The sequence below is a fragment of the Filicampus tigris genome, chromosome 3, assembly GCF_054856515.1.
Source record: "Filicampus tigris isolate MCC_2025a chromosome 3, RoL_Ftig_1.0, whole genome shotgun sequence".
Classification (NCBI taxonomy): Eukaryota; Metazoa; Chordata; class Actinopteri; order Syngnathiformes; family Syngnathidae; genus Filicampus; species Filicampus tigris.
In genome coordinates, this window is record NC_141219.1 from 30,511,389 (window position 1) to 30,576,388 (window position 65,000).

Below are 65,000 nucleotides of genomic sequence, written 5' to 3' on the forward strand. Positions count from 1 at the left end.
ACGCCATCTCAGAACTCACACTCCGTCTCTGTTACATCTCAATGGTATCTGCGTAGTAACACCGCCACCTAGCGTTACAATCATGTAGCACTATTATATTTCCAAAGAGGCAAGAAATATAATGCCAAACGTGCTCCATATTAATTTAATCAATATATTTACATACAGAAAATAGTTTTAATAAGTTGCTGCTTGTGTTAATGTGATATGTTGCTATAATTATAAAATCTAACCAACATAAAAAAATATATATATATATATATATATATATATATATATATATATATATATATATATATATATACACACACACACACACACACTGAGCTCTGAATAAAAAAAAAAAAATAAAAATGTTGATATCACAACTGACATTGTTGTGGTTCAGACATGTAAACATTATTTTGGACTTTCAATTATATAATGAATTCTCTCACTTAATAGAGAAAAGCAAAGACTTAACTAAGGAAGATAAGACCGGTCTAACATAAACTGTCCATCCATCCATCCATTCTGCAACCCGTGTATCCCCACGAGGGTCGCAGGTGTGCTGGAGCCTATCCCAGCTGTCGACGGGCAGTTACCGGGTACACCCTGAATCGGTTGCCAGCCAATCACAGGGCGCAATGACAAACAACCATTCACACTCACAATTATACCTAGGGACAATTTAGATTGTTCAGTTAACCTACCCGCATTTTTTTGGGAATGTGGGCAGAAGAAGAAAGCCAGAGAAAGCCCACATCCACACGGGGAGACCATGCAAACTCCACACAGGAAGGCCGGGGACCCATTCAATCCCAAGACCTCTGTGAGGCGGACATGCTAACCAGTCGATCACTGTACCGTAACTAAACTAAATTAAATAAATCATCTAATTAGGATGGCGGCACGGTGGTCGACTGGTTAGCACGTCTGCCTCACAGTTCGGAGGTTGTGGGTTTGAGCCCGGCTCCGGCCTCCCTGTGTGGAGTTTGCATGTTCTCCCCGTGCCTGTGTGGGTTTTCTCTGGGTACTCCAGTTTGCTCCCACATTCCATAACATGCATGGTAAGTTAATTGGACTCTCTAAATTGCCCCTAGGTGTGATTGTGAGTGCGAATGTTTGTCTCTGTGTGCCCTGCGATTGGCTGGCAACCAATTCAGGGTGTCCCCCGCCTACTGCCCGAAGACAGTTGGGATATGCTCCAGCACACCCGCGACCCTTGTGAGGATAAGCGGTATAGATAATGGATGGATGGATCTAATTAGGGTGGGTTACATAAAATAATTTATAAAAGTCAAGGTGAGAGTAACGGATGGAATTAAGAGGAAAATATTGTTGGCAACTTGCCGGCTGTTTGTAAAACTGTTATCAGTGATTTTGTTTACTTCAAATAACTTTTTTTTTTTTATTTAAACTATATGTGGTCTCTGGCTAAACTTTATATGTTACCCCACTCAAAGAGAATAAAAGTAAAAATTAATTTAAACGGTTTTTTGTTTTGTTTTTTTACCGTCCTCGGAATGCGCCCGCATTGTTGGTGCAGAATGGCAGTGTTTGAGGATGCGTACACAAGAGGACTAACTGGAATGGATTGCGAAAACTACTTTAAAAAACACATTATCAGATTTAAAGCAACTTTGGATCTTTATGGGATTAAAAAGTGGGAGAAAAATGTTTGAAAGTGGTCAGATTCATTCATCTGTACTGGGAGTGGGGAACCTCTGGGCATCTCACGATACAAAGCTCACGATAATGATTATCTCACAATATGTTGATAACAGCGATTATTGATATATTGGTGGTTATCAAATCAATCCAGGCGGCACGATAGTCGACTGGTTAGCACGTGCGCGTGCGCCTCACAGTGCAGAGGTCGTGCAGAGGTCGTGGGTTTGAATCCGGGCCCGGCCTTCCTGTGTGGAGTTTGCATGTTTTCCCCGTGTACTCTGGTTTCCTCTCACATTCCAAAAACATGCATGGTAGGTTGGACATTAAATTGCCCCTAGGTGTGATTGTGAGTGTGAATGTTTGTTTGTCTCTGTGTGCCCTGCAATTGGCTGGCAACCAGTTCGGGGTGTAACCCACCTACTGCCCGATGACGGCTGGGATAGGCTCCAGCACGCCCCGCGACCTTTGTGAGGATCATGTGAGGTCCAAAATGTGGGTAGACCTCGTGTGGCCGGTCATCAGATGTAAAAAGAAATTCAGGGAGAGACAATGTACAATTTTATACCACTGCAGCGGGGGGAGAGAGAAGGGAGGAACACAGAGTGCGTGTGTTCTCGGCTCCACTGTTGCTCTTCCCCCCCCCCCCCCTCCCAGCCGCGGCTGGCTTTTATCTAGTACCTGTACGCGTCATAGGTGGGAGGGCCTTAGACTGATACAGCAAAAGATGTATAGACAGTGAATAATGAAGAATGTTTCTGAGAAATGCACAAAATATATATAGAACATTCTTAAGCAACTTCACATTTCCCCCCTGTTGTGAATTTCGAAGAACATCAATGAATACCATCCAAAGGTTTCTGGTAAACACATCATAATGAAAACACAACAATCGGTCCATCACCAGGATGGGGCGAAAACCCCTACCCCTATTTGTAGCGTATATATTGTAGAGGAAATTCCCCACCTCCCCCCTCCCATGAGGGCGAGAACCTTCTTGGTCTGGTGATAGACAAAACATGAAGTTAAAGAAAAATCTCAGTGATCACATGAGAACATCATCAGCATCATCATCATCCTTAATATCATCATCATCATTGAGGTTTATCAAATTATAATGATACATTTGGGCGACAAGGAGCCTACTGACTGTTCTCTTGGACAATGGGACAATGCAAGTTGAACAGATAATGCAAAGAAGAATAAAAACGATTATACTGATCAAAAAGGGACTAATGATTTTCAATAGAACTTGAGACCATGTACCTGTGAACAACCAATCAAGCCAATTAGGTAGCTTCTCATGATCAGCTGCCATTGTGTCTTTCAAATTCTTCATAGTGTGGAGTGCGTCTACAATGGTTTCATTGTGATCAGGTATGTAAGTACAACAGTGTTCTCTTATCATGGCACAAACACCACCCTGAGGAGCTAAGGCCAGGTCAACAGCCATGCGTGTTTGGAGAGCCATAAGGCGTGTGGCTGACAGGGTGTTGTGAAGATTAGTGACGACATCAAATGTGGCATTTACAAAGGTCTGGAATCTGTAATCAATTGTTTCAACACGTAAAGTGAGCAAACCTACTCCGAACCCTGGGAACATTGCCATGCCGATCCTGCTTCCTGTAGACCAATACCTGTGCTCTTGTGGGACATTGCTGCCTCCCCAATCATCATGTGGCTCAAAGTCAACATATCTCTTAGTTCTGCGATGTAACGGGTGTGCTGTGACTATGTAGGTGTGATCTGAGACTGTTACTGGTGTGCAAACTGTGGTTGTATTTTCAGGTAACTTGGTGTATGCCTTCCAACCACACATCCACCACACTCCGTCTAGAGCTGTGTGGTGTGCTGGTTGTGCATTAACTGTAACATTACAATGTTTGATGTCGATGGGTGTGATAGGTTTTCCACCTGAACTGGTGACGTTGACACACATTGGGAAACAATATTTGTCGTCTTCAATGTTGTTGCAATGGTGGAGATGTGCTTTGTCAAGTGTGACTTTAAAACCCGTAGCTGTTGCTTTGGTAACAACTAACAGTGGTTTGTGTGTCTGATTTACAGATGGTATGAGTGTCTCCCGCAATGCAGTGTTAGCTTCTTCGTAGGACAATGGTGTGGCATACAATGCTAGTTGGTTGGCTGAATGAGGTAAAAGGGAACAAACATAACATCCTGCTTTCCCTTGTGAATGAGCAGTGTGATTAGCATACTGCCACCATGTGTTGGATGCCAGTGGATGTGAATATCCTTCATCTTCTATCTGGTCATCCCAATGCTTAAAAATGGATGGAGTTTGATTATCATCTCGTGTTTGAACGATGTGTATTGGTAGAGCTGCCACAGGGTTACCTCCAGTACTTTGAGGTTCTGCTTCAGAATTCAATATACAGTACTGGAATGGATGCATGGTTGCATATGTGCCAAACCATGGCATTAACGCCATTTGCAAACAACCTTCTGTGGATGTGTTTACTTTCATTTGCAAATGTGTGGTGTTCTTTGTGAAGTTCAACACTTCCTTTCGGTAAGCCTGGGCTAAGGATGTTAGCCTCCAATTAACTGTTCGTCCTGTGACGTGAAACACCGAATCCCACCCCTCCTGATACCCATTTTCAGTCCATTTGTCGGGTGGGGTGCCTGCATACCACTCGTAAGTAGGCACCGTGTCCCTAGTACATATCTGTTGCCTCCCATTTTTTCACATTCTGTACACAGTGATCTCAAACCATTCAAAGGGATATCCAGCGTTGCTTCCCCTTTGGCTCGTGGGATGCATGCTGTGTATGGCCGGTCTTCCATTACTGTGCTGGGCCATGTTGGGCATTGGCGTCGTGACGTCTCTGGGCCCCAGATCTGTTTTTTAATGCTGGGTGTAGTGTCAGTGTTTGTGAGGTGGACCGTTCCTAGTCCAAGGACGATGACAGCTCCATAGAGCCACAGCCAGGCCATGTTTGTAGGTGTGGCGCAAGAGTTCAACTGACCCTAAGAGTCCAATTAACCCTATTTCAGTTCGGTGACCTTTTTGCAATGGCTCTGGTGAATCCAAGTGTCTCTCTCAGCGATCTTTATTGCAGTAGGGGTGGTGAGTAGGACTGTGAAGGGGCCGTCCCAGCGTGGGCTCGACCAGGTTTTCCTTTTCACCACTTTCACCAGAACTAGGTCACCAGGGGTCAGCGTCTCCTGCACAGAAGAGTCAGACACAACAGGCAGATCATTTGTTCTCACAATTTCTTTTTCTCTGAACAGGTTGCAGAGCCACTTGGTGAGTGGGTCTGCTTCTCCTACTGTGTCTGAGCATGGCTGGCCCTCCCAGAGTGGGAGGTGGAATGGTCTACCGTGTACTGCTTCAAATGGTGTGATGCCAGTGGAAGTGGGTGTGATTCTCATGTATGTTTTTACTAAGGCTAAACAATCTGGCCATGGTTTACCTGTTTCTTCCATAGTCTTTCTTAATCTCAGCTTTACTGTCGCATTAGTTCTTTCTACCAAACCTGCACTTTGTGGGTGATATGCACAGTGATGTTTTAATACAATACCTAGGTGACTGGCCATGTGATCTACAACATCATTAACAAAATGCGTTCCATTGTCACTCCACAGGACCCTAGGGATCCCATGGTCTGGAATGATGTGTTTGCAGATGGCTTTTGCCACTGTGAGTGCATTTGCATGTTTGGCTGGAACAACTTCAACCCATTTGGTAAGAGAATCGACTAATACTAAACAGTACTGATACTGACCACTCTTACTGAGCTCAATGAAGTCCATGTGAACTACTTCAAACGGATAACACCCTACAGGGCACTTCCCTCTTTTTGGTCTGACATTTCCCTGGACATTATGACGACAACACACTATACATGACCTACAAAAATTTTTAAAATAGGTATGTAGTCCTAGTGGTACTGTGAATGCCCTCTCTGCCATAGCCATCATCCCCCCTGTTGACACGTGGGCTTTCCCATGTGTCAATACAGCTACTGCTTGAAACAAATTTCTAGGGATAATTGGTTTGTTGTCTCTATGGTAGAGTCCATCTTGGCTTTTGGTGACATGGAGCTTTGTCCAGGAGTGTTTTTCTTTGTCTGGGGCATGTTCTTGCATGTCTTTTAATACTTCAGTTGGTATTGTGTTAGCTTGTTGATTATCAATGTCCTTCACATGGAGCAGTTTCTTTTGTGTTCCACATGCTGCTTTCTTTGCTGCTTCATCTGCTTTTGCATTTCCTTGTGAAACAATGTCTTTGGTTTTGGTGTGTGCTTTACATTTGCACACAGCAAGTCGTCTTGGCAGTAGTACAGCTGCTAACAGTTCTGTGAGAAGGTCAGCGTGTTGCACTTGTTTTCCTGATGATGTTTTCATGCCTCTTCTGGCCCACATTGTTGCAAAAATGTGTAGAGTCGAGTGGGCATATTGGCTGTCAGTATAAATTGTTACTTCTTTGTCTTTGAACAATTTACAAGCTTCTGTGAGGGCGATGATTTCTGACAGTTCTTCTTTACTGATCAGAATCTTCTTCTCTCATTCTATTAAGTGTTTGCTCGGAGTGAAGGTGGTTTTCCAGTTTAGGGGCAACCTGTAGATGTCTTCTTTTTTACTTTCAGGTTCCTCCTCAAACAAGTGTTCTCCTAGCCAGTCTTCATACAGTTCTTCTTCAATAGGTTTTGGTCTCTTTTGTTTTGGTTTGGATCTGCAGTCCCTGGCAAAATGTCCTCTCTTTCCACAGTTGTAGCAGGCGTCGTCGTAGGAGGCAGATCTTCCTCTTCCTCTTCCTCGGCCTCTCCCCCTGACTGGTCTGTCTTGATAGTACACTGGAGCTGATAGTTGCTTCGGTCCATGGCCTATACACTAAGATAGTAGGTTGATATGGTTGGCCTGTGGTATCATCAATGGTTCCAAATGCTGGGTTAGCTACGGCTACCATGGGATACGTTGGTATAGGCTCCAGCTCAGGCAATGGGGGATATAGAGCTCTTTGATATGCAACTACATCAGACTGGGGGGCTTGTTTGTTCTTCTTTGATTTATTGCCTCTTTACTTTTCCCTCTAGTTGTGACTCCCTCAGTGGGGGGCCTGTGCTCTGTTGGCCCGTCTCTCCTGGTGGGACTTCATATGCATCCTCTTTGTCCTCAGTCACGTGTGGAGCTGCCCCCTGCTGATTTCCTGAAGCCCTCTGTCTGACTCTGACTCCTGTTTCCTCTGTTTCAACTATCTTCATACGCAAAACTTCCTTTCTAAGCTTCTTCTGCTCTACTTCTCCTTGTCTTTTCTTTCCCTGAGCAATCCATGCATCAATGGCACGGAGTTGGGCTTCAACTCCCGCTGTCTCTTTCCCTTTACTTGCTTTTTCCTTTCTTTCCTTCACTAACTTTCTTTTCACTTCCTCTTTGTTAGGAACATCAGCCAAAACGGGAGAAAATTCTAATTTTCTCACCCAACCCACAACATACTTCACATACTCCTCGCTCACCGTTCCCATATACTTCACATCTCTATTTTCCAACAAAGCTTTTCTCTGGGTTTGCCCCATCTTTAATTCGGCAAACCAAACAATTGGGCAATGCCCTAAACAGTCGAACAAAGCTTTGATCTAACACACACACACACACACGCACACACGCACACACACAGACACACACACACACAGTGCACTTTATTTTATCTATATATAACAGAGCTCTGATTTTACTTATAATCACTCACAAAATTATGATTAAACACGCTTCCTTACAGCACCCAGTCATTATTTTATACTCTTTTAGAAATTTGTAGGTGATTTGTAGGTGATTTGTAGGTGGTTTGTAGGTGGGTTTGGTCTTCCTCTTTGTGTCACTGTTACGTAGACACCAACGTTTAATTTCCACTACCCAGATACCCGATCCCGTTAAGTGTTATTACCACCAACTAATGTTAGTCGTTATTTTACACTTAAATATAAACCAACTCTAATTCCTTTTTTATGGTTTCTTGGGTTATCTGGATGATAAAGTTGCCAGCTGGGCTTTTTCTTTTCCGAGGGCCAACCCCCTGTTGCGCGCCGCCAACCCCCACCTCCTTGCTTTGTAATTCAACCTGATACTGTGCTGTTTTTTTCTTTTTTTTTTTTTTTTTTTTTTTTCCAATTCAAAAACGTGTAGTAGATTGCCCTACCTGATTATCTGATGCCGGCCTGGTTCGTGGGACCCAGTGTCCGGGCGAACCGCCGTGAAGCCGGAGGAGGAGACCCGCCTCGAACAAAGGGAAGCGCTGTCGACAGATTCTCTGTGTCCTCAATCCAGCGTCGGCGGACCGTCCAGATGTGGGTCCCGGGTTTCGGCACCAATTAATGTGAGGTCCAAATGTGGGTAGACCTCGTGTGGCCGGTCATCAGATGTAAAAAGAAATTCAGGCAGAGACAATGTACAATTTTATACCACTGCAGCGGGGGGAGAGAGAAGGGAGGAACACAGAGTGCGTGTGCTCTCGGCTCCACTGTTGCTCTCGCCCCCCCCTCCCAGCCGCGGCTGGCTTTTATCTAGTACCTGTACGCGTCATAGGTGGGAGGGCCTTAGACTGATACAGCAAAAGATGTATAGACAGTGAATAATGAAGAATGTTTCTGAGAAATGCACAAAATATATATAGAACATTCTTAAGCAACTTCACAATCATCAGATTGGATAATGGATGGATGGATGGATGGAAATCAAGCCATGATAATATACGATACGACTATTCAAGAAAAAACAAAAATTCAATGAAAAAATAGTTTATTTTTGTACCATCACTGAGCACAATATTAAATTCAAATGCAAATTTTTGGAAAGAAATACATGTCTTGACATGTAAACAAATAAGCAAATTAGTGTCTTAGACACTATTGTGGTGCAACATGTCACTAACCAGAGCTGGGCATTTTACTAAAAATTTCCGTTACGTTTATCGCCTTCCACCTACCGCCGGGGTACCCTTCCGCTGTCTGTTTATCCGCCATTTTGTCCGGCCGGACCAAATAGTAATCGTCTATAGGCCGGTCTGACTATCATTTTAAACGGGCTTCCGTTAGCATTTCCGACTACCGACTACAGCAAACTATTACTACTACTGTAAAATCCGAAATGCATCCACACCTTTGATTTGTTTTTTGTTTTTTTATTTGATTTTTGAACTGGGTATTTCTCCAACAATAAACCCTGGATCACACCGGACATTAAAGCTCTCCTGAAGGAGAAGAAGAGGGCTTTTGTGTCAGGGAACAAGGAGGAGCTGAAGACAGTGCAGCGCCAGCTGAGAGGGAGGATCAGAAAGGAGAAAAGGTCCTACAGGAAGAGAATGGAGGAAAGGCTGCAGCAGAATAATGCCAGGGGAGTCTGGAGGGGTCTGAAGACCATCTCAGGCACGGACAAACTAAGACCCAGACTGGGGGGGACCTATAGTGGGCAAATGAGCTGAACCTTTTTTTCAATAGGTTCGACCAGATGCCTGCCCCCGCTCAGTCTCTCCTGCTGCAGCCCCCACCAACCCCTCCTGCTCTGAACGACACCCCCTCCCCCCACAGTCTTCAGCTCCCAGCCACATCAGACAGCAACCACTCCCTGCCCTGCCTTGTCCTTCACAACATCTCAGGTGAAGAAGCAGCTGAGGAAGATGAAGGCGAGGAAGCCAGTGTATCTAGATGGCGTCAGCTCCCAGCTCCTCAAATCTTGCGCAGACCAGCTGTGTGAAATCGTCCAGCACATGTTCAACCCGAGCCTGAAGCTGGGCAGAGTCCCCCAGCTGTGGAAAACATCCTGCCTGGTCCCGGTGCGAAAGATCCCCCATCCGAAGGAGCTCAACAGCTTCAGACCAGTGGCGCTGACGTCTCATCTGATGAAGACCCTGGAGCGATTGGCCCTTGTCCACCTGCGCCCCCTGGTGAGCTCCTCAATGGACCCACTCCAGTTCGCATATCAGCCTGGCATCAGTGTGGATGATGCCATCATCTTCCTCCTCCACACTTCACTCTTTCACCTGGAGAAGGCGGGGAGCACTGTGAGGATGTTCTTTGATTTCTCCAGTACTTTCAACACCATCCAGCCCACCCTACTGGGAGACAAGCTGGAGCGGGCGGGGGTGGCCCACCACCTCACCACATGGATCCAGGACTACCTCACAAACTGGCCACAGTATGTGAGGACACAGGACTGTGTGTCTGACGTGCTTCTCTGCAATACTGGGGTGCCGCAGGGAACTGTCCTGGCTCCCTTCCTGTTCACCCTCTACACATCGGACTACAAATACAGCACCCAGCACCCCTACCTGTCACCTGCAGAAGTTCTCTGACGACTCTGTGATTGTCGGCCTCATCACAGACGGAGACGATCGCGGGTACAGAGAACTTTCTCAGGGTTTTGTGGACTGGTGCGAGCAGAAGTGCCTCCAGATTAATGCTGGGAAGTCCAAAGAGCTGGTGATGGATTTCTGCGGGCACCGACACTCTCCACCTGCACCAGTGAACATCCAGGGAACAGATGTTGAGAGAGTCTCAACTTACAAGTACTTGGATGTTCATCTGAACAATAAACTGGACTGGAACGACAACACAGACGCTCTCTATAGGAAGGGTCAGAGCAGTCTCTTCCTACTCGGGAGGCTGAGGTCCTTTGGGGTTCAGGGGACACTTTTCAGGAACTTTTCTGACTCTGTGGTTGCATCGGTCATATTATAGCGGGCGGAGATATGGCCACTTTGCACCCTCGAGACAGAGCACAATGGACACGAGATAGTGTTTTATTCCGATTGTTTTATTGGACCGTGAGGGTGCCTAGTAAAATAAACTGACCAAGGGGACCTGGGCCTGCACAATAAAATACGAAACAAAAATAGCAAATATAGTAACAGAATAAATAAAACCAAGTAGGAACAGGTGGGAGGAGGTCAGTAGGGCTGTGGTTCGCCGAGCCCAACGGTCACGTGGGTTTTGGGCATGCTAAAATTTACACTCACGATTAAAACACTGCACTCACTAAAAAGATAACTTACACACACAATTAAAACACTGTACTTCCTAAAAGTATAATTGACACACGATTAAAACACTGCACTCACTAAAATATAAAAAGGCACCCTTCCGTCGGGCTTCGGCCACTGCACACGGGCATGCGGAGACATACACTGTCGACAGGCAATTTTAAAACCACGTGCACCCTTGGGTCGGCCCCACTACTACTAAATAGTCGAATGCTCCACCTCCCGTTGGCTGCAGGCTCCCTCCCACGGTCTCGCTAAAAAGGTAACCCCGTTGCTAAAAGTTCGGAGATTATTAACTCCCCTTAAAATATTGCTAAACTATGCTGCAGGAGCGCCGGTGCGCGAGGGGAGTGGGCCTGCTTGCTCGAACGTCGGCTGTGGTGTCTCGTCGGCGTGCGTGGCACCGCGGGTCGTTCCTTCTCCCTCGGCGGGGTCTCGATCCGCGCGCGGGCTTGCGGGCCACCGCGGGTCACTCCTTCTCCCTCTGAGGAAGGTTGCGCTCTCTCTCACACACGCACACACCTGACACGCCCACTTCTTCCAACAACCATGCTGCCTTCATTCCCTCGTTACAATATTTTATGTAGTGGTCTCCTGGGCAGGCGGCATCTCGGCCCGGGTCAAAAAGAGGCTTGACAAACTGGTGAGGAGGGCCAGCTCTGTCCTGGGCTGCTCCCTAGACTTAGTGGACTCAGTGGGGGACAGGAGGATGATGGACGGAGAGGGGGGCTTGCCTAACATCCAATGGGAGGTCATTCCAGAGGGAAGGACCAGCAGTTGAAAAGGCTGAGGGTCCGCTTGGTCCTCGGCACCTCGAGCAGCGCCTTGTCTGCAGACCTGAGGCTGTGGGAAGGTGCCTAGGAGTGGAGGAGCTCTGAGAGGTAAGCTGGAGCGAGGTCATTTAATGATTTAAAGACAAATAGGAGAATCTTAAATTGAACCCTAAAATGCACTGGGAGCCAGTGAAGGGAGGCCAGAATTGGTGTCATGCGCTCCATCTTCCGAGTTCCAGTTAGTAGGCTGGCAGCAGCATTTTGGACCAACTGGAGACGTTTGAGGGAGGACTGGCTGACTCCAAAATAAAGTGTATTGCAGTAATCTAGCCAAGATGTAACAAAGGCATGGATGATTCTTTCTAAGTGCTGATGGGAAAGTAGGATCTTTACCTTAGCCAGCTGTCTAAGGTGAAAGAAGCTCGACTCTCACGTGGCACATTGGTTGAGAATCACTGGTCTATAGCCCTGTAACATAAATAAAAGAGGCATGACACCAGAGCTAATAGCCGCTCTTGCTTACTTGCTCTTGCTGAGAACAAGACTGTAAATAACTGATTTAAAATTGGCCATTAGTGCCTAATACAATGAATTAGACGAGATTAATGGAAATTGCGTCAATTAAATGACATCATTTGAAATTAGATTTATTGTACAAAATTAAAATAAAACCAACCAGTCAAAAAATGACATAGGCCTCTGGGTTGTAAAAAAAAAACAATAATAATAATAAATTGAGAATCGAATCAAATTGTGACTCTAAAATCAAAAATCTAATTGAATGGAGGATTTGGAGAATTGTGACACCCCTATTATTACGTCATTATAACCCACCTATCCTGTCCATCAACGAGGCGCGGGCATGGATGCACACTGGCCGGTGTTGCTTGAGAGATACCAGCAGGCGAGACCAAGGCGTTGAGTTTACAGCTAGCTGTGCAACAAGCTAAATCTGACACCAGCGTGTAACTGGACTGATTAGCCAGAATAGTTTAGCAGCAAGTCGTTATTTTTATTTTTATTTTTTTACTTTTTGTACAGTCAAAATGACAAAAAATAAGTAAGGCATAAAGGAATCACTCGATTTCCTGTCCGCGGAAGTACGAACAATTTCAAAGCCGGTGGAGCTAGGAATGGAGCTTATGGAGGAAATGAAGGACCATACATCCATCCATTCATTATCTGCTGCTTATCCGAGGTCGGGTCGCATAGACAGCAGCTTCAGCAGGGATGCCCAGACTTCCGTTTCCCCAGCCACATCTTCCAGCTCTTCCGGAGGGATCCCAAGGCGTACCCAAGCAAGCCGGGAGACATAGTCTCTCCAGCGTGTCCTGGGTCATCCTTCTACCGGTGTGACATGCCCGAAACACCTCAGCAAGGAGGTGCTCAGGAGGCATCCTAATCAGATGCCCAAGCCACTTCAGCTGGCTCCTCTCGACATGTAGGAGCAGCGGCTCGACTCTGAGTCCCTCCCGGATGGCCAAACTTCTCTCCCTATCTCTAAGGGAGAGCCCGGACACCCAGCGGAGGAAACCCATTTCACATTCAGCTATATTCTTCGCTCACGATGGACCCCCTCTTGAAGTAAACCATCACGTTCTTGACAGGGTATTGTGAAATACTTGCATGTCAACCCTCGCTCTTGTACTTGTAAGAAGATTAAGGCAGAGAAGGCGTGCTCACTGTTTATCCGCATTTGTCACTTCCCGTTGGTGCTCTGAGCACTGCTTTGCTAGCTAACAGCCAATCAGAGTGACCAAATGTCACGACTGGCGACGCGGACTCAACATGCGTAAACGCCCCAAAGACGCTTACTGACGAGTTACGACACTACGACGCTGGTCACTACACCAATCAGGCGGCGCATTCAGACGCCACGACGCTTCACGACCTCCGACGCCGGTTTGTCCTATCTAGGCCTTTAGACAGCTGGCTAAGGTAAAGCCCTCCTTTCTCATCAGCACTAAGAAACATTCATCCATGCCTTTGTTACATCTCGGCTAGATTACTGTAATGCACTTTATTTTGGAGTCGGCCAGTGCTCTCTCAAGCGTCTCCAGTTGGTCCAAAATGATGCTGCTCGCCTGCTCGGAAGATGGAGCACTTAAAACCAATTCTGGCCTCCCTTCACTGGCTCCCAGTGCATTTTAGGGTTCATTTTAAGATGCTTCTATTTGTTTACAAGTCTTTAAATGGCCTCGCATCGGCGTACCTCTCTGGGCTCCTCCACTCCTACGCACCTTCCCGGAGCCTCAGGTCTGCACACCAGGCGCTGCTCAAGGTGCCGCGGGCTAAGCGGTGCCTCATATTGGATCGGGCCTTTTCTGTTGCTGGTCCTTCCCTTTGGAAAGACCTTCCATTAAATGTTAGGCAAGCCCCCTCTCTGTCCATTTTTGTTTAAAGACACATTTCAATTCTTTTGGCTTTTGATCCGACCTGAGACTAACAGTTTTCAGCTTTTTTCCGGTGTCTATTGTATATAGTACACTAGTTGAAACAAGGCATTCAGATTAATATTGTGTTTGGCGAATATGAGTTATGCAGCAAAATCTAGCCATCTCAGGTCGCGGCCATTTTGTGTTTCTGAAAACGACATCAGTTGCTCAGGGCTCAGATAACGACCAACCATGGATCAGCTTCAGAAAACAGGTGAGCCCTGAGCAACTGTGATGCCATTTTCAGTCGAAAGAAATGACAAAATGGCCAGCGATGGCTAAAAACTGGTGGATTAACTCTTATTCTACAAATGCAATATTTATCAGAATGCCTTGTTTCATCTATTGGATCCGCAAAGAACATATTCTTGAAAAAATTATATGTTTCGGTTGACTTCCTCTTTAATAAAGTATTTGCATAAGAAAATCATTCTTATTCATGTTAAGGGTATTAAAATTCGATAAAATAAGGTGAGAGAAAAATCAAAGAATTTTTTTTTCAACAATAAATAAAATGCGCAGTGAACATTCAGAAGTTAACTACAAAAAAATGCAATGAATCACTATTAAATATTTTAATCGTTTGACAGCACTATAATAAATAAATAAACAAAATAAAGGCAACACAGTTTAACTCCAGGTTGAGCAAATGGGACACACAACAGGTGGAAAAGATCTCTCGACGAAAGTTTTTTCAACTTTTGCGTTGACCACAGACCATTTCCCTTATCTTTTGCCTATTGCAGGATAGTTTTGCATTTCTGCACCATTAGAAACATGGTGGTATCTGCATTCTTATCTACAGAAGTAGCTCAGGTAGTGCACCTCTTCCAGAATGAAACATCCATACGAGCTCTGGCCAGATAGCTTATTTGCAGTCTCTATCCATACAAGCAGTCATTAGTTGTCTTGACTCATTTCTTTAGCATTTTAAATCCTCACATTTCAGGGATTAATGCTAAGGTAGATACATTTTCTAGGTAATACATACTCCATCCATTTCTGTACCATTGATCCTTTTCAGATCACAGGGAAGCGCAAATCTATCCCAGATGAGCTGAATGATGGGAACCTTCCTGGAGACATGCCTGGGTGTAACAGGCATTGAGCAGGCCATCTTTGTTTATTGTTGCCTTCTCATCGCTTATGAAAGCTGGGGCTATGAATGATCCTTGCAAGAACACCAAAAGATTCTATTGCGTCAAGTGATTGATCTGTTTGTGATGCGTCCTGGTTTGGGTGATAAAAGGGCTGCAGTGTTGCAGTTGATGCCTGATCCACAGTACTGATTCGAGGCAGGAACTGAGCCAAAGCTGGGACACCACTGTCTCTGCCTTGAAGCCGCAGCCGATGGTTTCCCAAGCTGAGAAGTACTCCATGTCTGACAGAGATGTAGATGCTGTATCCATCTGGCATGATTTGCTCCCTGAAAGTGCAGTCATCGCGACTGTAGATGTGCTGTAATGTAAACGGACACATTTAATATATTTTCAAATAGTCTATTATAAACAAATTGAGCTATTATCCAGGGTCCTTTTTGTGATTTTGCCTTCCTAGACCACAACAATGTTTTTCAAATCATGATCAAGATGTGACAGGCGCATTGAGATCTTGTACTTCATATTAGGAGTGCTATGTCAGTACCTGTTACCCCCTTCAGACTTTTATCTGCTTCATTTGTCTTAAAGTAGCAAGGTAATGTACTGCACCTGCTCAATTAAGTGCTTTAGAGTCAATTATCAAAATGTATTTGAGACCCTGAAAATGAATGCAATTTTAAGGCATCTTGAATTGGTTGTAATTTATAAATGGGAAGTGCCATATTTTTGTGAAACAGCTCAAAGTTGCAAGTCTACACTTTATACTACAGTGTCACATTTTGGTTGTTGAATGTCATATCCATTGTGGTGTTGTATAAAGGTAAAATCATGACACAAAATGAATCTTTGTTTATAACTTCAATAATTATATGAATGATGTATCAGGCTGAAATACACCAGTAACACCAGCCAACTCATGACTGGGAGGTCCAAAGTGCCAACAGTTGCTGAATGACCAGGTAAGAGGTTATACGATATCATCACGTGAGCGGCAAAACAATAGCAGGCATCACCTCCTGAAGACTTGTAAAGGTGTTCTAAACGGGCGATTTTAGGTTCAGAGCATTGGTGGTGCTGAGCACCCAGAGTGTCTGGCTGGTTCAATTTTTTTTTTCATTTCACTTAAAGTGATTTAGGATCATTCATTAGATATTTTCTCATTTTCACATTAATGCTGAAACCACATTCACGTAAAAATAAGAAAAAATGAAAAAAAATCACCTCATATGAAACCTCATATGAAACCACAATTTGGCTCTTTTCATCAAAAAACGGGTGTAAGAAATCTGAAATGTAAAAGAGGAGTGTGACTCACCATTATTTTTTCCATGGATATTTCTGGCTGCTTTTGACTGACTCAAGCAGTCTTCTGTCATTTTGCGCAGCCAGAGAGAAGTCCTTACATGACAGGTGGAGTGATTTGCTTGTTCTGAGATTGACCCTTTATCTGATCTAGGAACTGTCATGTGTAGGACCGAGAGTCTCCATTAGGAGCGCTGTAATGTGCTATCACTGTTTGAGAACCAGCAATGTATGTTCGAGCAAGTATAGTAAAAGACATTGAGCTGCCAATAGTGACGGTCATAACAGTTCTTTTAGGTGAACTGAATCATTAGAATCAGTTCATCAAAAAGAATCGTTCAAAAGAATCGTTCACCGAATCATATATATATACATATATATATAAATATATATATATATATGTATATATATGCATGTATATATATATATATATATATATATATATGTATGTGTATGTGTATATATAATATATTGTCCACACCTGATGTTCTACTTATTAGTCGTATTCGTGTTTAGTGATAATGCACCGGACTTTCAAAAAAAAGGAAAAAAACACACAAAAAAAACACTCATATGTTTAAAACCATTATAATCATGGTTATAATAATGGTGATAAATACTAACAACAACAATAATCGCAGTAGACACTATGCCTACATATATAAACATTTGTCATTTTGGAGGCCATAACACACAGCCGTCACGCGCCCGGTGTATTTTTGTTTTCACGCGTTATGAAGTGCAGGCTTGTCAAATGAAGCTGATGACTACATCAAGAATCAAGAAAAACAAGAATTAATAAAACACTCGAGCACCAAACAAGATTTGAAATAAAAGTACAATTTAATGACAAACCAACATTATGATGATCGCACCACATTATAGTTGCAGTAGACAGAGAGGATAATAATATTTAAGTGCACATATGTGTATTGTAATAACTGTTTTCAAATAAAGTTGTCCCATGTCCACAACAACGTCATCTCCCTGCTGCTTCATCACGATCTGGCGAGGGACTTTAAGTTTGTCAGAGCTCTTGTTTGTTTTCATGCGCTTGCCCCCGGTACTTGGATGGGCTTAACATTAGCCGTTAGCTTGGAGAAACGGATGCCAAAGAAAGCTTGTCCCCACGAGCACGAAAGGAGTGGTGTTGGTGAGTGGTTCCTGGCGAATCGCGAATCATTCATAGCAAAACTCACTTCACTCACTGACTGCATGGAGTTCTCGTTCACGTGAACGAGAAATGGCAGCGACATGTTTACTCACTGAATCGTTGGTGAACGGGAAATGAAATCACTGATCCCCGCAGCGACACGTTCACTCACTGAATCGTTGGTGAACAGGAAATGACATCACTGATTCCCGCAGCGACCCGTTCACTCACCGAATCGTTGGTGAACGGGAAATGACATCACTGATTCCTGCAGCGACCCGTTCACTCACCGAATCGTTGGTGAACGGAAAATGACATCACTGTTTCCTGCAGCGACACGTTAACTCACTGAATCGTTGGTGAACAGGAAATTACATCACTGATTGCCGCGGCGACCCGTTCACTCACCGAATCGTTGGTGAACGGGAAATGACATCACTGATTCCTTCGTGAAGGCCAATAGCGTGGCAGTATGTTCAGTAAATGCCGCTTACATCTGACATTGACTGCTGATTGGTCGATCGCGAAGATTGACAACATGCGCGTGGCTGAGCTCAAATGAACTGAGAAAAGAACGAATCACTTCAGGAAGTGATCCATTCACTCACGTTCACTGAAAAGATTAGTTCTTTTTGAACGAATCGTTCGTGAACGACCCAACACTAGCTGCCAACCCCTCTGTGTCTGTCGTTATTGACAATCGATCGCCATCGAAAGCTTTACTAAAAGCATATTATGTTACAGGATCGCAGATTGCAGTTTTCCATGGGACAGTTGGCAACCTTAAACCACACACATAGCTTACACACACGCAACATTAAGCTAGGCTGATCATTGTTGCATTCGATTCAATGCAGCTAAAATGAGGACTAATATCTGTTGACGATAACAATGTCATGGTATTGGGTGGTAAAATAGTTGTTTAACATAACCACTGTATAACATACTCTCACCGCTATGCCGTGCAAGTGACACAAACCGAGCGAAGGAGGAGCGGGGAAGGGGGCAAGAGCGGTGTTGGGAATCAAATGGACTGAACCATTTTGAGGCAGAAGGGTATTTCCGATGCTGCGTTGTTCACATTTTTGTCTTGTTTTATTTTTTATCTAGCGTTTTTCATCATATCTAAGCATATCCTGTCCTTTATTAAAAATGCTATGATTTTTGGGGGTGCTTGGGTTGAATTTGCGGGTGCTTGAGCACCCCCAAAAACGGGCTCGTTACGCCTACGGTTCTAAAGGAAAATTCTCAGAGGATCCAGAGGACTTTTAGCCCCACCCTCCACTACCCCACAAAAAAATGAACACAATACCAATTCCCATTGTGCCTTCACACAACAGATCCATCTGTGAAAAAATATTAAAACAAAACTTGTTTGAACTGCAAAATGTCTTCTTGCGCAGAGAAAAAAACAGGGACATGAGGCACATGAGATAAAGTTATGTAGTGAACTATGTTAATGTACGGTAAATGAAATTTGATGGCGACAAGGAAAACTGTGTTTGCGACCATTACAACTGTTTGGGAATGTCTGGCGACCGTCTTTGCAACTGTTTGCAACATTGAACAAACCCTGACAAAAAAATTTCGCTACGTGCGCTCACACTTGCAAAACTTTGCCGCTCAGTGAGATCCGGGCTTTATTTCACTGCTCAGCTTGACAACAGTGCTCATGTTAATCAGTGCAAATGTTTACACACACACACAGAACTTCACCACTGTGTTTCATTTGCCTTTTCGATTTAAGATGAACTGCAAATTTTCAGTGACAGAAAATATTTCTGAGCACTGTTGCAGTTGTCACAACTCCACTGTTCAGCCTGAAGCACATTGCAAATTTGGGTTGTGTGGCCCCACCAAGAAAAAAAAATATATTTCTCTCTGCAGCCGGCTCTGTGCACTTGCTACCTAATTTTATCAAAAAGCATGACAAAATATCATTAATCAGTTAAGATGTAACACAGTATGGTTCATTGGGGAGGAAACAAAGTCAGGATGCCCTTACAAAAGGGACAGGGTATCAAATGATGATTGAACTTCCGTCCAATCGATGAAAGTCTAATGTTTGCAGTTTATGGCGATAATAGAGGGGTTATTTGTTCTCAGAATGGACAAAATACTATTTAAAAATATTCCACTCTTTTGACAAATAAGGCCTTTTGATTAGATAAATAAACAGACATTTAAATACTGCTGTTCTTTCAGTTCTTCGACATCTGTTTATCTTGGCTGCAGCTATCTATTCAGAGGCCAAGGTTGTTTTTGCTGGCACTTTTCATTCAGGTTTTTCGTTCTGTAAACATATCCTATCCTTTACCAAACTGGACAAAGGTTGATGAACCAAATGCCTGTTTGAAATGAATGACTGGTGTTGTCTGCATACACTCGTTTACAGTTTTGAGACATGTAAAGAAAGATAAATGGTGAGCAACAGTCACTCACAGCACATTTGTTCTCTGTAATCCTAATTTGTAAACTGTATGATTTGGGCAGACAAAAGTTCAATATTTAATTCTGAAAATTTTGACATTGGAGAGATGCAGACTAGTGCACGTCTTGAGCAATGTAGAGGCAGGTGCACATGAGCACGACACCAAAATCTCAACTGCTTAATTTCTGGACCTGGCCCATTCTAGGTCATTTTTATATTTATTATGTTTTTAATCTGTGTTTGTTTATTTTATTTTTTTGACATTTGTCATCTCAGGGGCCTCACCCTCATGCTTGCCCCTTCCTGTTGATTTTCAACGTTGCTCTCATATGTTCCACCTGTGCCTCCTTGCCTTCCCCCTTGTGTGTTTTCTCCCTGCGTTTCCTCTTCCTTGTGCTAGTTTTCACTCTAGCGCTCTGTGTACCAGTCCATCCAGTCAGCCGTTTTCTATAACACTTTTACTCTTTAGGATTGCAGGAGAGCTGGAACCTAACCCAGCTGACTTTGGGCGAGAGGCACAGCGCACCCTGGACTGGTCTCCAGACAATCACAGGGAATTTACAAAGAAAGTTCACACTCATAGTTATTTTAGTTTACCATGCATTGTATATAGAATGTGGGAGAAATATCATGATCTGCCATTGTAACCAAAAAAAAAACAAAGTGTCCATCTCAAAAGTAGATAGTCCACCATATTTGCACTAGTTGTTTACATGGACCTGTGTTAACTTCCATCCATTTTCTGTAACACTTGTCCTCATTCGGCTCATGGGTTAGCTGGAGCCTATCCTAGCTGACTTTGAGCGAGAAGTGAGGTACACCCTGTACACCACACCAGTCAATAGACAGCGGACCATTCACATTCAAACACATGCAAACAACACTCAAACAAAATCATTCAAATAAAACTGTTAATTGTATTCCAGGCATAATACAAATCTATTAATCCAAAGTACTGTATCCACCTAACATGTGAAACATTTTGGGGATGTCCACAACAATTTTGAAACACACTTATGACTTACCGATGAGTACAACCTTCCATTAACATCCATGCAAAGGAATTGTGCGGTTTCAATGCCTCTGATGACAATACAGCCTGGATCCACAGGGCGAATCTCCAGCAGGCCTTTTATCCACATTTAATAAATAGAAAAGAAGCAGTAGTCATTACCAATATTTTTGGCAAACACCGCATTTTGCACTGTAAAATTATGTACTTATTATTACATGACTTACTATAAAGACTTTGATCTGCAGAGCTGAGGATCTGTCCATCTTGATGAATCATAAGATGTACTCCTGCCCTGGCAGCAAACAGGTGCCTAAAGCGAACTGTCTCGCTCCAGCTGTTGTGTAAGTGGGATTCCAGGTTTGAAAGTGGTATATAAACAAATGCTACCACAACAAATAAATTAACAACTAATCTATTGACCTTGTGTACCAGAAGCATGATTGTTCAAGACCCCTGATCCTATCCGGTTTCTGCTATTGTTCTTGTTTGATAGTACTCTATTTTCTAGCTAGCCTTTTAAATGCGGTCCTTATCAGTTGCTGATAACCTTCTCCCTCAAATCCAGTTCCAAGAAGCATTCCAACACACCCCTTCACAACGTCCAACGAAATTGTTGTTCTCATTTGCCTCAAACACTAGAATAATTAAATCAAGCATGAATAGAATGCCCCTCTGCAAAAAAAAACAGCAAAAAAAAACAGAGAAATAAATTATTATTAATTAATTTAAGCTTACTAAACTGAGCTCTGTATGCTGGAAGTGATTAATACAAATAAAATGATACATCTTACCATACAACATCTCTCTCTCCAAAATACACATTCCTAAATTCACTCAGCTATGCATTTGAATGAAAACGGACTTTTAGGATGTTTTGTTTTCATTAAACTTTTAAATGACTAAATGTTTATAAGTTGAAATATGACGAATATTTGTTATTCATTTAAAAAAAAAAAAAAAAAAAAAAGAATTGTGCAGTGCAGTGTTTGACATTAGCACCCGCCTAATGGGTGAATCGCTCATTCAAAAATTATTTATTCATTTTTTTACAAACCCCCAAAAATCTTCAAAAAATGCTGATAAACATTCAATATATGTTTTCCATGAAAAAAGGGGGTGTATAGATGGGGGAAAATCCTGGATAAATTGGCAAAATCCAAAATATATATAAAAAAGGAAAAAAAAATCTCTGCTTATCCACGGGTGCCAAATTGCGTATATGCAGAGGTCGACAGTAGTTTTAAGTTGTTTTATGACCAATCACCACTACATGGCAGACATGTCTTTGGTTAGGTTCACAAGGCAGGTCATCATGCTCAACTCAGATTTTTTGAAAAAAATCAGATTTTGTTGTGTAAGCGTTCACATTACATTATACATGCGACCTCAGTCTTGTCTGCCGTATGAACACATGCGTTGCCAAAGTGACCTACATGCACAGAAGAGACGTCACTCATGGCATATTATTTATGGAAGTAAATGTGGTCCAGCGTGTCGGGGCATTTATACGGTCAAGCGATTAGGTAGCAGGTAGGAATAAATACAGTATTTAGGGGAAATTATGAGGCGAGGCTTTTCTACTTCATTTCATGGAGATGTCAGTAAAGATGACGTCATGTCAAAACCAGGCGTAAAAAATGTATCGATCTGAGCCGTGGCTGAATTACTACCATCACCATAAATGTTCACTTTATGCTTCATGTTTCAAGTGGGATTAAATTAAAGTCCACTATAAAGTCAATACTGTTACTCAAAAAAAACTGCAGATTCGATCCTCCAGCTGTCTGCACGTTCCCTCCGCACAGCTCATTTTGGGCTCTGGATGACGTCGCTGTCAAAAATCCGATCTGGGTCTCATTTGCCTCCGGTGTGAACCTAGCCTTAGTTGAACTTACACTGGGTCTTACACTGTCCTATGCTACAACGGGAGTAGGCCTAATAACATTTTGCCGATTTGGAATGATACGCAGGATAAACAGTACCTCAATAATATCACAATTTTGAGGTTCATGCTTGTGCAAAAAATGTACAACATGTGTTCTTGCACTTAATGTTGGTTTCTTGTTCAGCAAGTTTTGTGGCATCCTTGAATGGTAATGTTTATGATAAATAAATATTACAGTATGTGGTGATTTTGTTATATATATATATATATATATATACATACATATATATATATATATATATATATATATATATATATATATATATATATATATATATATATATATACACAAGTGCTGTCAAACGATTACAAATTTTAAACTAATTAGTCGCACAATTTTCCATAATTAATCGTATTTTTCAACTACAATTTTTTACAAAGCTTGGAACCGCAATTTACTTCAGTCAAGTCTTGTAATATAAAAGTATATTTTGATTCAAAGACTGTTCCTTCCATCCATCCATTACTTATACTGCTTATCGTTACAAGGGTCGCAGGCGTGCTGGAGCCTATCCCAGCTGTCTTTGGGCAGTAGGCGGGGAACACCCTGAATTGGTAGCCAGCCAATTGCAGGGCTCAAAGACTGTTCTAATAGCTTTCTTTGATCCTTGAAAACGATTCTTTTCCAGCTTTTGTTCCGACATGAAACTGATGGTTTTCTGCTGTTTTCCGGTGTCTATTGTACATAGTATTTTGTGTTGTAATATATCGCTTTCACTTGTTGTGTGAAGGCGAAGGCCTTCACACATATGTTATTCTACACCATTCAACTTTATTATTATTATTCTATTTTATTCTAGTTACTTTTTCGGCGTGCTACTTCTTCCACATTTTTCAACCGATTCTCACCGTTCCAACTTCAATGTATTCCAAAAATTCACGGCATGCGGGATTCCTTTTTTTTGTTCAAAAAATGTATGGTTTCCCCCAAATTCCCCTTTTTTCACCCCCAAAAAACCCATTCATTTCCAATGGCACATTCAACATTTACCATTCCCACCATTCCAATTTCAAATTCACAAGATTCAACTCATTCAACTCACATTGGTAAAGCTTTTCAACACACCCACAATTCCTACTTCCCAAAAATTCAACTTATTCACTCGTAAAAAAAACACAAAAACCCACCATTCATTCCCATTGCCATATTCAACAATTCACATTTACATCATTCCAATTTGAAATTCACAACATTCATATCATTTAACTCATATTGGTCAAGCTTTTCAACACACCCGAAATTCCTATTTCCCACACATTCAACTCATTTACCCTGAAAAAACCCACAAAAATTCATCCATCCATCCATTATCGATACAGCTTATCCTCACAAGGGTCGCGGGCGTGCTGGAGCCTATCCCAGCTGTATTCGGGCAGTAGGCGGGGGACACCCTGAATTGGTTGCCAGCCAATCGCAGGGCACACAAAGACAAACATCTGCACTCACAATCACGCTTAGGGGCAATTTAGAGAGTACAATCAACTTACCATGCATGTTTTTGGAATGTGGGAGGAAACCGGAGTACCGGGAGAAAACCCACGCAGGCACGAGGAGAACATGCAAACTTCACACAGGGAGGCCGGAGCCGGGATCGAACCCACGACCCCTGAACTGTGAGGCGGACGTGCTAACCAGTCGACCACCGTGCTCACCCCGAGGTCTCCCCGGTGCGGCGGCCATCTTGGTCAGAGATATTAGCTAGACTGGGGACACTCACCCTGAGGTCTCACCAGAGCGGTGCCCATCTTGGGCAGGGACATTAGCGAGACTGGGGATAAACACCCCGAGGTCTCCCAGGTGCGGCCACCATCTTAGTCAGGGACATTAGCTAGACTGGGGATGATCACCCCGAGGTCTCCCCGGTGCGGCGGCCATCTTGGACAGGGACATTAGCAAGACTGGGGATACTCACCCCGAGGTCTACCCAGTGCGGCGGCCATCTTGGACAGGGACATTAGCTAGACAGGGAATACTCACCCCGAGGTCTCCCCGGTGTGGCAGCCATCTTGGACAGGGACATTAGATAGACTGGGGATACACACCCCGAGGTCTCGCCCATTAACACCACTCCAATTTCCCAAATTCAAGTCATTCAACTCATTCAGCTCACATTCAGCTTTTCGACACCACTAAAATTCCTACTTTTCAGACATTCAACTCATTCACACTTAAAAAACCCACAAATATTCAACAATAGTCACAATTCATTTCTATTTGCACATTCAACATTTCACATTTACACCTTCCCAATTTCCACAAATTCAAGTCATTAGACTCATTCGACTCACATTCAGCTTTTCAACACCCCCAAAATTCCTACTTCCCACCCATTCAACTCATTCACACTTTAAAAAGCCATACAATTTCACCATTAATTTCCAGTGGACCAGTGTTATTGCCTGTTGGTCTCCCCACTGCGGCGGCCATCTTGGGCAGAGACATTAGCTAGACTGGGGATACTCACCCCGAGCTCTCACCAAAGCGACGTCCATCTTGGGCAGGGACATTAGCTGGACTGGGGATACACACCCCGAGGTCTCACCAAAGCGGCGGCCATCTTGGACAGGGCCATTAGCGAGACTGGGGATACTCACCCTGAGGGCTCCCAGTTGTGGCGGCCATCTTGGACAGGGACATTAGCTACACTGGGGATATTCACCCCGAGGTCTCCCCGGTGCAGCTGCCATCTTGGTCAGGGACATTAGCTAGACTGGGGATACTCACCCCAAGGTCTCCACAGTGCGGCAGCCATCTTGATCAGGGACATTAGCTAGACCGGGGATACTCACCCCGGGTCTCCCCAGTGTAGCGGCCATCTTGGTCAGGGACATTAGCTAGACTGGGGATAATCACCCCGAGGTCTCCCCGGTGCGGCGGCCATCTTGGACAGGGACATTAGCTAGACTAGGGATGCTCACCCCGAGGTCTCCCCAGTGCGGCGGCCATCTTAATCATGGACATTAGCTGGACTGGGGATACTCACCCTGAGGTCTCACCGGTGCGGCGGCCATTTTGGACAGGGACATTAGCGAGACTGGGCATAATCACTCCGAGGGCTCCCCAGTGCGGCGGCCATCTTGGTCAGGGACATTAGCTAGACTGGGGATACTCACCCCAAGGTCTCTACAGTGCGGCAGCCATCTTGGTCAGGGACATTAGCTAGACCGGAGATACTCACCCTGAGGTCCCCCCAGTGCGGCGGCCATCTTGGTCAGGGACATTAGCTAGACTGGGGATAATCACCCCGAGGTCTCCCCGGTGCGGTGGCCATCTTGGGCAGGGACATTAGCTAGACTGGGGATAATCACCCCGAGGTCTCCCCGGTGCGGCCACCATCTTGGACAGGGACATTAGCTACAATTCCTACTTCCCAAAAATTCAACTTATTCACTCGTAAAAAAAACACAAAAACCCACCATTCATTCCCATTGCCATATTCAACAATTCACATTTACATCATTCCAATTTGAAATTCACAACATTCATCTCATTCAACTCATATTGGTCAAGCTTTTCAACACACCCCAAATTCCTATTTTCCACACATTCAACTCATTCACCCTTAAGAAACCCACAAAAATTCAACTATTCACCATTCATTTCAATTGGAACATTCAACTTTTCACATTTAAACCATTCCAATTTCAAATTCACAACGTTCAGCTCTTTGAACTGACATTAAACTTTTCAACACACCCAAAATTCGTACTTCTGACACATTCACATTCAACTCATTCACCCTTAAAAAAGCCACACAAATTTCACTATTAATTTCCAGTGGCCCAGTGTTATTGCCCCGTGGTCTCCCCAGTGCGGCTGCCATCTTGGACATTAGCTAGACTGAGGATACTCAGCCCGAGGTCGCCCCAGTGCGGCGGCCATCGTGGGGAGGGACATTAGCTGCACCGATGATTCTCGCCCATCAACCAGCACCAGTTAGGTGGGCATCTTGGAGAGGGGCATAAGCTACAGCTAGCATTCTGGCCCCTTGGCCTCCCCTGGTGTGGCGGCCAAGTTGTTCAAAAATATTGGGAGCGCGAGATCGACCAACAAGAGAACAAGTGGACTTACTTTTTCCACACTGTACTGTACATGAGCTGACTCGGTGCGCGTCATCGCAGCCTCTCACTTAGTCTCGTCCACTATTCAAATGTACCATTGATTTAGTCAGAGTCAAGCCGGAAACCTTCTCATCCATACGGCAGAGGCTTTTTAAAGATCATTAGCTGGCTAATTTACAATTTCAACCCGCTGTAGTACTTAGCCAATGTGCGTGTGCTTACTTGCATTGCGAGCCCCGGGCAGGATTTGTCGTATTGTATAATTGTTTGGGTCCAACAGCCAGCCAGAAGTCGTAGTCAAGTTATTTATTTATTTTTCACACTTCCCCTCCTTCCCGGCCTTCAAAATAAAAGCCTACCAGCAAACCCCTATACACAGCAAGTTTGCTATGTCATATTTCCGGAAGTAGTGAACGCCAGAAGAAGTGCATGAACTCCACCTTGATGTGCCGACGTCAGTTGAATTGAGTCAGCAATATACTTGTGGACACAAGTTGTTTTGCATTTAATGCATTTAATTTTATTGCGAAAACGATCTGGAAGGTGGCGGCTAAGGGGAATGTGGGTGAATAGCTTGCTTATGCTTACTCAGCAGCAATGAGCTTCGTGGTGCATCCGTCTCCGTGTGGGAAACTGTCATCACAACATGTGAGACAGCAACGTGCGCTGTTAGTGGTGGGTGGTGGGTTAGTGGTGGGTCGTTCGCGAACGTTTCGTTCAAAAAGAACAAATCTTTTCAGTGAACGTGAGTGAATGGATCACTTCCTGAAGTGATTCATTCTTTTCTCAGTTCATTTGAGCTCAGCCACGCGCATGTTGTCAATCTTCGCGATCGACCAATCAGCAGCCAACGTCAGATGTAAGCGAGATTTACTGAACATACTGCCACGCTATTGGCCTACACGAAGGAATCAGTGATGTAATTTCCCGTTCACTCACCGAATCGTTGGTGAACGGGTCGCTGCGCGAATCAGTGATGTAATTTCCTGTTCACCAACGATTCAGTGAGTTAACGTGTCGCTGCAGGAATCAGTGATGTCATTTCCCGTTCACCAATGATTCGGTGAGTGAACGTATCACTGCTGGAATCAGTGATATAATTTCCCTTTTACCAACGATTCAGTGAGTGAACGTGCCACTGCGGGGATCAGTGATTTCATTTCCCGTTCACCAACGATTCAGTGAGTGAACGTGAATGAATGATTCGCCAAGGAAGGAACCACTCACCAACACCACTCCTTTCGTGCTCGCGGAGACAAGCTTACTTTGGCATCCGTTTCTACAAGGTAACGGCTAACGTTAAGCCCATCCAAGTACCGGGGGGAAGCGCATGAAAACAAATAAGAGCTCTGACAAACTTCCCTCGCCAGATCGTGATGAGGTGCCCCGGTCTGCAGCAGCTGGGAGATGACGTTGTTGTGGACATGGGACAACTTTATTTGAAAACATTTATTACAATACACATATGTGCACTTAAATATTATCATCCCCTCTGTCTACTGCAACTATAATGTGGTGCGATCATCATAATGTTGGTTTGCCACTTTTATTTCAAATCTTGTTTGGTGCTCGAGTGTTTTATTAATTCTTGTTTTTCTTGATTCTTGATGTAGTCATCCGCTTCATTTGACAAGACTGCACTTCATAACGCGTGACGGCCGTATGTTATGTCCTCCAAAATAACAAATGTTTATATATGTAGGCATAGTGTCTACTGCGATCATTGTTGTTGTTAGTATTTATCACCATTATTATAACCATGATTATAATGGTTTTAAATATATGAGTGTTTTTTTGTGTTTCATATTTTTTTGGGCATTATCACCAAACACGAATACAACTATTGCCTGACGTGATTACAGTACATCAATGCAAATGCATAGGATTTTGTTAGCAACGACAATCCAAACGCACCAATTATAATAAGTAGAACATCAGGTGTGGACAATTTTATATATATATATATATATATATATATATATACATATATATATATATATATATATATTTTTTTTTGTTTTTTTTGGGGGGGGGAAATCCACGCCGTCCGCGTATGTTGCGTGGGGTTAGCGCAATGCCACAATCCGTATAACAGCAGTTGTCGCTCGCGCCGACGCGGGAGTAGAAAGAAGCCTAAAAAGTAGGCCTTTCACCGAGTAGGCTGAGATGAATTTTGGCCACCTCGCGAGCACGTAACACGTACGAAGACCGATAGTGGGCCGGACTAAAATACACCTCCGGCCATGCTTAGTTAAGCCATTTTTTTAAATTTGTTGCCCTCAACCCATGTTAAGGTCCTTTTATTAGTTTATAAATGTGTTAATGGTCTTGGCCATCTTATTTATCCGATTTGCTTTTATCAAACCAACCCTCGCGGATCCTGAGGTCCTCTGGCGCCGGCCTTTTAATTATTCCAAGGGTGAGGACCAAAACGCATGGCTAGGCTGCATTCAGCCATTTTGGTCCTCAACTTTGGAATAGCCTGCCAGAGGACGTCAGGTCCGCACAGACTGTTGATATTTTTAAGAGGAAGCTCAAGACACACCTTTTTAGTTTGGCTTTTAACTAATTTTAAGTAATTTATCTTTTCTTTTGACTAAGGATTATTCTTTTCTGATCTTACTGATTTTACGTCTTAGACTATATTACTGTTTTGTTTTTTAGTTTTGTTGTTCTCTGTTGTTGTTAGCTTTTAGCTCCAGTGTTTCCTCAAGAGGGGGGCCACCGCGTTGGGAGGGTGGCTGCCCTTCCCGCAGGGGCCGTCATCGCAGGGACTCCTTGGGTCCGGGTGGCCAGGGGCCTCTACACTTTGTGTGGGGCCTGATCCAGGCCGGGGGTCTCTGTGGTGCTGGCACCCCTGTGGCCGTGGGCTGTCATTCCCCTCAGTGTGGATGAGCTCCCCTTGGGTCGCCTTTCCTCATATGGTTTCTCTGTACCTTGTCATGTCTTTCTAACACAGCTTATCAGGTTGTGTGCTTTGTGTGTGTGTGTGTGTGTGTGTGTGTGTTGTGCTGTTCAGTTACCACATCAGATTGCGATATGTAAGTGCACGGCATGTACAACAGACACTGACGACATCACATTAGGTAATGCGTTTGCAGACACAACAGCGAAAGAAGCAGCTACCAGGCCCTTTTTGAGTACTGCTGAATGTAAGCTACAAGACAACATTTTACAATATGACACTCTTGTGTGATATGCAACAACAAAGCCCAGTCCGAGAGCAGACAATGGGGCAAAATAATGGAGCTACATTGGATAATGGGGTTTATGTCAGCACAGATAACAAGCCTATCCTGACAAAAAATCTTTTCAAGTGGGCAGCGATGTTGAGTCATGGGAATTCTCATGTCTCTACTGGGGGGATGGTGGCCATGGTACAAAGGCATTATACGACCTATGGGTTTAACTTGTTTTCAAAAACTTTTTGTAAGCCTTGTTTGACCTAAACTCGACATAATCCGCAAGGAAATTTGCGTCCGAAGCTCGGTCAGTTTCCTCAAGCTACATATCCGTTCCAGAGAATACGGAATATGGATTTCATTGAACTTAACGTGAAGGGAAAATACGGTAATTGAAAAAATAGGGCATATGTTCCATATTAATTTAAAACACAATTTTTCTTATAACCCACAAAGTGCAGGATTGGTGGATAGAATGAATGCTACAATGAAGAATCAACTGAAAAAATGCATGGAGGAAACACATAGGCCGTGGACACAATGTGTAGACCTGGTCAATACACATCAATATTACAAGTACCGCAGGTCTATCGCCATTTGAAACATTGTTTGGTAGACCATATAAGTTACCTATATTTAGTACACAGTGGGAGTTGGATAGTGAAGCCAACCTAGCTGATTATATGCGAAAATCCCTGGAAGAAAAGAGATGAGTTGAAAGTGCCTGAAGACGACTGTGCTTCTTCCCAACAGGTTGATCTGGTTGTTCCAGGCAGCTAGGTACTGATCCGACAAAAGGAAGCATTGGCACTCTCCAAAGGGGGAAGGTCCTTATCAAGTATTGCTAACCACGCCAACCGCCGTAACAAATTGCAGAAAGAAAAACGTGGATACATCTCACGCATTGTAAGAAGGTCATTTCGACTGAGTTACCCACCAAAGGGGAAGGTGAGCAAAGTCTGACATAAGTGGGTGCAGGTTTATAGTGTCTGAAAGCACCTGATGGTCAGTGAAGTATTTCAAGACACTCTACCTATTGTAGGGGTGGGTTTCTTAGTCAACATGCCTCTCCGTAGATATGTGAGAAATGGTGTTACATGTTATGTTGTGTCACATTTTGTAATTTTTGCGGCAACTGCTATAGTGTTGTACACATGGTTTCTCGGTGGCCTTTCCATGTTATATGCGATAGGCACGCATGATAATTCATTCATTCATTCATTATCCATACCGCTTATCCTCACAAGGGTCGCGGGGCGTGCTGGAGCCTATCCCAGCTGTCTTTGGGCAGTAGGCGGGGGACACCCTGAATTGGTTGCCAGCCAATCGCAGGGCACACAGAGACAGACATTCGCACTCACAATCACACCTAGGGGCAATTTAGACAGTCCAATCAACTTACCATGCATGTTTTTGGAATGTGGGAGGAAACCGGAGTGCCCGGAGGAAACCCACGCAGGCATGGGGAGAACATGCAAACTCCACACACGTCACTCACGTCACTTTTCGTGGCTTTCAGAATCGGATTGCGGCGAAAAAAATATTTGGAGTAAAACACACTTTATTAGAAATACTTTATTTTAGAAATCTCACGTTGTTTTATTATCAGTAATTGTTGGCATTTGATAAATTCATTGAGTTTCGACGTTGTGCTGAGATGTCCCACACTGTGAGCAGACGTTGAACGCTATTCAAGCGCTAAGTGTTGATAGTGAGTGACTTTTTTTTTCCTCTTTCCTCCTTCGACACAGCTCGTAGTTTGTTTGTGCCAGCAAACTCAGTAGTTGCAGATTGCCCGGTTTTCACCACGTTTGCTGTTGATGTTCTCGTGAGTGATGTCACGTTGATGAACACTAGTTAATTATTTCGGTTAGTATGCTAACTATTCTAGTGATGAAACGTGCGAATGTGTATTGTATGTATTGTTTGGCTGTTTAATTTTCTTAATACAGTGAATTGTAATGTTTAGGCATATTGTTAACTAATGGATATGCATTGGATGATGTTGCTAGGTTATTCTTTGTCTGTGTTGTTGCAGACCACAATAAATAGACGTGTCAAGTGTAATACGGGCCTGTGTTTTCTGACAGGAGCACCCACATTCATACATTGCCACTCTAAAATAGAGTCAGCTGGGGACATGATAACAATCATATGATCCTCTCCGTTTTACTTCACATTATGTACAGTTCATACAATCTTGCTGCCCGAGTCAACCAGAAAATTGTTTCCAGTTTAGCAGGAGAAACGCAAACGGAAGTGAAGTACGAGCTGCCTCGCAAAAGTAGCAGTAATGTACTTTATTTTATTTTTATTTTTAGTAACTCCGAAGATAAAAACACAACAGCCACGGGGGGTGACAAACAGAGGCAAAGAAATATATTACAGAAATATAAAACGTGACATCAGCAGCAGGCGATCCAATCTGGACATTTTAAAAATTTTCAATGAACATTCTATCAGTCCGGCCCTCGGCTTGTCGCAAAATTTTGTATTTGGCCCTCAGTCCATTTGACTTTGACACCCCTGCCCTAGCCTGTCGGGCCGACTGCCGCCACAGGCAGCCAGCCGCCCACCTGCCAGCCAGCCAGCCCAGCCCTGGCTCTGAGGCAGCCTCGTTGAACCTGCTAGTATGCTTGTCTAAAAGATTCTAAGTCCACACAGCCCATAACCTTAATTTTGTAACCTTCTAAGCCTTATTTGTACTTTCGCAAGGACTCACCAATTGCACTCCTGGTGCATCTGTGATAGTCCAACCTGTCCACTCATTATGTTCTTTTTATCAAAGTGAGAAGTGAGTTCACTTGGACAGTATATGACTGAAACTGCCGTCCACTATGGCGCTGTCAGCTTGGTGCTCTATAACAAGAACTTCCTCTACATCAGGATTGGACTGTGGAGGCCAGGTCAGCTGCCGCAGTACTCCATCACTCTCCTTCTTGGTCAAATAGACCTTACACAGCCCGGAAGTGTGTTTGAGGTCATTGTCCTGTTGAAAAATAAAAGAACGTCCAACTAAACCCAAACAGGATTGGGTAGCATGTCGCTGCAGGATGCTGTGGTCGCCATGCTGGTTCAGTGTGCCTTCAATTTTAAATAAATCCCTAACATATCACCTGAAAAACACCCTCAAATCATCACACCACCTCCTCCATGCTTCACAGTGGGAACCAGGCATGTGGAATCCATCTGTTCACCTTTTCTGCATCTCATATAGACACGGCAGTTAGAACCACAGATCTCAAATTTAGACTTTTGGTACTCATCAGACCAAAGCACAGATTTCCACAGAGCCATTCCTTGTGTTTCTTGACCCAAAACAAATCTCTTCTGCTTGTTGCCTCTACAATAGCTCCTCCCATTCAGCTCATGACTTCATGCAATTCTTTACTCAGAAGATTGAGCGTATTTGGGAAGAGATTAAGGACACCATTCGTAAAACCCTGTTGAACTCCACGATTACTGACGTTAGCAGGGGTATTATGGCTGATAATTGTCTGACAACCCTATCTCAATTTAAAATAGTATCTCTTGAAGGCCTAACAAAATTAGCTAATGCGGCAAAACTGACAACTTGTGTGCTCGACCCGCTTCCTGGCAAACTCGTCAAAGTATTGTTGACGGCCCTACGACCCTCTGTCTTAAATATCATTAATTTACCACTCACCTTTGGCACTGTACCAGCAGCCTTTAAGACCTCTGTTATTCAACCTCTGCTTAAGCAACCCAACCCCAATCCAGAGAACCTCGGTAATTATAGTCCGGTTTCACATCTCCCATTTATTGTGAAAATGGGCGTTACATCTGCTTCAAAATATTGACGATGAGGATGAATTGCTCGGCTGAGTCCCCGTGTCCCGTGGTGATAGTCGCGACGTATGCGTTGGTAGTGTAACACTAAAAGTTGTTCTTACTTATCTTCGGAGGCCGTGGTATGGCGGGTTACAATATAGGTTTGACTTTATGTATTTCTACTGGCGTCTTCCTTGCTAAAGACAACCGACACGGCAGGACAATGTTTTGCTGTGTCTTTATTCAGACAAGCAGCCCCGCTCTAATTCACCTCTCTCTCTCCTTTCTTCTCCGCTCAGTAAATGCCAAATAAAAAATGAATAAATACTTAAGCACAATATACCTAAATAAATATATACTCCATCCATCCATCCATTATCTCCCGCTTATCCGAAGTCGGGTCGCGGAGGCAGCAGCTTCAGCAGGGAAGCCCAGACTTCCCTCTCCCCAGCAACATCCTCCAGCTCTTCCGGAAGGATCCCAAGGCGTTCCCAGGCAAGCCGGGAGACATAGTCTCTCCAGCGTGTTCTGGGTCGTCCTCGGGGTCTCCTGCCGGTGGGACATGCCCGGAACACCTCACCAGGGAGGCGTCCAGGAGGCATCCTAATCAGATGCCCGAGCCACCTCAACTGGCTCCTCTCGACGCGGAGGAGCAGCGGCTCGACTCTGAGTCCCTCCCGGATGGCCGAACTTCTCACCCTATCTCTAAGGGAGAGCCCAGACACCCTGCGAAGGAAACCCATTTCGGCCGCTTGTATCCGAGATCTTGTTCTTTCGGTCATGACCCACAGCTCATGACCATAGGTGAGAGTAGGAACGTAGATCGACCGGTAAATTGAGAGCTTCGCCTTTCGGCTAAGCTCCTTCTTCACCACGACAGACCGATACAGGGTCCGCATCACAGCAGACGCTGCACCGATCCGCCTGTCGATCTCCCGTTCCATCTTACCCTCACTCGTGAACAAGACCCCAAGATACTTGAACTCCTCCACTTGGGGCAGAATCCCATCCCCGACCTGGAGAGGGCACGCCACCCTTTTCCGACTGAGGACCATGGTCTCAGATTTGGAGGTGCTGATCTTCATTCCGACCGTTTCACACTCGGCTGCGAACCGCTCCAGCGAGAGTTGGAGATCGCGGCCTGAAGAAGCCAACAGTACTACATCATCTGCAAAAAGCAGAGATGCAATACTGAGGCCACCAAACCGGACCCCCTCGACACCTCGGCTGCGCCTAGAAATTCTGTCCATAAAGGTTATGAACAGAATCGGTGACAAAGGGCAGCCTTGGCGGAGTCCAACGCCCACAGGAAACGAATCCGACTTACTGCCGGCAATTCGGACCAAACTCTGGCATCGGTGGTACAGGGACCGGACAGCCCTTATCAGGGGGCTCGGTACCCCGTACTCCCGAAGCACCCCCCACAGAACTCCCCGAGGGACACGGTCGAACGCCTTCTCCAAGTCCACAAAACACATGTAGACCGGTTGGGCAAAAAAAATATATACTCACAAAACAATATTGCAGCATTTTTTTATTCCTCCAGCATGACGTGCCGACAGCCGGCCGGACGCCACATGGGGTAAGCGTCTGTCACTGTTGACCAGCGTCTTTTTCGTCTATCAGGGCCTTTAGTCGATTAAGTCATTGCCAGAGCGCAATAAAAGTGACACCTCGTAGTTCTAAATCCAAGCGGCGCTTGAGCAACAAGTCGCCCTCAAGAAGAAATAAATATATCTGTCAGAACAACACCAATGTAAATGATTGTGTGTGTGCGGACGCGTGTGGGTGTGTATGCTTGCGTGCGTGTGCGTGTGTAGGTGTGTGTGTGTTTGAAAGGACTGAGGGGCTGTTTATGTGAGTTGAATCCAATGCTTGTTTTTTCAATTGAAGGGGAAGTCAACCCAAACGTTTTTTTTTCAAGAATATGTTCTGTGCAGGCACCCTAGTTGAACAAGGCATTCGGATTAATATTGTGTTTGTGGAATATGAGTCAAGCAACAGAATCTAGGCATCTCAGGGGTCGGCCATTTTATCACTTTTGTCGACTGAAAATGGCATCACAGATGCCCTGAGGGCATCTGTATCCTTTTGCACACATACATAAGAGCTCTGGACAGTATTTTTGTTTTGGCTGGCCAACCTTTTTTTGGACGTTGAGGACATTGAGGAATTTTTCCTTTTATTTTTTTGGGACGTTGAAGACATTGAGGAATTTTTCCTTCCTATTATTATTTTCTTTTGTGCGCGAAGACTATGTCTTCATTTTTTTAAATTTTCATTGATTATTAGTGTTGAAGGTTCAAATTATTTACAAATGGTTTGTTATTAAAAAGGTGAGGTAAAATTTGCCGCACGCGCACGTGCACGTCCCTTCTTGCTTCTTCCTTCTTATAGGGAGCAGGATGAATATTCAAACCTGGTTGTTACATATGCATTGGTTACACCCGAATGGCTAAATCCTTTGTCTGTTTCCCGTTGAAAGTCCCCAAGAAAAAAATGGCGGTCCTGACAAGCTGGTGCCACGAAGTCTACGCCAAATGACATCTCCCCTCGAATTTAACACCCTGGAGGTGTCAGACATCAGACAAGGCCCAGGACTATTTGCACACCTGTATACTTCCTGAGCACCCCTGGCTCTCCACCCTGAAGAACGAGTGACCTATTAACCTCCATAGGCCTGCAGAATATGTGCCCTTGAGCTAAGAGCATTCCAGACGGTCGACATCTCCCATCTAACTATAGGGGCGTTCCAGCTATGGCTGTATTAATCTATCTTAAAATATACTTCATTCCCCCCCAATAGATGATTGCCTCGACACCTAAAGCATTAAAGCAACAATGACATCAGCATCTATTCTCAGAAATCTCATTCCAACCTTATATATCAAACTATTAAGCTACAATTTAGAAAAACTAGTTAACTAAATCCTAAATAACCCTCAAGGCATGCTACTTAAGGTTATTTTAATTAATAAAATACTAATATAATAAGGCCAAATCGCTCCCTGACATCTCCCAGAAACCCCCTGTGCGGCCACCAGACAATCAACCAATTCAAATCCCAACACCAGTTTATTGGTCACGGCAGAGTTTCCCATCCAAAAGCAACCCCCCAAATTGAGCCGAGGACAACAGTAACACTTTAGTGCGGTCCACATGGAAGAATCTCCATCGAGAAAAAACTCTTCTGCGAATCAAAAGAGAAAAAGAGGGAGATTATTCCGAAACACATCAGTAACCCTTTCGTTCACAAGCCAATCAGAACAAAGGACCACTGTTACAAAGTCAAAACTGCATAAAAATTAAAACATGTAAAACAAGAACTAAAGATGACCATAAAAATTAACTACCGAATGCGCCTAAATGGTTAACACAGAAAATCACATACTCATAAATGAAACAAGACATCCACGCTATATGCTTATCAATAACAAAACACAGTAAACAATTTCCTCCCTAGTGTTGCCCCCAGTGTGTGTGTGCGATGCAGAGTCCAAAACACTGACAAAGCAGCGCATCTTCAAACAGGGTGAAACTGTCCACGGCCCGCCGTCCATATTTCGTAGTCCTCTCATTAGTCCACCATCGGCCACCGAATCCTTTGCGGGACCCCGAGCAGCTCCACATGTTCTGCAAAAATAAAACATCTGCCAGTAGAATGTAATGACAGCACACACAAAATAACAAATATTTCATGTAAACAACATCACACTAGGCAAAGACAGTCATTCTCAGAGAAAGGTATGAGGTCAAACATAAAACAAAATGACCATCAAGCAGTCAATAAATTGTCCATAATAACACAACAAACGCAATAACTCACTCAGGGAATCGTAAAACCCCCTTGCACCTCACCTCTAACCATAGACTGGATATAACTGACTCAGATGGGCAACACTGCATGTCAAATAACACAAAACAAACCAAAATAACAAACATGACAATAAATTTAAATCCCAAAAAGAAAAGAACACATTAAGCTATTCAACTGGGATACATGTCAACGAAAGTAGCAACCCCTAGATTCTCTGTGTCATCCTCAACGGTTATCATAAGAAACTGAATTTTGTCCCCTAGCAGCACAACACCAACCCATCTTAGAAATAGCTTTCGCAAACGTTAAAAGCACTATATAAAGGTAAAACAATACGCATCACGACAAGATGAGTGCCACTAAGAGCTGGACTATAATAGCTCCTACAGGACCTAATTGATCTTGCAACCAATTTGTAGCTGACCACCCGGACTCCTCCGAGGGAAAGGAATCCCTGATAACGCACAACGCATCCACGACGCTAGTGACATTACCAGAATTATCAGGAATCAAAGTGTAGCACATCTCCCGTCAAATTAAAGGATAAACACAAGCCCTTTGCTTAACCAAAATATAGTCAAGCGCCATATCATGCTCAAGCAAGGCCAATCTATGACTCCTTTGTGTAATTGACAAATATTCGAACCCCCTAATAGTTTCCTTAGCAAACCCCTGGAGGGTGTAAGTAATATTATCAATACGATCTGCCAAAAAGGCAACGCCGTACCATGGAAAAAGACCTATTCCCCATTTCTCACCCAAACTAATTCTCAAATGATATGACTCAAAATTATGAAATTGTGCCATGTCTCTCTTTCCTCTATTGTTCTTAACACTATGGCAAGCCTTCACGGGCTTCTTACTGTTCAGAATTGTCATCACGTCATATGGGAGTTTTCTCAGATTATCCATACACCAACCACAGTAGCAAACAATATTGACAGGTATGTGCTACCGGCACTGGAATTAATTAAAAAACAGAAAATAATGTACTAGGTGTCTGAACCCTAATGAGACATGTACCCTTCACTGATCCTGATTGTCTAACCGAACGCATCAGCCCACATGTCGGTGCCTCGTAATGCCAAGCAATCAAATCCATAAGCCTTCCATTTAACTTCTCATCTCGACAAAGCGCGCAAAGTATTCTTCACCTCTGCAGGCGACCAATCAGACTCCAAAAATCAACTTCCATTCCAAGAGTCTGCTGTTGCTCAAGTGACTCCCCCTCTTTCATTAATATTTCAGAATTTTCAGACAAAACTCCATTTATGCTATTTGAAGTCATCGTGGACGACTGTACGTTCCCTTTCTTACCAGTATGAACATGCTTATTTCCAGTCATTGGTATCTGTCTATACCTAATTGGTTTCTTTTCCATCAGCAACACTAAATAAATCATGTAGCCAATCATTTTCTGATTACCGCAACGACTGTTTTTTTCTGGATCATATTCAAAACAAGAACAAGATATTTTCCTCAATTCGCCGCTCAAATTTTCTATCTTTTATTTTATTAATTGATCTTATTTATTTGCTTTTTTATTTACTCTACACTAAAAGCCTATGCAGGACAAGTCTGTGACATGATGTATCAACTATACTGTTTCAGATGCTTCTCTGTAAACCAGATTATCATTTCTGTCATAGCAGTGTGAGATGGGGAGGATCGATCGGATAGCTGTAGAGGCATGAGAGTCAATCCAGGGCTTCCACCGCAGGAAGGCCAAGTAGACGCCGCCTCCCGCCTTTTGTTTCTGTTTGAAGTCAGGCCTGACATTTTTTTTCGCAACTAGAGGCAATATTTTCCGGTTGAGGCTTTTCGTAACTTGAAAATTTCGTAGGAAGAGACGTTCGTAAGTAGAGGTACCACTGTATGTTCATAAATTTCTGACTTTAATGGTATCGAAATTGGCAGACTCATGGGCACCCGTGTAAAGCCCATTAAGGTGGTCAACTCCCCTCCATGGGCTGCATCCACCTCTGCCGCGTGTAGCTCCATAGCCTCCTCGTTGAGTTGGGGTCCCTCCAGACTCCACAGGAGGTGCTGTTGCATCTGTGGGGGAGAAATATATTGACAGCACCAGTGTAACAGGCCAAGACCTCCTAAAAAGCCTCTTGGAGCCATGTGCTAAACCTAACAAGAAGTCCGCCGTTTTGAATTTACTTTACAATTCGGCGTCACATTGACTATAAAAGCAGCTGTAATGTGATCCACATGATAATATCTTGTCAACCTTTCACATATTCGATGAGAGTCTACACCTGAAGACATCTATGAACTAACTTTTCATAGTAGTGGTCTATTTTCTCCGCGTTCGATCGCAATTTCGACCCCCTAATCATGCCCGAAAAGTGACCAAACTTTGCAGTTTAATCGGACCTGGCAAAAAATTTGGTATTTTTAAGTCGCAGTAAACAGCGCAAGTGAAATGGCTCTGCAGCGCCACCTAGAGTAGGAAAACAAAATAGAATTCCAGCCCATTTGACCTAGGCCTACGAAAATTGGCAGGCACGTGTAGCGCCCCAAGACGTACAAAAAAGTCCATTACAGCCATATTCTAACATGTAGAGGAAGTGAGCTATGAATTTTGGAATGTCCAATTTTGGACCATTTTTGGACATTTACATGGTGCATACTCTTGCACCCATCCCGGAAGATTATTCCAATTGACTTCAAACTTCGGATATATCATCTTAAGACCTGGGGCAAACACTGGGAAAAATCTTTTGAGTTTTTGATAAACTATATGACGGGGGAGGGGCATCAAATTTGGTGTAAATTTTTTCCTTCGCCATACAGGAGAAAGACCTTAATAACCCCCCTGCACATGCTCCAAAAAATTCCATACTTCAACTGTACGTAAAAAGGCGCTACCTGAAGACATCTATATAATAATGTTCCGACATACATATAGCGCCACCTAATGGTGGCAATTTTTTTTATTTTTTTACATTTCTATTTAATGCACGGAGCCCGTTAAACGAATCCATCTGAAAATTTGTCAGAAAAGCCTCAAGACATTGATCTTCCTCTACGTTGAATATTGTGACTTTTCGGTGAAGACCGTGGCCTTGATGGTACCGCAAAGTCTGATAATTCAATGTGACAATAAATACAGTTTTAACTTGACTCAGATCATCCAAACCTCTCGGAATTTTTGAAATTAGATAATAGCCAAAGGCCGAAGACATCTACAAACTTATTTTTCATCGTAGTGGTAGCGCCACCTAGTGGCTGAAGGAAATACATGTTTTTTTTCTTTGATGTTTTTATCCTAGCAGGTTGACCGGGTCCACCTCATCTATGCTCGGAAGAGTGTTTAGGACTTCCTAATATTAAAATACGAAATTTGTGATTTTGTGAAAAGCTGTTGCCATGGCAACACCCAGTTCGCCAAAAAAGTAACGCTCATTTTGAGGGTCTGAACATGCTCAAAATCTCACGAAACTTTGCACATACGTCAGACCTGGCGAAATCATCAATATTTTTTCATTTTTTTGCGCAATTTGTAAAAAATGGCTCACTAGCACGCCCTAGAAATTTTTAAAAATTCAGCCCCGGTTGTACTTTTTACGTAGATTGACGAAGATTTGGTGGTATATGTAACAGTTCAAGCCCTACAAAAAAGTCTCTTGGAGCCATATGCTAAACCAAACAGGAAGTCGGCCATTTTGAAGTTTAAGGTATGAATTTGCTCTGATTACAATAGCTGCTGGAACTTGACCCACATGATAATTTCTTCTAAAAAATTACTGACATTTGATTAAAGTCGAATCCTGAAGACATCTCCGAACTTATTTTTAATCGCAGTGGTAGCGCCACCTACTGGCGAAAGGAAGTCCATGTTTTATTATTTGATCTTTTTCTCCTCGCCAGTTAACCAGGTCGACCTCAGAATTGCTCGGAAGACCCTGTAGACCTTCCTGATGTTAAAACAAGATATGTGTGATTTTTCGTTAAAAGCTGTCGACATGGTTACGGGCAGTTCGCAAATAAAAGTACGCCGATTTTGACGGTCTAAACATGCATGAAATCTCATGAAACTTTGCATACACATCAGGCCTGGTGAAATCATCTTAATTTTTTTGTTTAACGTCGCAAATGTTTTAAGAATGGCTTGCCAGCGCTCCCTAAAATCTTTTTAAAAATCAGCCCCGGTTGTTGGTTAGCTTTGGATTTCCGGTTTGCAAGAGCATTGAGTCTAGGATATGCCGCGCTATGCCGATCATACGCTCCCACGTGCCACCAATGTGGGATGAGTGAGGAGGGTTGAACACCCAGGAACACCTCTGTTCGCATAAGTAGTCTTCCACATTAGTGTCACCGAGCTTGGAAGGATCCAGTTTCAACTCTTTTGCTGCGCCGACAAAGTTGGTCCCACAGTCGAATCTGAGCTGTTTAGCTGGACCTCTGATGGCAAAAAATCTATGAAGCGCGTTTTGAAACTAGAAGAGCTGAGTGTTTCAATCACTCCAATATGAATGGCTCTCGTAGACATAGAAGTGAATAGGACGGCCCATCTTTTGCTGTTGACTTGACCACCTTTAGTGCGTCTTACTGCAACTTCCCAAGGTCCAAATACATCCAAGCCAACATAAGAAAATGGGGGACCAGTTTTCAAACGTTCAGCGGGCAGGTCTGCCATGATTTGCTGCTCTGTCTTGCCACGAAGCTTTCTACAGATCACACATTTGTAGATGACACTGCTGATAGATCTTTTGGCACCTACTAGCCACACGCCACTTGCTCTTACTGCTCCCTCAGTGAAGTGTCTTCCTTGATGATTAACAGCTTCATGATGATGTCGAATGAGAAATGTAGCAATGTGATGTTTTCCTGGCACAAGAAGAGGATTGATCTCATGACTTGGCAGCTTTGACTCTGACAGACGTCCGCCTACTCGAAGTAGATCTTCATGGTCGAGGATCGGATTGAGTTTGTAAAGCGAACTGTATCGTTTTATGTCTTGTTTTGTTTTAATGCACTTGATTTCTTCGGCATACACCTATTGTTGAACACATCTGATAATTGTACATTCTGCTTGATTAATCGTTTCCTCTCTGAGACTTGTTTTGCAGAGGTGCCAGCCTCTACATCCATTATCATCTTTGGACTTGAAACTGACAGCGATGTGACATTGGTAGGCTATTGCTTTGACAAGTGAGGACCATTTTGAGAAACGTTCAAAACGTGAGGAACCTAATAAGGCTTTGGAGTTAGTTTTGGTCACAAGTGCTGTTACGTTCTGTCGTATTTCAACATCTGACTCTGGATCAATGAGCTCAAATAGAACTTTTTCAGGATCGTCAATCTTTTTGTCAAGCAGGAAGGCTGGACCCAACCACCACGTGGTACTGGAGATCTTCTCTGTGGATAGAGAACGAGATCCATGATCAGCAGGATTGTGCTCTGTTGGGACATGCTTCCACTGGTAGGGCAGTGACGATTGCTTGATTCTCTGGACACGATTGTTCACATATATATGGAATCTTCTGCGTTGGTTGTGAATGTATCCTAACACCACTTGGCCGTCAGTGTAAAAAGTGGTCTTGTCAATCTTCATTTTAAATTGTTCTTTGAGAAGCTCAGACATTTCCACAGCAAGCACTGCAGCGCACAGCTCTAACCTCTGAACTGTGAGTTCTGACATGGGGGCTAGTTTTGCCTTATCCATGACAAATCCAACTTTGATGTGGTCATCTTCATGTGTAAGTAGGCAACTGCAGCTATCGCCTTAACTGAAGCATCTGAGAACACACAGAGTTCAATGAAGTTGGCCTTTGAGATGGAGAACGAAACATAGGTATGGGGAATGTTCAATGTTTTAAGATGCTGTAGAGAGTCATGACATTTACTCCAGTCGTCATACATGCCTTGAGGCAAGGGGCTGTCCCACTCAAGATTGTCACTGGAGAGCTCTTTGAGAAGAAGTCTTCCTCTGATAGTTACAGGCGCAAGCAGCCCTAGAGGATCGAACAGGCTGTTTATGGTTGAGAACACACCACGTCGAGTAAAGGGTTTTTTCTCTTGCGGAACGTCAAATGTGAACGTGTCTGATGTGGTGTTCCAAATGACGCCTAAACTACGCTGGACTGGGAGCTTGTCTATAGAGAGATCAAGATCTTTGATTTCCTTCGCCCTGTCTTCAGGTGCGATAGCATTCACCACTTCCACTTTGTTGGAGGCAATCTTGTGGAGACGTAGATTAGAGAGTGCAAGCATTTTCTAGACTCTTTGTAGAACATCGATAGCCTCAGCTACTGTTGAGAAGGACTTTAATGCGTCATCCACATAGAAATCCTGTTTTATGAAGTTTCGAGCGTCAGTTCCATATTCACCCTCTGCTTCTTTTGCTACTGTCCTCAACGCGTAGATTGCCACTGCAGGAGAGGGACTGTTGCCGAAGACATGCACCCTCATGCGGTAGTCCACCACGTCTTTGGTCAGGTCATTATCTTTATACCACAGGAAGCGAAAATATCTCTGTGATCTTCCTGTACAATAAAGCAGTAAAACATCTGCTCGATGTCAGCCATGATCGCAAAAGGTTATTTTCTGAAGCGAAGGAGCACACCTATGAGTGTGTTATTTAGGTCAGGTCCTGACAATAGTACATCATTGAGGGAAACTCCATTAAACTGCGCACTAGAATCAAACACCACACGGATCTTCCCAGGCTTCTGAGGGTGGTATACGCCAAAATGGGAAGATACCACGTCTCTTTATCTCCATCATGAGGTGGTGCCTGTTCTGCATGTTTGTTGTTGAGCATTTTCTGCATAAACTCAACAAAATGTGCCTTCATGTATGGCTTCTTGTCAAGCGTACGTTGAAGGGACATGAGCTGCTTGTGGGCGTAGCATCTGCTATTGGGGAGTTTGCGCCTGGGTCTACGAAACGGGAGTGGGGCCACCCAACTGTTTGTGTCATCTTTGAAGAATCCTTCCATCTTCTTCAGAAAGATCATGTCTTCAAATGAGTGTGCTAGGCGATTATCTTCATTAGTGCATGAGAAGGCAGCTTCACCAAGATTCTCAAGTGCGGGCCTGGCGTATGGATTTGAGAGTGGCAGTGGGTTGCAAACAGTTTTGTTTTGACTGTTTGTGAAGTTCTCTTTTACAGTAAAATGACTGTCGCAGCGTGTGAGGTAACTTGGGCGTCCATTGTCCAACACATGTGTTTTGAGAGTGTTTACTTCACTTGACTTGTAGGCGGAGCCGAGACACATCGCCGATAATGACCTAGGTCAAGGTTCTAAGCAAATGGGTCATTATGTCTGCCGCTGATTTGCTGTCTCACCTTGTGTACTCTGAGAAAGTTGCGTCCTATCAGCAACAATATGTCAGCGTCTGGATCAAGGGGTGGTATTTCGGAAGCTAATGCTTTCAGATGGGGGTGATGAAGGCCAGCTTCTGCAGTAGGTATTTCCTCCTTGTTGTTGGAGATAGCATTGCACTCTATCAGCATAGGAAGTGGAAAGTTCATTTTCCCGTCCAATGATTGGACTACATAGTCGCAGGCTCTTCTGCCAGTTACTTGGGTTATGCCAGCACATGTTTTCAGCGTATATGGTGTGGCTATGCCTTGTACGTCAAATGCTTCAAAAAACTCTGTCTTTGCGAGTGATTGGTTGCTTTGATCATCTATTATTGCATACATCTTTTTCCTATTGTGTGGTTCACCTTTCGGGAAGACTTGTACCAAACAAATCTTGGAGCACGATTTTCCTGTGATTTGATTTCCGCATACCTCTGCACATGTAGCTGTAACATCAGACTCTTGGGCGGGATCTTGCTCCCCGCCGTTCTCTTCAGGAGAGGAGGGAGGTTTAGATGCTGGTAGCGCTGGACCTGGATGGAGAGCAATCAAGTGTTTGTCACTGTCACACTCTTCACACTTTGCAGTCTTTGGCTTGGTGGGTGGTGGGTGGTGGATGCAAGGCAGCGATAACAGATGTTGTTTTCTTTGATTACCTTTTTCCTGTCATCCAGCAACATGTTTCTGAAACCTCTACATCTCTTCAGTGGGTGTGGTTTATGATGTATGGGCCATTGTTTTTGATGTCTTAATTTTCTTCCTTTGTGTTCGCTCCCGCTGATACATCTGTTTTGTGTACCGTTACTGACTGTTTTATGTGGTTACCTTAAGTTCTTTCTCTTTTGTTACTAAATTTAGGATTGTTAGATGGGCTGTAAATTGTGGTGAAGCTAGGATTATTTCTTGCTTTGGCTTGTCTTTTTAAAAATCCCACAAAGAATGAGAAAGGTGGGAAACTTACATAATGGTTTTCTTTATATTTTGATCCTACCATTGTCCACTTTTCCTGAAGCTGAAAGGGAAGCTTCTCCACAATTGGACTTACTCCTCTTGCGGTGTCAAGGTAGCTCAAACCTGGCAGGTACCCATCAAGTTTTGCTGCTTCCAGTTCACACAGTAGATCTGACAGATCACGAAGCTTGTGTGGTTCTTTGTTGGAGAGCTTTGGAAAGTTTTAAATTCTTTCAAAAAGGGAGTTTTCAATTGCTTCCAGTGATCGATAGCATTCTTCTAGCCTGACCCATATCACGTGCAGACCAGCAGGCGGATGCTTGATATGAACTGCTTTTAATCTCTTAGCATGTTCAGAAGACTCAGGGCCCAGCCATTTAATAAGGAGGTTTAGTTCTTCGCTGGGTGTAAGAGCAAGGTCTCTGATGGTACTCTGGAATGTGGCTTTCCATCTTAGATAGCTCTCTGGCTTATCGTCAAATTGTGTCAGACCTCCTATTACTAGTTGACTTCTAGCTAGGAATCTGGCAAGTTCATTGGTAGTGTTTTGAGCCTGATTTGACACTGGTATCTGTTGTGGTTGCAACAGTGTGAGGAGCTTGGTGAAATAAGTCTCTTTGTTGTGGTTGATTGGTGCCCTCTTGTGGCTGTACTGGGTAATGAGCTGGCTCTCGTTTGGCATGGAGAGGTGTGTACAATGGTGGGGAATGTTGTTCTTGATTGGTACTATTTTGTTGAACACTGTGTTTGTTTATGTACTCACTCACTTTTTGTTCCGTAGTTTGTTGAAGAGGTAAAAAGCTTAACTGGTCACTTTGCTCAGCGACGATGAGCTGTGCTGCAGTCAACTCCATTACTTCCGCTTTAGCAATGGCTGCATCTGCTTCCTTTTGAAGGTTGAGTACATCCAGAGTTGCCTCCAATCGTGCCTTTTCCACTTTACTGTCCATCTCTTTCTCAGCATAAGCTAGCCTTGCTCTTTCTGCTTGAGCGTCTGCTTGTGCTTGTGCTGCGGCCATGCTGACTTGACTTGAAGCTGTGGACTGTTTTGATCCTGCAGAGGGTCGAACGAACAGTTTTCCTGAATGCACTGAGGACTTGGGTGAGCGAGGAGAGCATGACATTTTGCCACTTCGTGTTCCTTCATTCTTTTGGTTTTCAGCTTGTGCTGGTTCCATGAGTGTTGAATGTGCGTCAAATTCCACCAACCGTCACTGTGGTCCCTCGCGGAGTGCTAAGATTTTACTGTACTGTTGCAATCAATCTAAATCCTTTTCTCTATTGAGATTCACAGCCAGGTTAACTCCTTCTTGCAACGTTTACTCCAAGGAACAGATGTTTGTTGTAGTTGGCAGGATTTATTACAAAAAGGTGTAAAACTGCAATACAGATATAGAAATATTTGTAAGTAAGATTATAATAACTAAGGCAATAGCAAGCACTACGGCTCATGTACTTCGTATTATTCACCATCCAAACACAAAATTAGAAAGCACTGTCATTATCAATGTAATAATTAGGCAAAATAAAATTACTAATAAAGTGACAAACTTAACTTACAAACTTACTCGTATTGCCACTCAAAGGGGGATAACGAACGGATTGCTCGGATGGAAAATGACACACTTTTCTTCTGCACAACCATTTCAACAAGAGAACGCTTCCCGGTACTCACTTCCTGCAATAATTTCCCGGCTGAGTTCGCAGCTCGCAATATGCAACATGGTTCAATACAGAGCCATATGCTAAACCTAAGAGGAAGTCCGCCATTTTGAATTTTGTTTAAAGTTTGTACTCACCTTGACTACATAAGTTGCTGTGACTTGATCCATATGACAATTTCGATGATTTAATTCCGATGTGCGAGCATCCCGACGTGCCGGTAACCCAACGTTGCCAAGGCTGCGAGGGCCCTTTATAGCTGCTTGCAGCTCTATTTATTATTATTTCTATTTTTGTTTAGTTGTTTGTTTGGTTTCAGTAGAAAGACAGTTACCTTGATCACAATGTAGCCTTAAATAATTTCTATGAATACTTAGAATAATATTTGGTTAAAATAGAGCCGTCTAAAAACAATTGATAAGTTTATCTCAATCAGTCTAAAGCCAAGATCATTAATCACACGTCACAATTCTATTAGCAGGTGTGGGCCTATATGATACAAAGAGTTTGTCAACGAACACCACGCTGGCCTTAATTATGGAGACGCCCTGTTTTGCGACGCTTTCTCCAGGATGGTTGTTGACCCGATGCGTGTCTTCGTCCTCTTGGAAATGTCCAAAATTCTCGGCTTCTCATGCAAAGAGAAAAAGTTGAAAGTTGAGAAAGATCCAACACTGCATATTCAATCACTTCCTCATCAAAGGCACATGCTTGTATTTCAAAAATCTATCCATTGTTTCTATTGCCGCGCCATCTTAATTCAAATTGTTACCATTAGTCTGTGTCTACTCTTACAAGGCATTTCCACATAGCCAGCCTAAAGCTGACCAAGTCACATGCTCCGCGCACTAACCCCCTTCTATCTGTGAGTAAGGAGCGTCAGGATTAGAGCATTCTAGCACTTCTAAATTCCTTACTCACATGGTTTTACTTGACTTGTTTACTCCATGTCGTGGGTTCGATCCTGGCTCCGGCCTCCCTGTGTGGAGTTTGCATGTTCTCCCCGTGCCTGCGTGGGTTTTCTCCGGGTACTCCGGTTTCCTCCCACATTCTAAAATCATGCTTGGTAAGTTGATTGGACTCTCTAAATTGCCCCTAGGTGTGGTTGTGAGTGCGGATGTTTGTCTCTGTGTGGCCTGCGATTGGCTGGCAACCAATTCAGGGTGTCCCCCGCCTACTGCCCGAAGACAGCTGGGATAGGCTCCAGCACGCCCCGCATATGACACGGAAGTTGAAGATTAAAAAGTCTTTCCAAACAAAAATACAAAGTAACAACAGAGATCAGGACCGGAAGAGGGTTTGCATCCTCACTCAAAGAAGGTTTGACGCACTGACAATGTGTCAGTGTGTAACTCAAAACTTTTAAATTGGAAGACTTCAGGCCTATATGACATCATAAAGGACAAAGAATGAAAGGACCATAACATCTGCAGAGCAACTGATACAACACGTAAACAACCAGTCATAACAGTACCCCATCTCAAGGGGCACCATCTGGTGACTGGAATGTAAAACAACAGAAACAAGGTAAAAAACAAAAAAACAAAAAAAACAGATGTAGCGGAGAGCTAGGACTTTCGGTGAATATAGGGAGATTCGCAGGAGCACCTCATCCAAACAGTCGCTCGAGTCAAAAGCGTGGCCGGACACGATGGCAGAGAACAATTGGCTTTAATCGCACTTCAATCCACTTCACAGAACACAACAGCTCGCTCATCGCGGCGCATACACACGACCGCAAAACCGCACGAGTTCGCCGCTAATCGCTAACGGCTAACGGACCACGGGCTCGATAGGACCCTTTTTCTGTCCAACAATATGCCCGACTTAAACCTTCGAAAACAAAGAGGACCCATTAGCTGCCCGAAACATGCCTGGTGCTAAAGCACACAAATTAAACAGCAAACAATGCATGTGCAAACAAAGCAGTAATGAGGAATTATGAGGAATTTATAACAACAGATTAAATTTAAGTATAAATCAACAAGAATTAATGTAACTAAAACAGACACAAGAGATTCATGATGAAAGGATGAAACTAAACTTTGAAGCAAAACCAAAATCAAGAACAGATCGGAGAAGGCCAAACAAGAGGCTCTTGGCAGGACCAATCTGGTGGGTGACCCGGAGGCCAGACGAGAGGGTTGTGGCGGGGACAATCAGTGGCCCTCCCAAAGGCCAGACAAGTGGTTCTTGATGGGGCCCGTCCGGTGGCCGTCCAGGAGGCCTGACGAGAGGGTCATGGTATTGCCAGTCTGGTGGGCGACCCGTAGACCATACGAGTGGGTCTTGGCAGGGACAATCTAGTGGCCCTCCCGAAGGCCAGACAAGCGGTCTTTGGCGGGGCCAGTCCAGTGGGCGTCCAGGAGACCAGACGAGAAGGTCTTGCCAGGACCAGTCTGGTGGGCGACCCGGAGGCCAGGCGAGAGGGTCGTGGCAGGGACAATCTAGTGGCCCTCCCGAAGGCCAGACAAGAGGTTTTTGGCGGGGCAAGTCCGGTGGGCGTCCACGGAGCCACACAGGGGATGAAGACAGCCTCAGGCCTTGCGCCTGTGGAGCAGAATCCAGAGAGCAGCCGCAGAGGTTGGGTCGCCAGAGCCGAGTCAGAGGGCAGCCGAAGACCTTGCGCCATCGTAGCATAATCCAGCCTGTAGTTGTCGAGGTGCCGGGAAGAGGGCCTGGCACTGCTGAGGCACCGGGTGCAGAGGAGCCGGCATGGGAGTCTGTAGTTGCCAGGGTGCCGGGAAGGGGGCCTGGCACTGCAGAGGAGCCAGCATGGGAGCCTGTAGTTGCTGAGGTGCCGAGAAGAGGGTATGGCACTGCTGAGGCACTGGGTGCAGAGGAGCCCGCATGGGAGCCTGAAGTTGCCAGGGTGCCGGGATGGGGGCCTGGCACTGCAGAGGAGCCAGCATGGGAGCCTGTAGTTGCCAGGGTGCCAGGAAGGGGGCCTGGCACTGCCGAGACACCGAGACTACGGCCGCCATTTGCTGAGGCGCCGGAAAGGGGCCTTGCCTCATCAGCCTGCCACCATAGAGGTTGGGATGCACACGAGACACGAGGGATTGGGAGTACAGATAGTGAGGAATGTAAACTAGAAGAAACGGGATGAACGGGACTAGGTGAAGAAGTACGCAGTGAACGAGGTGTCGAAAAAGGCGGGGAGTGTAGTGGCTTGGATGAAGGTTCGTAATGACGTGACTTGGAAAAAGCTGAGGAGGAACCAGAATCGGTCTCAAAAATGACCAACCGGGCCCCCAAGGTAGGATCTGATGGAAAGTGTCCTGGAGTAGACACTAAGGAATCATCATCACAAAAACATGACAAAAACTGAAAAGTGCTTGAATAGTGACTTGGGAAGGGACTCGGAAAACCAAAATCAGTGTCAAAATCAGAATCGGAAACTTTGGGATCATCATCGTACCAAAACTGAGGAGGGCTTGAAAAAGCAGGAAGCCCAAAAAACAATGTCAGAATCAGAATCAGATAGGAGATTAACCAAATCATGGCCATCTTCACAGTCAGAAAAATCTGAGTCTAAAAACAAAACATCGGCTGTTAAACTAGAAGGGGACTGTACAAAATTAGGACAAGTAGGTGGCAAAGATGAGAGGGACATGGAAAAAAATGTTGCCGCCTCGCGAGCACATCACATGCGCGAGGGCCGATTAGTGGGCCGGACTAAAATCGACTTCCGGCCATGCTTAGTCCAGCCATTTTTTTTTATTTTGTCACGCCCCACCCTTCCGCCCCAAAAATGGGCATCCGACCGGGGACCGAGGGTCCGACCGGTCCGGCCCAGGGACGGACTGCCCAGCTCAGGTAGGTACCCAAGTCAAAACCTCACACCATTTACAAGAGGGATCTTAAAGCAAAAGTTAACCCCAAAAAAATCTTTTAAGAAAATGTTCTATGCAGCCCTACTCGTTGAAACACAGCATTCCGATTAATATTGAATTTGTGGAATATGAGTTAAGCAGCAAAAGTTCAGCTTCAGAAAACAGGTGATTGTTCGTTACCTGACTCCTGAGCAACTTTGATGTCATTCTCAGGTGACAGAAGTGGCAAAATGGCCGCCCCACCAAGATGGCTAAAAACTGTTTTAAAAATAGGACTCTGATGCACAACAGTCAAGTTACAAAAATACACATTGCCTCACGGCAGCCACTCGGCTTCAGGAACGTACGTCACACTCAGTGTCTCGTACAGGCGGTTTTTGAGTAGAGATTCTACATTGTGGTCTGTAGTTACCCGGAGTGATACAATACGGCCATCTATTAATATCGGTGTTCTGAAATTCCTTCCTACCGTTGAAACGTCCTACCAATGCCAAGTGCGCTTGCGCACGCATGCGCACAACGCCAATAAGTGTTTTCATGGGAATTTTGTAACTTTTTGTCCTACCTGTCGTATGTTCGGTTAAAAGCAGTGATTACTTACTATTTTCGTTTTTATTGAGTCTTCCGTCATAGCTTTTAAGCATTGTCTGTTTTCTTGTAGTAGCTTTTGAGCATAATATGGATCTGTTGACCACATTCATCACGCAGTGTATGGATACTACACTCAATTGTCAGGACGTAATACCTGCTTTCACCTCTATGTAAGTATTTTCTTAAGGATTTTCTTTTAAGCTCAACCAACCAGTCAGCATCTAAACACAACAAGTTGAAAGCGCACGGTAATATTTTGGCTGTCAAATTAGCCTTCAGTAGGAAGTTTCGACGGGGTAGGACAATTTGGTAGAACACTGGGACCAAATGGTGAGCAAAAAAGAAATTTGCCCTTAATTTCCTTTTTACTTTAAGATGCTTCGATATGTTGCTACACTATCCATACCCTATAATTGTTTAAATCTCACTTGGAAAAAAAAAATCTCACAGCACACCACAAAAAAAATGTCCAAAAAGTGTCTGAACAAGTTAGTTTTGTGCATTCTGCCATCTAGTGGAAGAGCATTTAATCGCTCTGCCTGTTACTCATCACTGACATAGGTTAGTGTTTTTCAAACTCTGTGCCGCAGCACACAGTTGTAGGAAATTATCTAACTTGTGCAGTCTAGCGCCTGGCAGTGTAATCATGCCTTTACTACAATGTAGTAAAGCCACCAGCAGGTGGCAGCAGCAGCAGGTAGCCAACTGTCTTTGTTTAGAGACAAGCGAATTAGTGATGCATGTTTATCCAAAAATCCCATGTTTCACACATCAATATGAAACATTACAAAATACTTTTTTCTTTGTGTTTATTTAATTCCTATTCAAGACGTTATAATATAACGTCATTCTTCAATGTTAAAAAATGCTTTTTTAAACAATATAACACTTATATTGTTAAAATAAGCTTTTTCTTTTTCACAATTTCAGCTGGTGGTGTGCCGCAGGATTTTTTCAATGAAATAAATGTGCCTTGTCTCAAAAAAGTTTGAAAAACACTGCCATAGATGAACAAAAATCATTTTTTGTAGTAAATATTTTTTCATCCAAGTACGTTGATATACTCGAAGATAGGAAACTCTGGGTTTTCGGTTCCAGAACAGCTGCTTTAAATCAGTTTACTCATCTCGGAGTACAGTATATTCACCTGGAGTTTAACGCGTGCACCACAACTATGAAAAGATGGCATGAATGGAGCCCCGATTTGCCGGGTCACCATGGCAACGAGGGAGGGGTGTGGGAGAACATTGCTGCTCGGGTCAATATACAGTAGGGGTGGGCGATACTGGGAATTTTGGTATCGATCTGATACCAAGTAAATGCAGGATAGTATCGGCCGATATCGATACGATACCGATACTTTTTGCTTGGAAATGTTATGATCCCCTTGAGTTTGTATATTATATATATAAAATGTTTTATTTTTTATTAAATAACTACAATGCAAACTTTAACAGTATAAACAAATAAAATACTTCTTCTCCAACAACTGTTTCTGAACAAAAGTCAAGAGAGTCAACCAAAAAAAGCAGCAATGTAACAAAAATACAAATATAACAATGTCAAGTTGACAACTATAATACCTTCCATTGCACAATATTTTGAAAATAAAGTCAGAAAGTGCAAATAGAGTAAACATCATCATCTCCCACACCGCTTGTCCTGCACAGAGTCGTGGGGAGGTGCTGGAGCCTATCCCAGCTGACTATGGGTGAAAGGCAAACTACACTCTGAACTGGTCGCCAGCCAGTCGCAGGGCATACACACAGACACAGTCACTGAGTTTGAACCGATCTCACGTTGCCCACACACAAGTCAGGCGAGTGTACCGCTACACCATCAGCGACTACATAGAGTAAACATCCATCCATCCATTCATCCATTATCGAAACCGCTTATCCTCACAAGGTCGCGGGGTGTGCTGGAGCCTATCCCAGATGTCTTCGGGCAGTAGGCGGGGGACACCCTGAATTGGTTGCCAGCCAATCGCAGGCCACACAGAGACAAACATCCGCACTCACAATCACACCTAGGGGCAATTTAGAGAGTCCAATCAACTTACCATGCACGTTTTTGGAATGTGGGAGGAAACCGAAGTACCCGGAGAAAACCCACGTAGGCACGGGGAGAACATACAAACTCCACACAGGGAGGCCGGGGCCAGGATCGAACCCACGACCTCTGAACTGTGAGGCGGACGTGCTAACCAGTCGACCACCGTGCCGCCCATATAGTAAACAATACAATGTAAAAACCTTTAACAATATAAAAAATAAAATACTTCTACTACAACAACTATTGTTGATTTTTTTGGCTGAAAAGCCTCTGCCAGAGTTCATTGTCTCTGTGTCCTGGGTGTTCTGGCTTGGGGATCTCCCCCCTCCTCCTGCTCCCTCAACTTCGCTTGCAGCTCATTACTCTCTGTAGTGTGAGCTTTTTTCATATATTTGTGTAATTATGTGGTGTTACCACAGTAACAGAGCACTTTATTACACAAATCACACTTGGCACTGTCCTTTTCTGTGTTTGTAAAAAAAAGTCCACACTCTCCGCTCCGCTTCGTTTGGCTCTGTATTGCTTTAGGTTCCGGCCGCTCTCTCACTCTCCCTTTGCTCTCTCTGTCAAGAAGGAGCTAAACATATGCCTGAGTCACTCACTCAGTATAAAGACCCCTTGAAATTTGTCACTTTCTGTGTGTCATGTGTCATCTTCCAAACCGATTATCCTGTACAGGGTCGTGGGGAGGTGCTGGAGCCTATCCCAGCTGACAATGGGCGAAAGGCAGACTACATCCTGAACTGGTCGCCAGCCAGTCGCAGGGAACACACACAGACACCGTCACTGAGCGGGAACCGATCCCACGCTGCCCGCACACAACTCAGGCGTGTGTACCACTACACCATCAGTGACCCCACTTTCTGTGTCTTTGGAGCCATTTGCCAAAATCAAAAAAGTTCATCGTATTTCTCATTAATGTACACTCAGTACCCCATCGTGACAGAAAAAAAACACAGATCTGGCCATGGTTACAAATTATGTCTGCAGCACTCAAGGTTTCTAAGAGCACACTGGCCTCCATCATCCTCAAATAGAAGGGACGACCACAACTCTTCCTAGACCTGGCCGTCCATCCAAACTGAGCAATCGTGGGAAGAGCCTTGGTGAGAGAGGTAAAGAAGAACCCAAAGATCACTGTGGCAGAGCTCCAGAGATGCAGTAGGGAGATGGGAGAGAACCATTAGTGAGTACCAAAGACAATCTCCTGGAACTCATGTGAGTAACCCATGAAAAAAATTATGTGCACTCCTGTATATATCCATTTATGTTATTTAGGTGGGAAATGGTTCATTAAAATGCAAATTAGTGGCTTGTTTGGGAGGCTTTTCTAAATGGCAGTCACATTGTCTCCCTGGAACACGCACATGAGTTACCCACCCTTAAAACACTAAAATACTTGAGACACAGAAACAACTGCACAGCACCGCAAAATGGAATAACCACATACATGTCAATCGTTGAACACCACACCTTGAGCCCAAACAGGGTTAACCAGTCCATATCCTCTAGAGCAGGGGTGTCAAACTATTTTTTGTCGCGGGCCACTTCGTAGTTCTGATTTCATATTTGCTGAATAGGAATTAAATAAACACAAAGAAAAAAGTATTTTATAATGTTTTCGTATTGATACTTAGTGTGAAACATGGGCCTGTATATAATTCGCTTGTCTCTAAACAAAGACAATTAGCCACCTGTTGCTGCTGCTGCTACCTACTGGTATTGAAGAGTACTACAATGAAGTAACTATATTAGTACGCTGTCAGGCGCTAGACCAGCACACAAATTAGATACAAATTAGATCATTTCACACGGCACACCCGACAATATCCCGCGGGACACCTGTGTGCCACGCCACAGTTTTTGAAAAACACTGCTCTAGAGGGAGGTGTAATGATAGCAGTTATATCATTAGACACTAGTTAGCAGTATTGCTTTATGTGTGTTAAGTGACTACACGAACGAGTGTGTATGCTGGTTAGAAGTAAATGGAGTCAGAAAAATAAAAAGACAACAGCTTTCAGCATCACTATTCCTGCGTAACGTCTTGAATAACAGAAGGCGGAACATTACATGGTACCAGGTCGCGGGTCAAGAAAAGGACTGACGCGAGATGGACTCCGTAAAGCCTCCAGAAGCGCTTAAAATGACTGGGAATGTGGACGCGAGTTGGCAGGCTTTCAAGCAACAATTCCAGCTCTACCTTGCCGCCGTAGGAGTCGGTAACGGAACGGATGGAAGAAAAATAGCCCTGTTGCTAACAATTGCCGGAGCGGAGGCCATCGAGGTATTCAACACATTTGTATATGATGATCCCGAAGACATAGACAAGTTTGAAAGGGTCCTACAGAAATTTGATGAGCACTGTCTTGCTAAGAAAAACGAAAATTATGAGAGATATGTGTTTCGTTCAAGACTCCAACAGCCCGGTGATAATTTCCTCACCGATTTCAAAATTAAAGCAAAGTCCTGTAACTTTGGCGATCTGAAAAACTCAATGATAAGGGATCAGATTGTGTTCGGGACGAATGAGAAGAAGTTAGGAGAGAGGCTGTTGAGGGAAGCGGACCTAACATTGGAAAGTGCAATAAAGACATGCCAAGCTAACGAGCTAGCAAAGCAACACATGCTTACTTTCCAAGCAGCGTCATCTTATGAAGAAACTGAGTCCGTGAAGGCAGTGACAAAGAAAGGAAAACCACGATTCACGAACAGGAAAAAGAACAAAAACAGAGACAATGACCAAGCTCTGTTCAGCTGTAAAAAGTGTGGAGAAACGCACGAGCCAAAGCAGTGTCCTGCATTTGGGGGAACGTGTGCAAAGTGTAAGAAGCAAAATCACTATGCAAAAATGTGCCACACCAAGAAAAAGATACACACTGTGCGGGAAGACACAGATGACAGTGATGACTTAAGTGACACCTTTTTCATCCAAATGGTGTCATGTGAGGAAGACGGTGTGCAGCAACAAACTAAAGGTGAGCGAGGGTGTGCTGTAAATGCAGTAAAAGATGATAAATGGATTGCACCTCTGCTAGTCAATGGGTCACTAGTTATTTTTAAAATTGACACAGGAGCAAAAGAAGTCCACTGATAGTGTAGCGGTACACACGCCCGAGTTGTGTGCGGGCAGCGTGGGATCGATTCCCGCTCAGTGACGGTGTCTGTGTGTGCCCTGCGACTGGCTGGCGACCAGTTCGGGGTGTAGTCTGCCTTCGCCCATTGACGGCTGGGATAGGCTCCAGCAACTCCACGCGACCCTGTATAGGATAAGCGGTTTGGAAGATGACATGACATGACAGGAGCAAAAGCAAATCTAATTAATGAAAAAGACTTGAAATCACTTGAAGAGAAACCAAAAAGAGTCACAGACAAGGCCATGATATTGAAAACATACAACAATCAGCCAATAAAAACAAAGGGATGTTGTCGGCTAAAAGTGACAGCAAAGGGAAAACTACACAAATTAATGTTCACAATTGTGCCAAGTCAATCCTAGGAGACAAGGCATCCGAAAAGCTTGGATTGGTGAAAATAATTTACCAAATCAACAGCAAGGATGTTAAAAAGGACAAAATGAACAACAAACTGCTACAAAGTGAATGCAGTAAGAGTATAGTGAACAAATACTCTTCTGTCTTCAAAAGATATGGTACGCTACCTTACACTTACAAAATACGGCTCAATGAAGAGTCCGCTGATAGTGTAGTGGTACACACGCCTGAGTTGTGTGCGGGCAGCGTGGGATCGATTCCCGCTCAGTGACAGTGTCTATGTGTGCCCTGCGACTGGCTGGCGACCAGTTCGGGGTGTAGTCTGCCTTCGCCCATTGACGGCTGGGATAGGCTCCAGCAACTCCCCGCGACCCTGTATAGGATAAGCGGTTTGGAAGATGACATGACATGACATGGCTCAATGAAGATGCAAAACCTGTAGTACATGCCCCGAGGAGAGTGCCAGCCCCTCTCAAAGTTGGATTAAAAAAGGAACTGAACAGAATGACACAGATGGGAGTCACAGAGAGAGTGGAAGAACCCACCGACTGGGTGAATTCCATCACGTGTGTTAAAAAGAGGAACTTCCCTGAGTTACGTGTCTGCCTAGACCCTAAAGATCTGAATGAAAACATTAAAAGAGAACATTACCAAATTCCCAAGCGTGAAGAGATCCTGAGTGACATGGCAGGTGCAAAGTACTTCAGCAAATTAGATGCCTCGCATGGATTTTGGCAGCTGAAGCTCGACCCAGAAAGCAGCAGGTACACCACTTTCAACACACCATTTGGGCATTAATGCTTCTGAGTCTGCCATTTGGGATAAAGTCTGCGCCTGAGATCTTGCATAGAGCTATGGAGTCGATCATAAAAGGTCTGGAGGGAACACGTGTGTACATTGACGACTTAGTTGTTTGGGGAACCACAGAACAACAACACAATGAGAGATTTGAGAAGCTGCTACACAGAGTTAAGATGAATGGACATAAACTAAAAAGAGAGAAATGTTTGTTTGGAGTTACAGAAATGACGTTCTTGGGAGACAAGCTCACAGCGGATGGAGTGGTGCCAGACAAAACCAAAGTGCAAGCAATTTTGGATATGCCAGCTCCAACTGAGAAAAAAGGACTTCTGCGAGCAATGGGGATGATAAACTTCCTGGGTAAGTTTATTCCCAACCTCTCTTCAAAGACAAAGTCCCTAAGAGAGCTGCTCCATCACAACATCGGATTTGAGTGGACAACAAAACGTGAAAAAGAATGGAAAGAACTAAAGGGAACTGTGACAGCTGAACCAGTCCTTGCATTCTTTGATCCATCAAAACCAACCAAAATTTCCACTGATGCATCAAAAGATGGGCTAGGTGCCGTACTGCTGCAAATGACTAAGGGTACATGGCAACCTGTAGCCTATTCATCAAGATCAATGACAGAGACTGAAAAACGCTATGCTCAGATTGAAAAGGAGTCACTGGGTTGAGTGTTTGGATGTGGCAAATTTCACACATATGTTTATGGACTACCCACATTCACAGCAGAGACCGATCATAAGCCCCTAATTTCAATTAGAAAGAAAAATCTCAATTACATATCGCCCAGAATCCAACGCATGACAGTGACACCTCGGAATGCATCACGGCAGAGGAGGCTGAGGCTCACATCAACATGGTCACGGCCGCATTGCCTGCAACAGGCGCTATGGTGGAACAAATTGTTAAAGAGACAGCAATCGACCCAGCATTGGACAAAGTGTCACAATGTATAAACAATGGCTGGTCAAAAGGAGTCTGCCCTCAGTTTTTCCCTATGAGAGCAGAGTTGTGCATGTCTAACGGCATCCTGCTGAGGAAGGACAGGATTATTATTCCACAATCTATGCCCAATGACATGCTTCAACGTCTTCACAAAGGACACCTGGGAATGGAGAAGTGTAAGAGAAGAGCACGATAAGCCATCAACTGGCCAGGAATTAAGAGAGACATTGAGGAAATGATTCAAAAATGCCAAGTCTGCCAAAAACATCAACACAGACAAGTCAAAGAGCCAATGCTGGTAGCTGACCTTCCTACAACTCCTTGGCAAAAGGTGGGCACAGATTTATTTCATTTGCATTGCAAAGACTTTCTTATTGTTATTGACTATTACTCTAACTATCCCGAAATTGCCCAACTCACCAGCACCACTGCACAGTCCATTATTGTGCACATGAAGGGGTTCTTTGCACGACATGGAATTCCACAGTGTATTGTGAGTGACAACGGTCCCCAATTTGACTATGGGGAGTTTAAAGAGTTTGCAAAGCAATACGGATTCAAGCACGTTACTTCAAGCCCTTTGTACCCACAGGTGAATGGCCAAGCAGAGAAAGGAGTGCAAATCATCAAGAGACTGCTAAGGAAAGCCAAAGATGATAAGTCTGACCCTTACCTTGCTTTACTGAGTTACAGAGCTGCACCTCTGGAGTGTGGAGCATCACCTGCTGAGCTACTCATGTGTCGTAAGCTTCGTACCACACTTCCACAAATACTACAAGGACGTGACAACAACATGTGGATTGAAAAGAAAAGAAGGCTCAAACTCAAACCAAAAATGGGTTATGACAGAGCTACGAAACATCTGGATCCTCTTTCAGAAAAGGACATTGTAAGGATCAAGGGACCTGATTGTTGGGACAGAAAAGCAACTGTACTCAGCGAGGCCGGACCTAGATCTTACATTGTGGAAACCGAGGATGGACAAAAAGTGAGGAGAAACAGGAGGATTCTGCTGAAGGTTCTTGAGGACTGTGAGAAATCTTCTGATAAGGCTGAGCCTAAAAAACAGGAGGATACACCGAAGGAACACCGAACTCAACCACAGGCAACTTCTCAGATGACTGAACCTCTTAGAAGATCATCAAGAGTTAGAAGAGCACCGGACAGACTGGTTGAAAATGTATAATGTAATGTTGTTGTTGCTGAAATTGTTGCAGTGCAGCATTGTTATTTAAAAAAAAAGAAAAGAAAAGTTATAGATAGGTATTGTTCAAACTTTGGAAGGGAGATGTAATGATAGCAGTTATATCATTAGACACTAGTTGGCAGTATTGCCTTATGTGTGTTACACGAACGAGTGTGTATGCTGGTTAGAAGTAAATGGAGTCAGAAAAATAAAAAGACAACATCTTGCAGCATCACTGTTCCTGCGTAACTTCTTGAATACCAGAAGGCGGAACATTACAGGAGGCAGGGGGTGACTTCATTGGAATCAGCTCAAATTATATGCGCAAAATGGTGTTATAGTTGCTGAAAAACATTCAAAGGTCATTGGTCAGTCTTAACCACATGAGATCTGGGTTTGAGTGGAAAACTTGCTACTTCGCCGATCGCGTCACTTTCCACATTCAATATGGCGGCCATATTTACGTACTTTTCCACAGCACGTACTCTATCACAATGGCCGCCTATGACGCCAAAACGTCGTTCGCATTCCAGTTCAGAAGGTGGCGGTAATGTAACAAAGGAACAGTTGCCGTTTAACTCAAATGTCTCGTTAACTGCAAACCGGGGAAATTTTGAAAGTTGGCCAGTGTGGGCGTTGGTCCCTTAAACTCGTTCCATATCCCAACAGAAGTATATTTGGTTCGTGTATTGGAAAATCTCAATGGCGCAAGAAATATATGAAAATCGATCTGCGGGAAGAATATTGGATAGAAGCAAGAAGAAAAATGTCATCGTTGTAGACTTGGAATCGTCCGTCAAACATGAAATCGACGATGAAAGTAACAATATTGCGAGTTCTGATGCGGAACACAGTATGCAGCATGTAACTCAAGGTATGTGCTATGTCTTGGCTTCATTTTGTTTGGTATGTCATGTAGTCGGCTCGTCATTCATATTTTTGAACGATCTGTCCACTCAAGCACGCATGTACACAAACATACAAATACACACAGTCACACAACTCTCTCTAATAGTCTTTAATCGGATATTCTTTTTTTCGTTTGAATGCTGCAGCTCTCTTCCAAAATGAAGATAAAGCAAATGATGCAAGTGATGACAATGATGATGAAAATGACGACGAAGACAGTGGCACAGACAACTTTAACGCTGATAAGGCAGGAACCCAGCTTAAAAGATCTGAGCACAGTGGAGGAATCAATTCAAGTTTACCAGACACATTCCAAACTGGCCATCTCCTGTTTTATGAAAGATTCAAAGCCTACCAGGACTATATTCTAGGTAAGAATGAAAATAAAAAGGAAAGTCAACACCACAAAATTATTTGCAATATTATGTTCTATGCGCCTTCACTAAGGTAATCACGGCTCAGCTTCAAAACACAGGCGGGTCGTGAATGGTTGTTTCCTGAGCCCTGAGCAACTGTGATGTCATTTTCAGTCGACAGTGACAAAATGGCCGCCCTCTCAGATGGACAAAAATGGGTGGATTTTGCTTTTTACCTTATATTCCCCAAATGTAATCGGAATGGTGTGTTTAGAGCAGTGGGTGTGCATACAACATATTATTGTAAAGAACATTTGGGGTTTGATTTCCACTTTAAAGCGGAAGTCAAGCCAAACATATTTTTTTCAAGAATATGTTCCCAGCAGGCCCACTAGTTGAAACACGGCATTCTGATTTAATTTTGAGTTTGTGGAATATAAGTTAAGCAGCAAAATGCACTCGTTTTTAGCCATCTCCGGTGGCGGTCATTTTGTCTTCTGTCGACTGAAAATGACATCACAACTGCTCACAACGACCAATCACGGCTGACCTGTTTTCTGAATCTGAGCCGTGATTGGTCGTTGTGAGCAGTTGTGATGTCGTTTTCAGTCGACAGAAGACAAAATGACCGCCCCCAGAGATGGCAAAAAACTACTGGATTAACATTTATTCCACAAACGCAATATTTATCAGAATGCCCTGTTTCAACTAGTGGGCTTGCATAGAACATATTCTTGAAAAAAAAGTGTTTGCGTTGACTTCCGCTTTAAGGCTCTTAAATTTGAACATTGCTTTGTTGTGTTTTATTGTTGTATTGTAAATCGTATTTTACTGTGGCATATTGTTCCCAGGAAAGAATTTCTTTCTTGAATATTCTGCCATACAATAACTAATATACACATTGTTGTTTTTCTGTGCATATTAATACTGTATTGCCTTTTTTATTTTTTTCTCTCTAATGGTTAGGTGACTGCAAGCCTTCAGAGGTCAAGTCCTTTACTGTTGACTACTTGAAAAAAGTGGTGCAGTCATTCGGTTGGCAAGCTCTGTGGTCTGCTGAGTTGTTTGATGTTCTGGTTGAGGTGAGACATTTCATGTAGTTTTCTGTTAGTATTTTCAAGTGGAAACGAATATTTAATTTGAGAAATATTTAAAAATCAATAGAAACGCTGACACATAACATTATATTGTATGTACAATACTAGTAGTAGTGACAAAGTAAAGTAGAATTAAACTGAAATGTTTAATCGGGCAATAAAACACAAAACTGTTATACACCTCATAATTGTGGCCCTGTCTCCAGATCTTCCCTGTCACGTTCATATTGTATTGATGGTGTGATGTAAAAAATAGGGCTTCACAGTATACCGAAAAAATATTGATATTGCAATATTGGCTGATGCAATATGCATATCGCAAAGGTATGCAATCATTTTATTAAAGTGAACATCAACCCAAACATATTCTTTTCAAGAATATGTTCCCAGCAGGCCCACTACTTGAAACCAGGGCTGGAGCCAGAACGTCGCTAATGGGTGGGCCTAGAAAAGTCTGGGTGGGCCTACATATTTCTCTCACTGAGCACAATACTCCTGTGCTATAAAATGACAAACTGAATATGAAGTTCAGATCTTCCTTAGACCACTACAAAGAATGCCATTCTTAATATTAAATAAAATAAAACACAACGAAAAACAAATTAAAAAATAATTTAATAATAATTTACTAAAAATGTAAAAGTATATATTTTTTCATGAATCTCACTGGGTGTGCACACTCAGGCCCACCCATGGCTCTGCCCTTGGTTGAAACGCAGCATTCTGATTGATATTGCGATATTGGCTGATGCAATATGCATATCACAAAGGTATGCAATAATTTTATTAAAGTGAACATCAACCCAAACATATTCTTTTTGCGGAATATGAGTTAAGCAGCAAAATCCACCCCTTTTTAGTCATCTCAGGGGACGGCCATTTTATCACTTGACTGAAAATGACATCACAACTGCTCAGGGCTCAGGTAACGACCAATCACGCCTCAGCTTCAGAAAACAGGTCAGCCGTAATTGGTCGTTACCTGAGCCCTAAGCAGTTGTGATGTCATTTTCAGTTGACAGAAGCGGCAAAATGGCTGCCCCCACAGATGGCTAAAAACTGGTGGAATAACTCTTATTCCACAAACGCAATATTTATCAGAATGCCTTGTTTCAACTAGTGGGCTTGCATAGAACATATTCTTGAAAAAAATACGTTTGGGTTCACTTCCTTCTTTAAGGAATTGTATGCTTTTACCAGTCAGATGCAAAGTTAGATGTGCATCCCCACCAATACTTCAACATTATCAACGATAATTATAATCAATTAGCTACGAATAAATGGAGCTTCTTTATTTTGCTGCGTGAAAAAAAATGTATTTTTTTTCATTAGGATAAGCGGTTTGGATAATGGATGGATGGATGGATAATACAAAAAATATCATTTTTCTAGGTACATGTTAAATATGGCAATATTTAATATTTTATTTAATATGTTTTATAATATCTATCGCTTTATTCAACAACCATATTGCATTTTGCATGTTTTTCCAATATTGTGCAGCCCTAGTAAAAAAAACTATATTTGATGCATATGCTTACTTTAAGAAACTGGCAAAAAAGTTCTTTTTTGTAGATATATATAAATATATATATATATATAAATATTGTAGAAAATCGGCATGTGTGCATAAATGTGTGCATAAATAGTTGGGTCTCTTGAATGCCTGCCGACCCATCAACTATAAAATTAAACCAAGTAAATTTAGAGGTTTGGTCAATTTTGGTAAATAGTGAGAAATCCTTTCTGTACTTCTGCCCCACTGTTTTGAAACGGTGGGACACATTGTGTGAAGGCGAAGGCCTTCACACATATGTTATTCCTACGCTTTAAACTTATTGTTGTGTGAAGGCGAAGGCCCTCACACATGTTATTCCTAATCTTTATTATTGTGTGAAGGTGAAGGCCTTCACACATATGTTATTCCTATTCTTTATTATTATTGTGTGAAGGCAAAGGCCTTCACACATATGTTATTCCTTTTCTTTAATATTATTATTATTCCGCCTTATTCCTCCCACTTTTTTGGCGTGCGTCTCCTTCCACGATTTTCACCCGATTCACTTCATTCAAGTTTCAAAACATTCAAAATATTCATGCCTTCTGGGGTAGTATTTTTTCTTGTTTCACAAATTTTCA

General features: G+C 43.6%; 3 protein-coding genes across 5 annotated transcripts in view; 1 reads left to right on the forward strand and 2 right to left on the reverse strand.

The window, feature by feature from the left end:
• Window positions 1-14,413: 14,413 nt before the first annotated feature.
• Window positions 14,414-27,077, reverse strand: fgf19 (fibroblast growth factor 19). The gene is made up of 4 exons (XM_086026754.1): window positions 26,872-27,077; window positions 21,079-21,188; window positions 20,865-20,968; window positions 14,414-15,311 (listed from the first exon to the last, which is right to left on the reverse strand). The coding sequence occupies exons 1-4, from the start codon at window positions 26,892-26,894 to the stop codon at window positions 14,991-14,993; spliced, it is 558 nt and encodes a 185-aa protein (XP_085882880.1). The 5' UTR covers window positions 26,895-27,077; the 3' UTR covers window positions 14,414-14,990.
• Window positions 27,078-36,897: 9,820 nt separating this feature from the next.
• On the reverse strand, window positions 36,898-49,036 carry LOC147150626 (uncharacterized). 3 transcript variants are annotated; one of them, XM_086025701.1, is made up of 4 exons: window positions 48,507-49,036; window positions 46,691-48,213; window positions 45,405-45,505; window positions 36,898-39,707 (listed from the first exon to the last, which is right to left on the reverse strand). In XM_086025701.1, exons 2-4 carry the CDS (start codon window positions 47,099-47,101, stop codon window positions 39,605-39,607), a joined length of 615 nt encoding a protein of 204 aa, XP_085881827.1. In that variant the 5' UTR covers window positions 47,102-48,213; window positions 48,507-49,036; the 3' UTR covers window positions 36,898-39,604. The 3 variants fall into 3 exon arrangements, 1 of the variants encoding a protein (XP_085881827.1); XR_015086145.1 differs by having other exon boundaries at window positions 36,898-37,025; window positions 37,345-48,213; window positions 48,507-49,031; XR_015086144.1 differs by having other exon boundaries at window positions 36,898-47,302; window positions 47,723-48,213; window positions 48,507-49,030.
• A 12,041-nt stretch (window positions 49,037-61,077) lies between these two features.
• The window catches only part of shcbp1 (SHC SH2-domain binding protein 1), a 25,237-nt gene continuing 21,314 nt past the window's right edge, over window positions 61,078-65,000 (forward strand). The window contains exons 1-3 of the mRNA XM_086025061.1: window positions 61,078-61,373; window positions 61,555-61,779; window positions 62,731-62,846. Of these exons, the coding sequence (XP_085881187.1) occupies window positions 61,202-61,373; window positions 61,555-61,779; window positions 62,731-62,846 (513 nt within the window). The 5' untranslated portion in view covers window positions 61,078-61,201. The remainder of the gene's footprint in view (window positions 61,374-61,554; window positions 61,780-62,730; window positions 62,847-65,000) is intronic.

Excerpts from the sequence above, each read along its gene's own strand:
- fgf19 (XM_086026754.1), bottom strand. The coding sequence starts at position 26,894 with ATGTACAGTACAGTGTGGAAAAA. Across the intron at positions 20,969-21,078 it reads TGCAGATCAAAGTCTTTATA|GCCTGCTGGAGATTCGCCCT; the intron begins GTAAGTCATGTA and ends TGTGGATAAAAG. Across the intron at positions 15,312-20,864 it reads ATGGAAGGTTGTACTCATCG|CACATCTACAGTCGCGATGA; the intron begins GTAAGTCATAAG and ends TTTACATTACAG.
- LOC147150626 (XM_086025701.1), bottom strand. The coding sequence starts at position 47,101 with ATGGAACCAGCACAAGCTGAAAACCAAAAGAATGAAGGAACACGAAGT. Across the intron at positions 45,506-46,690 it reads AACAAACTACGGAACAAAAA|GTCCAGCGCTACCAGCATCT; the intron begins GTGAGTGAGTAC and ends CTCTCCATCCAG. Across the intron at positions 39,708-45,404 it reads TTACAGCTACATGTGCAGAG|ATGCAACAGCACCTCCTGTG; the intron begins GTATGCGGAAAT and ends TCTCCCCCACAG.